Below are 72,089 nucleotides of genomic sequence, written 5' to 3'. Positions count from 1 at the left end.
GGTTAAATATCAATATAGGATATGTATCCTGATATATTTAGGTTAAATATCAATAGAAGATATGTATTCTGATATATTTAGGTTAAATATCAATTCAGGATATGTATCCTGATATATTTAGGTTAAATATCAATAGAAGATATGTATCCTGATATATTTAGGTTAAATATCAATATAGGATATGTATCCTGATATATTTAGGTTAAATATCAATATAGGATATGTATCCTGATATATTTAGGTTAAATATCAATTCAGGATATGTATCCTGATATATTTAGATAAATATCAATAGAAGATATGTATCCTGATATATTTAGGTTAAATATCAATATAGGATATTTATCCTGATATATTTAGGTTAAATATCAATAGAAGATATGTATTCTGATATATTTAGGTTAAATATCAATTCAGGATATGTATCCTGATATATTTAGGTTAAATATCAATAGAAGATATGTATCCTGATATATTTAGGTTAAATATCAATATAGGATATGTATCCTGATATATTTAGGGTAAATATCAATATTTAGCTTAAATATCAATAGAAGATATGTATCCTGATATATTTAGGTTAAATATCAATATAGGATATGTATCCTGATATATTTAGATTAAATATCAATAGAAGATATGTATCCTGATATATTTAGGTTAAATATCAATAGAAGATATGTATCCTGATATATTTAGGTTAAATATCAATATAGGATATGTATCCTGATATATTTAAGTTAAATATAAATAGAAGATATGTATACTGATATATTTAGCTTAAATATCAATATAGGATATGTATCCTGATATATTTAGGTTAAATATCAATATAGGATATGTATCCTGATATATTTAGGTTAAATATCAATGTAGGATATGTATCCTGATCTATTTAGCTTAAATATCAATGTAGGATATGTATCCTGATATATTTAGGTTAAATATCAATAGAAGATATGTATCCTGATATATTTAGGTTAAATATCAATATAGGATATGTATCCTGATATATTTAGGTTAAATATCAATATAGGATATGTATCCTGATATATTTAGATTAAATATCAATAGAAGATATGTATCCTGATATATTTAGGTTAAATATCAATAGAAGATATGTATCCTGATATATTTAGGTTAAATATCAATATAGGATATGTATCCTGATATATTTAGCTTAAATATCAATATAGGATATGTATCCTGATATATTTAGGTTAAATATCAATATAGGATATGTATCCTGATATATTTAGGTTAAATATCAATAGAAGATATGTATCCTGATATATTTAGGTTAAATATCAATAGAAGATATGTATCCTGATCTATTTAGCTTAAATATGAATGTAGGATATGTATCCTGATATATTTAGGTTAAATATCAATATAGGATATGTATCCTGATAAATTTAGGTTAAATATCAATATAGGATATGTATGCTGATATATTTAGGTTAAATATCAATAGAAGATATGTATCCTGATATATTTAGGTTAAATATCAATATAGGATATGTATCCTGATCTATTTAGCTTAAATATCAATATAGGATATGTATCCTGATATATTTAGGTTAAATATCAATATAGGATATGTATCCTGATATATTTAGGTTAAATATCAATATAGGATATGTATCCTAAAATATTTAGGTTAAATATCAATTCAGGATATGTATCCTGATATATTTAGGTTAAATATCAATAGAAGATATGTATCCTGATATATTTAGCTTAAATATCAATATTGGATATGTATCCTGATATATTTAGGTTAAATATCAATATAGGATATGTATCCTGATATATTTAGGTTAAATATCAATAGAAGATATGTATCCTGATATATTTAGGGTAAATATATATATAGGATATGTATCCTGATATATTTAGGGTAAATATCAATTTAGGATATGTATCCTGATATATTTAGATAAATATCAATAGAAGATATGTATCCTGATATATTTAGGTTAAATATCAATATAGGATTTGTATCCTGATCTATTTAGATTAAATATCAATAGAAGATATGTATCCTGATATATTTAGGTTAAATATCAATAGAAGATATGTATCCTGATATATTTAGCTTAAATATCAATATAGGATATGTATCCTGATATATTTAGGGTAAATATCAATTTAGGATATGTATCCTGATATATTTAGATAAATATCAATAGAAGATATGTATCCTGATATATTTAGGTTAAATATCAATATAGGATATGTATCCTAATCTATTTAGATTAAATATCAATAGAAGATATGTATCCTGATATATTTAGGTTAAATATCAATAGAAGATATGTATCCTGATATATTTAGCTTAAATATCAATATAGGATATGTATCCTGATATATTTAGGTTAAATATCAATATAGGATATGTATCCTGATATATTTAGCTTAAATATCAATATTGGATATGTATTCTGATATATTTAGGTTAAATATCAATATAGGATATGTATCCTAAAATATTTAGGTTAAATATCAATAGAAGATATGTATCCTGATATATTTAGGTTAAATATCAATATAGGATATGTATCCTGATATATTTAGGTTAAATATCAATAGAAGATATGTATCCTGATATATTTAGGTTAAATATCAATAGAATATATGTATCCTGATATATTTAGGTTAAATATCAACATAGGATATGTACCCTGATATATTTAGGTTAAATATCACTATAGGATATGTATCCTGATATATTTAGGTTAAATATCAATAGAAGATATGTATCCTGATCTATTTAGCTTAAATATCAATGTAGGATATGTATCCTGATATATTTAGGGTAAATATCAATATAGGATATGTATCCTGATATATTTAGGTTAAATATAAATAGAAGATATGTATCCTGATATATTTAGGTTAAATATCAATATAGGATATGTATCCTGATATATTTAGGTTAAATATCAATTCAGGATATGTATCCTGATATATTTAGATAAATATCAATAGAAGATATGTATCCTGATATATTTAGCTTAAATATCAATATTGGATATGTATCCTGATATATTTAGGTTAAATATCAATATAGGATATGTATCCTAAAATATTTAGGTTAAATATCAATAGAAGATATGTATCCTGATATATTTAGGTTAAATATCAATATAGGATATGTATCCTGATATATTTAGGTTAAATATCAATATAGGATATGTATCCTGATATATTTAGGTTAAATATCAATATAGGATATGTATCCTGAAATATTTATGTTAAATATCAATAGAAGATATGTATCCTGATATATTTAGGTTAAATATCAATATAGGATATGTATCCTGATATATTTATGTTAAATATCAATAGAATATATGTATCCTGATATATTTAGGCTAAATATCAATATAGGATATGTATCCTGATATATTTAGGTTAAATATCAATAGAAGATATGTATCCTGATCTATTTAGCTTAAATATCAATATAGGATATGTATCCTGATATATTTAGGTTAAATATCAATTCAGGATATGTATCCTGATATATTTAGATAAATATCAATAGAAGATATGTATCCTGATATATTTAGGTTAAATATCAATTCAGGATATGTATCCTGATATATTTAGGTTAAATATCAATATAGGATATGTATCCTGATATATTTAGGTTAAATATCAATAGAATATATGTATCCTGATATATTTAGGTTAAATATCAATAGAAGATATGTATCCTGATCTATTTAGCTTAAATATCAACATAGGATATGTATCCTGATATATTTAGGTTAAATATCAATATAGGATATGTATCCTGATCTATTTAGCTTAAATATCAATAGAATATATGTATCCTGATATATTTAGGTTAAATATCAATAGAAGATATGTATCCTGATATATTTAGGTTAAATATCAATATAGGATATGTATCCTGATATATTTAGGTTAAATATCAATATAGGATATGTATCCTAAAATATTTAGGTTAAATATCAATAGAAGATATGTATCCTGATTTATTTAGGTTAAATATCAATATAGGATATGTATCCTGATATATTTAGGTTAAATATCAATATAGGATATGTATCCTGATATATTTAGGTTAAATATCAATAGAATATATGTATCCTGATATATTTAGGTTAAATATCAATCGAAGATATGTATCCTGATATATGTAGGTTAAATATCAATATAGGATATGTATCCTGATATGTTTAGGTTAAATATCAATACAGGATATGTATCCTGATATATTTAGGTTAAATATCAATAGAAGATATGTATCCTGATCTATTTAGCTTAAATATCAATATAGGATATGTATCCTGATATATTTAGGTTAAATATCAATATAGGATATGTATCCTGATATATTTAGGTTAAATATCAATATAGGATATGTATCCTAAAATATTTAGGTTAAATATCAATAGAAGATATGTATCCTGATTTATTTAGGTTAAATATCAATATAGGATATGTATCCTGATATATTTAGGTTAAATATCAATATAGGATATGTATCCTGATATATTTAGGTTAAATATCAATAGAATATATGTATCCTGATATATTTAGGTTAAATATCAATCGAAGATATGTATCCTGATATATGTAGGTTAAATATCAATATAGGATATGTATCCTGATATGTTTAGGTTAAATATCAATACAGGATATGTATCCTGATATATTTAGGTTAAATATCAATATAGGATATGTATCCTGATATATTTAGGTTAAATATCAATAGAAGATATGTATCCTGATATATTTAGGTTAAATATCAATATAGGATATGTATCCTGATATATTTAGGTTAAATATCAATTCAGGATATGTATCCTGATATATTTAGATAAATATCAATAGAAGATATGTATCCTGATATATTTAGGTTAAATATCAATATAGGATATGTATCCTGATATATTTAGGTTAAATATCAATAGAAGATATGTATCCTGATATATTTAGGTTAAATATCAATATAGGATATGTATCCTGATCTATTTAGCTTAAATATCAATATAGGATATGTATCCTGATATATTTAGGGTAAATATCAATATTTAGCTTAAATATCAATAGAAGATATGTATCCTGATATATTTAGCTTAAATATCAATATAGGATATGTATCCTGATATATTTAGGGTAAATATCAATATAGGATATGTATCCTGATATATTTAGGTTAAATATCAATATAGGATATGTATCCTGATATATTTAGGTTAAATATCAATATAGGATATGTATCCTGATATATTTAGGTTAAATATCAATAGAAGATATGTATCCTGATATATTTAGGTTAAATATCAATTCAGGATATGTATCCTGATATATTTAAGTTAAATATAAATAGAAGATATGTATACTGATATATTTAGCTTAAATATCAATATAGGATATGTATCCTGATATATTTAGGGTAAATATCAATATTTAGCTTAAATATCAATAGAAGATATGTATCCTGATATATTTAGCTTAAATATCAATATAGGATATGTATGCTGATATATTTAGGTTAAATATCAATAGAAGATATGTATCCTGATATATTTTGGTTAAATATCAATATAGGATATGTATCCTGATATATTTAGGTTAAATATCAAAATAGGATATGTATCCTGATATATTTAGGGTAAATATCAATATAGGATATGTATCCTGATATATTTAGGTTAAATATCAAAATAGGATATGTATCCTGATATATTTAGGGTAAATATCAATATAGGATATGTATCCTGATATATTTAGGGTAAATATCAATATAGGATATGTATCCTGATATATTTAGGGTAAATATCAATATTTAGCTTAAATATCAATAGAAGATATGTATCCTGTTATATTTAGCTTAAATATCAATATAGGATATGTATGCTGATATATTTAGGTTAAATATCAACATAGGATATGTATCCTGATATATTTAGGTTAAATATCAAAATAGGATATGTATCCTGATATATTTAGGGTAAATATCAATATAGGATATGTATCCTGATATATTTAGGGTAAATATCAATATAGGATATGTATCCTGATATATTTAGGTTAAATATCAATAGAAGATATGTATCCTGATCTATTTAGGTTAAATATCAATAGAAGATATGTATCCTGATATATTTAGGTTAAATATCAATTCAGGATATGTATCCTGATATATTTAGGTTAAATATCAATATAGGATATGTATCCTGATATATTTATGTTAAATATCAATAGAATATATGTATCCTGATATATTTAGGCTAAATATCAATATAGGATATGTATCCTGATATATTTAGGTTAAATATCAAGAGAAGATATGTATCCTGATCTATTTAGCTTAAATATCAATGTAGGATATGTATCCTGATATATTTAGGGTAAATATCAATATAGGATATGTATCCTGATATATTTAGGTTAAATATCAATAGAAGATATGTATCCTGATATATTTAGGTTAAATATCAATCGAAGATATGTATCCTGATATATGTAGGTTAAATATCAATATAGGATATGTATCCTGATATGTTTAGGTTAAATATCAATACAGGATATGTATCCTGATATATTTAGGTTAAATATCAATATAGGATATGTATCCTGATATATTTAGGTTAAATATCAATAGAAGATATGTATCCTGATATATTTAGGTTAAATATCAATATAGGATATGTATCCTGATATATTTAGGTTAAATATCAATTCAGGATATGTATCCTGATATATTTAGATAAATATCAATAGAAGATATGTATCCTGATATATTTAGGTTAAATATCAATAGAAGATATGTATTCTGATATATTTAGGTTAAATATCAATGTAGGATATGTATCCTGATATATTTAGGGTAAATATCAATATTTAGCTTAAATATCAATAGAAGATATGTATCCTGATATATTTAGGTTAAATATCAATATAGGATATGTATCCTGATATATTTAGATTAAATATCAATAGAAGATATGTATCCTGATATATTTAGGTTAAATATCAATAGAAGATATGTATCCTGATATATTTAGGTTAAATATCAATATAGGATATGTATCCTGATATATTTAAGTTAAATATAAATAGAAGATATGTATACTGATATATTTAGCTTAAATATCAATATAGGATATGTATCCTGATATATTTAGGTTAAATATCAATATAGGATATGTATCCTGATATATTTAGGTTAAATATCAATGTAGGATATGTATCCTGATCTATTTAGCTTAAATATCAATGTAGGATATGTATCCTGATATATTTAGGTTAAATATCAATAGAAGATATGTATCCTGATATATTTAGGTTAAATATCAATATAGGATATGTATCCTGATATATTTAGGTTAAATATCAATATAGGATATGTATCCTGATATATTTAGATTAAATATCAATAGAAGATATGTATCCTGATATATTTAGGTTAAATATCAATAGAAGATATGTATCCTGATATATTTAGGTTAAATATCAATATAGGATATGTATCCTGATATATTTAGCTTAAATATCAATATAGGATATGTATCCTGATATATTTAGGTTAAATATCAATATAGGATATGTATCCTGATATATTTAGGTTAAATATCAATAGAAGATATGTATCCTGATATATTTAGGTTAAATATCAATAGAAGATATGTATCCTGATCTATTTAGCTTAAATATGAATGTAGGATATGTATCCTGATATATTTAGGTTAAATATCAATATAGGATATGTATCCTGATAAATTTAGGTTAAATATCAATATAGGATATGTATGCTGATATATTTAGGTTAAATATCAATAGAAGATATGTATCCTGATATATTTAGGTTAAATATCAATAGAAGATATGTATCCTGATATATTTAGGTTAAATATCAATATAGGATATGTATCCTGATATATTTAGCTTAAATATCAATATAGGATATGTATCCTGATATATTTAGATTAAATATCAAGAGAAGATATGTATCCTGATATATTTAGGTTAAATATCAATAGAAGATATGTATCCTGATATATTTAGCTTAAATATCAATATAGGATATGTATCCTGATATATTTAGGTTAAATATCAATAGAAGATATGTATCCTGATATATTTAGGTTAAATATCAATAGAAGATATGTATCCTGATATATTTAGGTTAAATATCAATAGAAGATATGTATCCTGATATATTTAGGGTAAATATCAATATAGGATATGTATCCTGATATATTTAGGTTAAATATCAAAATAGGATATGTATCCTGATATATTTATGGTAAATATCAATATAGGATATGTATCCTGATATATTTAGGGTAAATATCAATATAGGATATGTATCCTGATATATTTAGGTTAAATATCAATAGAAGATATGTATCCTGATCTATTTAGCTTAAATATCAATGTAGGATATGTATCCTGATATATTTAGGTTAAATATCAATATAGGATATGTATCCTGATAAATTTAGGTTAAATATCAATATAGGATATGTATGCTGATATATTTAGGTTAAATATCAATAGAAGATATGTATCCTGATATATTTAGGTTAAATATCAATATAGGATATGTATCCTGATCTATTTAGCTTAAATATCAATATAGGATATGTATCCTGATATATTTAGGTTAAATATCAATATAGGATATGTATCCTGATATATTTAGGTTAAATATCAATATAGGATATGTATCCTAAAATATTTAGGTTAAATATCAATTCAGGATATGTATCCTGATATATTTAGGTTAAATATCAATAGAAGATATGTATCCTGATATATTTAGCTTAAATATCAATATTGGATATGTATCCTGATATATTTAGGTTAAATATCAATATAGGATATGTATCCTGATATATTTAGGTTAAATATCAATAGAAGATATGTATCCTGATATATTTAAGTTAAATATCAATAGAAGATATGTATCCTGATATATTTAGGGTAAATATATATATAGGATATGTATCCTGATATATTTAGGGTAAATATCAATTTAGGATATGTATCCTGATATATTTAGATAAATATCAATAGAAGATATGTATCCTGATATATTTAGGTTAAATATCAATATAGGATTTGTATCCTGATCTATTTAGATTAAATATCAATAGAAGATATGTATCCTGATATATTTAGGTTAAATATCAATAGAAGATATGTATCCTGATATATTTAGCTTAAATATCAATATAGGATATGTATCCTGATATATTTAGGGTAAATATCAATTTAGGATATGTATCCTGATATATTTAGATAAATATCAATAGAAGATATGTATCCTGATATATTTAGGTTAAATATCAATATAGGATATGTATCCTAATCTATTTAGATTAAATATCAATAGAAGATATGTATCCTGATATATTTAGGTTAAATATCAATAGAAGATATGTATCCTGATATATTTAGCTTAAATATCAATATAGGATATGTATCCTGATATATTTAGGTTAAATATCAATATAGGATATGTATCCTGATATATTTAGCTTAAATATCAATATTGGATATGTATTCTGATATATTTAGGTTAAATATCAATATAGGATATGTATCCTAAAATATTTAGGTTAAATATCAATAGAAGATATGTATCCTGATATATTTAGGTTAAATATCAATATAGGATATGTATCCTGATATATTTAGGTTAAATATCAATAGAAGATATGTATCCTGATATATTTAGGTTAAATATCAATAGAATATATGTATCCTGATATATTTAGGTTAAATATCAACATAGGATATGTACCCTGATATATTTAGGTTAAATATCACTATAGGATATGTATCCTGATATATTTAGGTTAAATATCAATAGAAGATATGTATCCTGATCTATTTAGCTTAAATATCAATGTAGGATATGTATCCTGATATATTTAGGGTAAATATCAATATAGGATATGTATCCTGATATATTTAGGTTAAATATAAATAGAAGATATGTATCCTCATATATTTAGGTTAAATATCAATATAGGATATGTATCCTAAAATATTTAGGTTAAATATCAATAGAAGATATGTATCCTGATATATTTAGGTTAAATATCAATTCAGGATATGTATCCTGATATATTTATGTTAAATATCAATAGAAGATATGTATCCTGATATATTTAGGTTAAATATCAATATAGGATATGTATCCTGATATATTTATGTTAAATATCAATAGAATATATGTATCCTGATATATTTAGGCTAAATATCAATATAGGATATGTATCCTGATATATTTAGGTTAAATATCAATAGAAGATATGTATCCTGATGTATTTAGGTTAAATATCAATAGAAGATATGTATCCTGATCTATTTAGCTTAAATATCAATATAGGATATGTATCCTGATATATTTAGGTTAAATATCAATTCAGGATATGTATCCTGATATATTTAGATAAATATCAATAGAAGATATGTATCCTGATATATTTAGGTTAAATATCAATTCAGGATATGTATCCTGATATATTTAGGTTAAATATCAATATAGGATATGTATCCTGATATATTTAGGTTAAATATCAATAGAATATATGTATCCTGATATATTTAGGTTAAATATCAATAGAAGATATGTATCCTGATCTATTTAGCTTAAATATCAACATAGGATATGTATCCTGATATATTTAGGTTAAATATCAATATAGGATATGTATCCTGATCTATTTAGCTTAAATATCAATAGAATATATGTATCCTGATATATTTAGGTTAAATATCAATAGAAGATATGTATCCTGATATATTTAGGTTAAATATCAATATAGGATATGTATCCTGATATATTTAGGTTAAATATCAATATAGGATATGTATCCTAAAATATTTAGGTTAAATATCAATAGAAGATATGTATCCTGATTTATTTAGGTTAAATATCAATATAGGATATGTATCCTGATATATTTAGGTTAAATATCAATATAGGATATGTATCCTGATATATTTAGGTTAAATATCAATAGAATATATGTATCCTGATATATTTAGGTTAAATATCAATCGAAGATATGTATCCTGATATATGTAGGTTAAATATCAATATAGGATATGTATCCTGATATGTTTAGGTTAAATATCAATACAGGATATGTATCCTGATATATTTAGGTTAAATATCAATAGAAGATATGTATCCTGATCTATTTAGCTTAAATATCAATATAGGATATGTATCCTGATATATTTAGGTTAAATATCAATATAGGATATGTATCCTGATATATTTAGGTTAAATATCAATATAGGATATGTATCCTAAAATATTTAGGTTAAATATCAATAGAAGATATGTATCCTGATTTATTTAGGTTAAATATCAATATAGGATATGTATCCTGATATATTTAGGTTAAATATCAATATAGGATATGTATCCTGATATATTTAGGTTAAATATCAATAGAATATATGTATCCTGATATATTTAGGTTAAATATCAATCGAAGATATGTATCCTGATATATGTAGGTTAAATATCAATATAGGATATGTATCCTGATATGTTTAGGTTAAATATCAATACAGGATATGTATCCTGATATATTTAGGTTAAATATCAATATAGGATATGTATCCTGATATATTTAGGTTAAATATCAATAGAAGATATGTATCCTGATATATTTAGGTTAAATATCAATATAGGATATGTATCCTGATATATTTAGGTTAAATATCAATTCAGGATATGTATCCTGATATATTTAGATAAATATCAATAGAAGATATGTATCCTGATATATTTAGGTTAAATATCAATATAGGATATGTATCCTGATATATTTAGGTTAAATATCAATAGAAGATATGTATCCTGATATATTTAGGTTAAATATCAATATAGGATATGTATCCTGATCTATTTAGCTTAAATATCAATATAGGATATGTATCCTGATATATTTAGGTTAAATATCAATTCAGGATATGTATCCTGATATATTTAGCTTAAATATCAATATAGGATATGTATCCTGATATATTTAGGTTAAATATCAATATAGGATATCTATCCTGATGTATTTAGGTTAAATATAAATAGAAGATATGTATTCTGATATATTTAGGTTAAATATCAATTCAGGATATGTATCCTGATATATTTAGGTTAAATATCAATAGAAGATATGTATCCTGATATATTTAGGTTAAATATCAATATAGGATATGTATCCTGATATATTTAGGTTAAATATCAATAGAAGATATGTATCCTGATATATTTAGGTTAAATATCAATATAGGATATGTATCCTAAAATATTTAGGTTAAATATCAATAGAAGATATGTATCCTGATATATTTAGGTTAAATATCAATTCAGGATATGTATCCTGATATATTTAGGTTAAATATCAATAGAAGATATGTATTCTGATATATTTAGGTTAAATATCAATGTAGGGTATGTATCCTGATATATTTAGGGTAAATATCAATATTTAGCTTAAATATCAATAGAAGATATGTATCCTGATATATTTAGGTTAAATATCAATATAGGATATGTATCCTGATATATTTAGATTAAATATCAATAGAAGATATGTATCCTGATATATTTAGGTTAAATATCAATAGAAGATATGTATCCTGATATATTTAGGTTAAATATCAATATAGGATATGTATCCTGATATATTTAAGTTAAATATAAATAGAAGATATGTATACTGATATATTTAGCTTAAATATCAATATAGGATATGTATCCTGATATATTTAAGTTAAATATAAATAGAAGATATGTATACTGATATATTTAGCTTAAATATCAATATAGGATATGTATCCTGATATATTTAAGTTAAATATAAATAGAAGATATGTATACTGATATATTTAGCTTAAATATCAATATAGGATATGTATCCTGATATATTTAGGGTAAATATCAATATTTAGCTTAAATATCAATAGAAGATATGTATCCTGATATATTTAGGTTAAATATCAATATAGGATATGTATCCTGATATATTTAGGTTAAATATCAATGTAGGATATGTATCCTGATCTATTTAGCTTAAATATCAATGTAGGATGTGTATCCTGATATATTTAGGGTAAATATCAATATTTAGCCTAAATATCAATAGAAGATATGTATCCTGATCTATTTAGGTTAAATATCAATATAGGATATGTATCCTGATATATTTAGGTTAAATATCAATTTAGGATATGTATCCTGATATATTTAGGTTAAATATCAATATAGAATATGTATCCTAAAATATTTAGGTTAAATATCAATAGAAGATATGTATCCTGATATATTTAGGTTAAATATCAATATAGGATATGTATCCTGATATATTTAGGTTAAATATCAATATAGGATATGTATCCTGATATATTTAGGTTAAATATCAATAGAATATATGTATCCTGATATATTTAGGTTAAATATCAACATAGGATATGTACCCTGATATATTTAGGTTAAATATCACTATAGGATATGTATCCTGATATATTTAGGTTAAATATCAATAGAAGATATGTATCCTGATCTATTTAGCTTAAATATCAATGTAGGATATGTATCCTGATATATTTAGGGTAAATATCAATATATGATATGTATCCTGATATATTTAGGTTAAATATCAATAGAAGATATGTATCCTGATATATTTAGGTTAAATATCAATATAGGATATGTATCCTGATATATTTAAGTTAAATATAAATAGAAGATATGTATACTGATATATTTAGCTTAAATATCAATATAGGATATGTATCCTGATATATTTAGGGTAAATATCAATATTTAGCTTAAATATCAATAGAAGATATGTATCCTGATATATTTAGGTTAAATATCAATATAGGATATGTATCCTGATATATTTAGGTTAAATATCAATGTAGGATATGTATCCTGATCTATTTAGCTTAAATATCAATGTAGGATGTGTATCCTGATATATTTAGGGTAAATATCAATATTTAGCCTAAATATCAATAGAAGATATGTATCCTGATCTATTTAGGTTAAATATCAATATAGGATATGTATCCTGATATATTTAGGTTAAATATCAATAGAAGATATGTATCCTGATATATTTAGGTTAAATATCAATATAGGATATGTATCCTGATATATTTAGGTTAAATATCAATATAGGATATGTATCCTAAAATATTTAGGTTAAATATCAATAGAAGATATGTATCCTGATATATTTAGGTTAAATATCAATGCAGGATATGTATCCTGATATATTTAGGTTAAATATCAATAGAAGATATGTATTCTGATATATTTAGGTTAAATATCAATGTAGGATATGTATCCTGATATATTTAGGTTAAATATCAATAGAAGATATGTATCCTGATATATTTAGGTTAAATATCAATTCAGGATATGTATCCTGATATATTTAGGTTAAATATCAATATAGGATATGTATCCTGATATATTTAGATTAAATATCAATATAGGATATGTATCCTGATATATTTAGGTTAAATATCAATATAGGATATGTATCCTGATATATTTAGGTTAAATATCAATAGAAGATATGTATCCTGACATATTTAGGTTAAATATCAATAGAAGATATGTATCCTGATATATTTAGGTTAAATATCAACTCAGGATATGTATCCTGATATATTTAGGTTAAATATCAATATAGGATATGTATCCTGATATATTTAGATTAAATATCAATAGAAGATATGTATCCTGATATATTTAGGTTAAATATCAATAGAAGATATGTATCCTGATATATTTAGCTTAAATATCAATATAGGATATGAATCCTGATATATTTAGGTTAAATATCAATAGAAGATATGTATCCTGATATATTTAGGTTAAATATCAATAGAAGATATGTATCCTGATATATTTAGGGTAAATATCAATCTAGGATATGTATCCTGATATATTTAGGGTAAATATCAACATAGGAATTGTATCCTGATATATTTAGGTTAAATATCAATAGAAGATATGTATCCTGATATATTTATGTGAAATATCAATATAGGATATGTATCCTGATATATTTAGGTTAAATATCAATAGAAGATATGTATCCTGATCTATTTAGCTTAAATATCAATGTAGGATATGTATCCTGATATATTTAGGGTAAATATCAATATAGGATATGTATCCTGATATATTTAGGTTAAATATCAATAGAAGATATGTATCCTGATATATTTAGGTTAAATATCAATATAGGATATGTATCCTGATATATTAAGGTTAAATATCAATTCAGGATATGTATCCTGATATATTTAGATAAATATCAATAGAAGATATGTATCCTGATATATTTAGGTTAAATATCAATATAGGATATGTATCCTGATATATTTAGGTTAAATATCAATATAGGTTATGTATCCTAAAATATTTAGGTTAAATATCAATAGAAGATATGTATCCTGATATATTTAGGTTAAATATCAATATAGGATATGTATCCTGATATATTTAGGTTAAATATCAATATAGGATATGTATCCTGATATATTTAGGTTAAATATCAATAGAAGATATGTATCCTGATATATTTAGGTTAAATATCAATATAGGATATGTATCCTGATATATTTAGGTTAAATATCAATATAGGATATGTATCCTAAAATATTTAGGTTAAATATCAATAGAAGATATGTATCCTGATATATTTAGGTTAAATATCAATTCAGGATATGTATCCTGATATATTTAGGTTAAATATCAATAGAAGATATGTATCCTGATATATTTAGGTTAAATATCAATAGAAGATATGTATCCTGATATATTTAGGTTAAATATCAATTCAGGATATGTATCCTGATATATTTAGGTTAAATATCAATATAGGATATGTATCCTGATATATTTAGATTAAATATCAATAGAAGATATGTATCCTGATATATTTAGGTTAAATATCAATAGAAGATATGTATCCTGATATATTTAGCTTAAATATCAATATAGGATATGTATCCTGATATATTTAGGTTAAATATCAATATAGGATATGTATCCTGATATATTTAGGTTAAATATCAATAGAAGATATGTATCCTGATATATTTAGGTTAAATATCAATAGAAGATATGTATCCTGATATATTTAGGGTAAATATCAATATAGGATATGTATCCTGATATATTTAGGGTAAATATCAATATAGGATATGTATCCTGATATATTTAGGTTAAATATCAATAGAAGATATGTATCCTAATATATTTAGGGAAATATCAATCTAGGATATGTATCCTGATATATTTAGGGTAAATATCAATATAGGATATGTATCCTGATATATTTAGGTTAAATATCAATTCAGGATATGTATCCTGATATATTTAGATAAATATCAATAGAAGATATGTATCCTGATATATTTAGCTTAAATATCAATATTGGATATGTATCCTGATATATTTAGGTTAAATATCAATGTAGGATATGTATCCTGATATATTTAGGGTAAATATCAATATTTAGCTTAAATATCAATAGAAGATATGTATCCTGATATATTTAGGTTAAATATCAATATAGGATATGTATCCTGATATATTTAGATTAAATATCACTAGAAGATATGTATCCTGATATATTTAGGTTAAATATCAATAGAAGATATGTATCCTGATATATTTAGGTTAAATATCAATATAGGATATGTATCCTGATATATTTAAGTTAAATATAAATAGAAGATATGTATACTGATATATTTAGCTTAAATATCAATATAGGATATGTATCCTGATATATTTAGGGTAAATATCAATATTTAGCTTAAATATCAATAGAAGATATGTATCCTGATATATTTAGGTTAAATATCAATATAGGATATGTATCCTGATATATTTAGGTTAAATATCAATGTAGGATATGTATCCTGATCTATTTAGCTTAAATATCAATGTAGGATATGTATCCTGATATATTTAGGTTAAATATCAATATAGGATATGTATCCTGATATATTTAGGTTAAATATCAATAGAAGATATGTATCCTAAAATATTTAGGTTAAATATCAATAGAAGATATGTATCCTGATATATTTAGGTTAAATATCAATAGAAGATATGTATTCTGATATATTTAGGTTAAATATCAATGTAGGATATGTATCCTGATATATTTAGGGTAAATATCAATATTTAGCTTAAATATCAATAGAATATATGTATCCTGATATATTTAGGTTAAATATCAATAGAAGATATGTATCCTGATATATTTAGGTTAAATATCAATATAGGATATGTATCCTGATATATTTAGGTTAAATATCAATATAGGATATGTATCCTAAAATATTTAGGTTAAATATCAATAGAAGATATGTATCCTGATTTATTTAGGTTAAATATCAATATAGGATATGTATCCTGATATATTTAGGTTAAATATCAATATAGGATATGTATCCTGATATATTTAGGTTAAATATCAATAGAATATATGTATCCTGATATATTTAGGTTAAATATCAATCGAAGATATGTATCCTGATATATGTAGGTTAAATATCAATATAGGATATGTATCCTGATATGTTTAGGTTAAATATCAATACAGGATATGTATCCTGATATATTTAGGTTAAATATCAATATAGGATATGTATCCTGATATATTTAGGTTAAATATCAATAGAAGATATGTATCCTGATATATTTAGGTTAAATATCAATATAGGATATGTATCCTGATATATTTAGGTTAAATATCAATTCAGGATATGTATCCTGATATATTTAGATAAATATCAATAGAAGATATGTATCCTGATATATGTAGGTTAAATATCAACATAGGATATGTATCCTGATATATTTAGGTTAAATATCAATATAGGATATGTATCCTGATCTATTTAGCTTAAATATCAATATAGGATATGTATCCTGATATATTTAGGTTAAATATCAATTCAGGATATGTATCCTGATATATTTAGCTTAAATATCAATATAGGATATGTATCCTGATATATTTAGGTTAAATATCAATATAGGATATCTATCCTGATGTATTTAGGTTAAATATAAATAGAAGATATGTATTCTGATATATTTAGGTTAAATATCAATTCAGGATATGTATCCTGATATATTTAGGTTAAATATCAATAGAAGATATGTATCCTGATATATTTAGGTTAAATATCAATATAGGATATGTATCCTGATATATTTAGGTTAAATATCAATAGAAGATATGTATCCTGATATATTTAGGTTAAATATCAATAGAAGATATGTATCCTGATCTATTTAGCTTAAATATCAATATAGGATATGTATCCTGATATATTTAGATTAAATATCAATAGAAGATATGTATCCTGATATATTTAGGTTAAATATCAATTCAGGATATGTATCCTGATATATTTAGGTTAAATATCAATAGAAGATATGTATTCTGATATATTTAGGTTAAATATCAATGTAGGATATGTATCCTGATATATTTAGGGTAAATATCAATATTTAGCTTAAATATCAATAGAAGATATGTATCCTGATATATTTAGGTTAAATATCAATATAGGATATGTATCCTGATATATTTAGGTTAAATATCAATAGAAGATATGTATCCTGATCTATTTAGCTTAAATATCAATATAGGATATGTATCCTGATATATTTAGGTTAAATATCAATAGAAGATATGTATCCTAATATATTTAGGTTAAATATCAATACAGGATATGTATCCTGATATATTTAGGTTAAATATCAATTCAGGATATGTATCCTGATATATTTAGATAAATATCAATAGAAGATATGTATCCTGATATATTTAGGTTAAATATCAATTCAGGATATGTATCCTGATATATTTAGGTTAAATATCAATATAGGATATGTATCCTGATATATTTAGGTTAAATATCAATAGAATATATGTATCCTGATATATTTAGGTTAAATATCAATAGAAGATATGTATCCTGATCTATTTAGCTTAAATATCAACATAGGATATGTATCCTGATATATTTAGGTTAAATATCAATATAGGATATGTATCCTGATATATTTAGGTTAAATATCAATAGAATATATGTATCCTGATATATTTAGGTTAAATATCAATAGAAGATATGTATCCTGATATATTTAGGTTAAATATCAATATAGGATATGTATCCTGATATATTTAGGTTAAATATCAATATAGGATATGTATCCTAAAATATTTAGGTTAAATATCAATAGAAGATATGTATCCTGATTTATTTAGGTTAAATATCAATATAGGATATGTATCCTGATATATTTAGGTTAAATATCAATATAGGATATGTATCCTGATATATTTAGGTTAAATATCAATAGAAGATATGTATCCTGATATATTTAGGTTAAATATCAATAGAAGATATGTATCCTGATATATTTAGGGTAAATATCAATATAGGATATGTATCCTGATATATTTAGGGTAAATATCAATATAGGATATGTATCCTGATATATTTAGGTTAAATATCAATAGAAGATATGTATCCTAATATATTTAGGGTAAATATCAATCTAGGATATGTATCCTGATATATTTAGGGTAAATATCAATATAGGATATGTATCCTGATATATTTAGGTTAAATATCAATAGAAGATATGTATCCTGATATATTTAGGTTAAATATCAATATAGGATATGTATCCTGATATATTTAGGTTAAATATCAATTCAGGATATGTATCCTGATATATTTAGATAAATATCAATAGAAGATATGTATCCTGATATATTTAGCTTAAATATCAATATTGGATATGTATCCTGATATATTTAGCTTAAATATCAATGTAGGATATGTATCCTGATATATTTAGGGTAAATATCAATATTTAGCTTAAATATCAATAGAAGATATGTATCCTGATATATTTAGGTTAAATATCAATATAGGATATGTATCCTGATATATTTAGATTAAATATCAATAGAAGATATGTATCCTGATATATTTAGGTTAAATATCAATAGAAGATATGTATCCTGATATATTTAGGTTAAATATCAATATAGGATATGTATCCTGATATATTTAAGTTAAATATAAATAGAAGATATGTATACTGATATATTTAGCTTAAATATCAATATAGGATATGTATCCTGATATATTTAAGTTAAATATAAATAGAAGATATGTATACTGATATATTTAGCTTAAATATCAATATAGGATATGTATCCTGATATATTTAGGGTAAATATCAATATTTAGCTTAAATATCAATAGAAGATATGTATCCTGATATATTTAGGTTAAATATCAATATAGGATATGTATCCTGATATATTTAGGTTAAATATCAATGTAGGATATGTATCCTGATCTATTTAGCTTAAATATCAATGTAGGATATGTATCCTGATATATTTAGGTTAAATATCAATATAGGATATGTATCCTGATATATTTAGGTTAAATATCAATAGAAGATATGTATCCTAAAATATTTAGGTTAAATATCAATAGAAGATATGTATCCTGATATATTTAGGTTAAATATCAATAGAAGATATGTATTCTGATATATTTAGGTTAAATATCAATGTAGGATATGTATCCTGATATATTTAGGGTAAATATCAATATTTAGCTTAAATATCAATAGAATATATGTATCCTGATATATTTAGGTTAAATATCAATAGAAGATATGTATCCTGATATATTTAGGTTAAATATCAATATAGGATATGTATCCTGATATATTTAGGTTAAATATCAATATAGGATATGTATCCTAAAATATTTAGGTTAAATATCAATAGAAGATATGTATCCTGATTTATTTAGGTTAAATATCAATATAGGATATGTATCCTGATATATTTAGGTTAAATATCAATATAGGATATGTATCCTGATATATTTAGGTTAAATATCAATAGAATATATGTATCCTGATATATTTAGGTTAAATATCAATATAGGATATGTATCCTGATATATTTAGGTTAAATATCAATTCAGGATATGTATCCTGATATATTTAGATAAATATCAATAGAAGATATGTATCCTGATATATTTAGGTTAAATATCAATATAGGATATGTATCCTGATATATTTAGGTTAAATATCAATAGAAGATATGTATCCTGATATATTTAGGTTAAATATCAATATAGGATATGTATCCTGATCTATTTAGCTTAAATATCAATATAGGATATGTATCCTGATATATTTAGGTTAAATATCAATTCAGGATATGTATCCTGATATATTTAGCTTAAATATCAATATAGGATATGTATCCTGATATATTTAGGTTAAATATCAATATAGGATATCTATCCTGATGTATTTAGGTTAAAAATAAATAGAAGATATGTATTCTGATATATTTAGGTTAAATATCAATTCAGGATATGTATCCTGATATATTTAGGTTAAATATCAATAGAAGATATGTATCCTGATATATTTAGGTTAAATATCAATATAGGATATGTATCCTGATATATTTAGGTTAAATATCAATAGAAGATATGTATCCTGATATATTTAGGTTAAATATCAATATAGGATATGTATCCTGATATATTTAGGTTAAATATCAATATAGGATATGTATCCTAAAATATTTAGGTTAAATATCAATAGAAGATATGTATCCTGATATATTTAGGTTAAATATCAATTCAGGATATGTATCCTGATATATTTAGGTTAAATATCAATAGAAGATATGTATTCTGATATATTTAGGTTAAATATCAATTCAGGATATGTATCCTGATATATTTAGGTTAAATATCAATAGAAGATATGTATTCTGATATATTTAGGTTAAATATCAATGTAGGATATGTATCCTGATATATTTAGGGTAAATATCAATATTTAGCTTAAATATCAATAGAAGATATGTATCCTGATATATTTAGGTTAAATATCAATATAGGATATGTATCCTGATATATTTAGGTTAAATATCAATAGAAGATATGTATCCTGATATATTTAGGTTAAATATCAATTCAGGATATGTATCCTGATATATTTAGGTTAAATATCAATAGAAGATATGTATCCTGATCTATTTAGCTTAAATATCAATATAGGATATGTATCCTGATATATTTAGGTTAAATATCAATAGAAGATATGTATCCTAATATATTTAGGTTAAATATCAATACAGGATATGTATCCTGATATATTTAGGTTAAATATCAATTCAGGATATGTATCCTGATATATTTAGATAAATATCAATAGAAGATATGTATCCTGATATATTTAGGTTAAATATCAATTCAGGATATGTATCCTGATATATTTAGGTTAAATATCAATATAGGATATGTATCCTGATATATTTAGGTTAAATATCAATCGAAGATATGTATCCTGATATATGTAGGTTAAATATCAATATAGGATATGTATCCTGATATGTTTAGGTTAAATATCAATACAGGATATGTATCCTGATATATTTAGGTTAAATATCAATATAGGATATGTATCCTGATATATTTAGGTTAAATATCAATAGAAGATATGTATCCTGATATATTTAGGTTAAATATCAATATAGGATATGTATCCTGATATATTTAGGTTAAATATCAATTCAGGATATGTATCCTGATATATTTAGATAAATATCAATAGAAGATATGTATCCTGATATATTTAGGTTAAATATCAATAGAAGATATGTATCCTGATCTATTTAGGTTAAATATCAATATAGGATATGTATCCTGATATATTTAGGTTAAATATCAATTTAGGATATGTATCCTGATATATTTAGGTTAAATATCAATATAGGATATTATCCTGATATATTTAGGTTAAATATCAATATAGGATATGTATCCTGATATATTTAGCTTAAATATCAATATTGGATATGTATTCTGATATATTTAGGTTAAATATCAATATAGGATATGTATCCTAAAATATTTAGGTTAAATATCAATAGAAGATATGTATCCTGATATATTTAGGTTAAATATCAATATAGGATATGTATCCTGATATATTTAGCTTAAATATCAATATAGGATATGTATCCTGATATATTTAGCTTAAATATCAATATAGGATATGTATCCTGATATATTTAGGTTAAATATCAATATAGGATATCTATCCTGATGTATTTAGGTTAAATATAAATAGAAGATATGTATTCTGATATATTTAGGTTAAATATCAATTCAGGATATGTATCCTGATATATTTAGGTTAAATATCAATAGAAGATATGTATCCTGATATATTTAAGTTAAATATAAATAGAAGATATGTATACTGATATATTTAGCTTAAATATCAATATAGGATATGTATCCTGATAAATTTAGGTTAAATATCAATAGAAGATATGTATCCTGATATATTTAGGTTAAATATCAATTCAGGATATGTATCCTGATATATTTAGGGTAAATATCAATATAGGATATGTATCCTGATATATTTAGGGTAAATATCAATATTTAGCCTAAATATCAATAGAAGATATGTATCCTGATCTATTTAGGTTAAATATCAATATAGGATATGTATCCTGATATATTTAGCTTAAATATCAATATTGGATATGTATCCTGATATATTTAGGTTAAATATCAATATAGGATATGTATCCTAAAATATTTAGGTTAAATATCAATAGAAGATATGTATCCTGATATATTTAGGTTAAATATCAATATAGGATATGTATCCTAAAATATTTAGGTTAAATATCAATAGAAGATATGTATCCTGATATATTTAGGTTAAATATCAATATAGGATATGTATCCTGATATATTTAGGTTAAATATCAATTTAGGATATGTATCCTGATATATTTAGGTTAAATATCAATATAGGATATGTATCCTAAAATATTTAGGTTAAATATCAATAGAAGATATGTATCCTGATATATTTAGGTTAAATATCAATTCAGGATATGTATCCTGATATATTTAGGTTAAATATCAAAAGAAGATATGTATCCTGATATATTTAGGTTAAATATCAATAGAAGATATGTATCCTGATATATTTAGGTTAAATATCAATATAGGATATGTATCCTGATATATTTAGGTTAAATATCAATAGAAGATATGTATCCTGATATATTTAGGTTAAATATCAATATAGGATGTGTATCCTGATATATTTAGGTTAAATATCAATAGAAGATATGTATCCTGATATATTTAGGTTAAATATCAATAGAAGATATGTATCCTGATATATTTAGGTTAAATATCAATAGAAGATATGTATCCTGATATATTTAGGTTAAATATCAATAGAAGATATGTATCCTGATCTATTTAGCTTAAATATCAATATAGGATATGTATCCTGATATATTTAGGTTAAATATCAATAGAAGATATGTATCCTGATATATTTAGGTTAAATATCAATATAGGATATGTATCCTGATATATTTAGGTTAAATATCAATATAGGATATGTATCCTGATATATTTAGGTTAAATATCAATTCAGGATATGTATCCTGATATATTTAGCTTAAATATCAATATAGGATATGTATCCTGATATATTTAGGTTAAATATCAATATAGGATATCTATCCTGATGTATTTAGGTTAAATATAAATAGAAGATATGTATTCTGATATATTTAGGTTAAATATCAATTCAGGATATGTATCCTGATATATTTAGGTTAAATATCAATAGAAGATATGTATCCTGATATATTTAGGTTAAATATCAATATAGGATATGTATCCTGATATATTTAGGTTAAATATCAATAGAAGATATGTATCCTGATATATTTAGGTTAAATATCAATATAGGATATGTATCCTGATATATTTAGGTTAAATATCAATATAGGATATGTATCCTAAAATATTTAGGTTAAATATCAATAGAAGATATGTATCCTGATATATTTAGGTTAAATATCAATTCAGGATATGTATCCTGATATATTTAGGTTAAATATCAATAGAAGATATGTATTCTGATATATTTAGGTTAAATATCAATGTAGGATATGTATCCTGATATATTTAGGGTAAATATCAATATTTAGCTTAAATATCAATAGAAGATATGTATCCTGATATATTTAGGTTAAATATCAATATAGGATATGTATCCTGATATATTTAGATTAAATATCAATAGAAGATATGTATCCTGATATATTTAGGTTAAATATCAATAGAAGATATGTATCCTGATATATTTAGGTTAAATATCAATATAGGATATGTATCCTGATATATTTAAGTTAAATATAAATAGAAGATATGTATACTGATATATTTAGCTTAAATATCAATATAGGATATGTATCCTGATATATTTAAGTTAAATATAAATAGAAGATATGTATACTGATATATTTAGCTTAAATATCAATATAGGATATGTATCCTGATATATTTAGGGTAAATATCAATATTTAGCTTAAATATCAATAGAAGATATGTATCCTGATATATTTAGGTTAAATATCAATTCAGGATATGTATCCTGATATATTTAGATAAATATCAATAGAAGATATGTATCCTGATATATTTAGCTTAAATATCAATATAGGATATGTATCCTGATATATTTAGGTTAAATATCAATTCAGGATATGTATCCTGATATATTTAGATAAATATCAATAGAAGATATGTATCCTGATATATTTAGCTTAAATATCAATATTGGATATGTATCCTGATATATTTAGGTTAAATATCAATGTAGGATATGTATCCTGATATATTTAGGTTAAATATCAATATAGGATATGTATCCTGATATATTTAGATTAAATATCAATAGAAGATATGTATCCTGATATATTTAGGTTAAATATCAATCGAAGATATGTATCCTGATATATTTAGGTTAAATATCAATATAGGATATGTATCCTGATATATTTAAGTTAAATATAAATAGAAGATATGTATACTGATATATTTAGCTTAAATATCAATATAGGATATGTATCCTGATATATTTAAGTTAAATATAAATAGAAGATATGTATACTGATATATTTAGCTTAAATATCAATATAGGATATGTATCCTGATATATTTAGGGTAAATATCAATATTTAGCTTAAATATCAATAGAAGATATGTATCCTGATATATTTAGGTTAAATATCAATATAGGATATGTATCCTGATATATTTAGCTTAAATATCAATATTGGATATGTATTCTGATATATTTAGGTTAAATATCAATATAGGATATGTATCCTAAAATATTTAGGTTAAATATCAATAGAAGATATGTATCCTGATATATTTAGGTTAAATATCAATATAGGATATGTATCCTGATATATTTAGCTTAAATATCAATATAGGATATGTATCCTGATGTATTTAGGTTAAATATCCATATAGGATATCTATCCTGATGTATTTAGGTTAAATATAAATAGAAGATATGTATTCTGATATATTTTGGTTAAATATCAATTCAGGATATGTATCCTGATATATTTAGGTTAAATATCAATAGAAGATATGTATCCTGATATATTTAAGTTAAATATTAATAGAATATATGTATACTGATATATTTAGCTTAAATATCAATATAGGATATGTATCCTGATATATTTAGGGTAAATATCAATATTTAGCCTAAATATCAATAGAAGATATGTATCCTGATCTATTTAGGTTAAATATCAATATAGGATATGTATCCTGATATATTTAGGTTAAATATCAATAGAAGATATGTATCCTGATATATTTAGGTTAAATATCAATATAGGATATGTATCCTGATATATTTAGGTTAAATATCAATATAGGATATGTATCCTAAAATATTTAGGTTAAATATCAATAGAAGATATGTATCCTGATATATTTAGGTTAAATATCAATGCAGGATATGTATCCTGATATATTTAGGTTAAATATCAATAGAAGATATGTATTCTGATATATTTAGGTTAAATATCAATGTAGGATATGTATCCTGATATATTTAGGTTAAATATCAATAGAAGATATGTATCCTGATATATTTAGGTTAAATATCAATTCAGGATATGTATCCTGATATATTTAGGTTAAATATCAATTCAGGATATGTATCCTGATATATTTAGATAAATATCAATAGAAGATATGTATCCTGATATATTTAGCTTAAATATCAATATTGGATATGTATCCTGATATATTTAGCTTAAATATCAATGTAGGATATGTATCCTGATATATTTAGGGTAAATATCAATATTTAGCTTAAATATCAATAGAAGATATGTATCCTGATATATTTAGGTTAAATATCAATATAGGATATGTATCCTGATATATTTAGATTAAATATCAATAGAAGATATGTATCCTGATATATTTAGGTTAAATATCAATAGAAGATATGTATCCTGATATATTTAGGTTAAATATCAATATAGGATATGTATCCTGATATATTTAAGTTAAATATAAATAGAAGATATGTATACTGATATATTTAGCTTAAATATCAATATAGGATATGTATCCTGATATATTTAAGTTAAATATAAATAGAAGATATGTATACTGATATATTTAGCTTAAATATCAATATAGGATATGTATCCTGATATATTTAGGGTAAATATCAATATTTAGCTTAAATATCAATAGAAGATATGTATCCTGATATATTTAGGTTAAATATCAATATAGGATATGTATCCTGATATATTTAGGTTAAATATCAATGTAGGATATGTATCCTGATCTATTTAGCTTAAATATCAATGTAGGATATGTATCCTGATATATTTAGGTTAAATATCAATATAGGATATGTATCCTGATATATTTAGGTTAAATATCAATAGAAGATATGTATCCTAAAATATTTAGGTTAAATATCAATAGAAGATATGTATCCTGATATATTTAGGTTAAATATCAATAGAAGATATGTATTCTGATATATTTAGGTTAAATATCAATGTAGGATATGTATCCTGATATATTTAGGGTAAATATCAATATTTAGCTTAAATATCAATAGAATATATGTATCCTGATATATTTAGGTTAAATATCAATAGAAGATATGTATCCTGATATATTTAGGTTAAATATCAATATAGGATATGTATCCTGATATATTTAGGTTAAATATCAATATAGGATATGTATCCTAAAATATTTAGGTTAAATATCAATAGAAGATATGTATCCTGATTTATTTAGGTTAAATATCAATATAGGATATGTATCCTGATATATTTAGGTTAAATATCAATATAGGATATGTATCCTGATATATTTAGGTTAAATATCAATAGAATATATGTATCCTGATATATTTAGGTTAAATATCAATATAGGATATGTATCCTGATATATTTAGGTTAAATATCAATTCAGGATATGTATCCTGATATATTTAGATAAATATCAATAGAAGATATGTATCCTGATATATTTAGGTTAAATATCAATATAGGATATGTATCCTGATATATTTAGGTTAAATATCAATAGAAGATATGTATCCTGATATATTTAGGTTAAATATCAATATAGGATATGTATCCTGATCTATTTAGCTTAAATATCAATATAGGATATGTATCCTGATATATTTAGGTTAAATATCAATTCAGGATATGTATCCTGATATATTTAGCTTAAATATCAATATAGGATATGTATCCTGATATATTTAGGTTAAATATCAATATAGGATATCTATCCTGATGTATTTAGGTTAAATATAAATAGAAGATATGTATTCTGATATATTTAGGTTAAATATCAATTCAGGATATGTATCCTGATATATTTAGGTTAAATATCAATAGAAGATATGTATCCTGATATATTTAGGTTAAATATCAATATAGGATATGTATCCTGATATATTTAGGTTAAATATCAATAGAAGATATGTATCCTGATATATTTAGGTTAAATATCAATATAGGATATGTATCCTGATATATTTAGGTTAAATATCAATATAGGATATGTATCCTGATATATTTAGGTTAAATATCAATATAGGATATGTATCCTAAAATATTTAGGTTAAATATCAATAGAAGATATGTATCCTGATATATTTAGGTTAAATATCAATTCAGGATATGTATCCTGATATATTTAGGTTAAATATCAATAGAAGATATGTATTCTGATATATTTAGGTTAAATATCAATTCAGGATATGTATCCTGATATATTTAGGTTAAATATCAATAGAAGATATGTATTCTGATATATTTAGGTTAAATATCAATGTAGGATATGTATCCTGATATATTTAGGGTAAATATCAATATTTAGCTTAAATATCAATAGAAGATATGTATCCTGATATATTTAGGTTAAATATCAATATAGGATATGTATCCTGATATATTTAGGTTAAATATCAATAGAAGATATGTATCCTGATATATTTAGGTTAAATATCAATTCAGGATATGTATCCTGATATATTTAGGTTAAATATCAATAGAAGATATGTATCCTGATCTATTTAGCTTAAATATCAATATAGGATATGTATCCTGATATATTTAGGTTAAATATCAATAGAAGATATGTATCCTAATATATTTAGGTTAAATATCAATACAGGATATGTATCCTGATATATTTAGGTTAAATATCAATTCAGGATATGTATCCTGATATATTTAGATAAATATCAATAGAAGATATGTATCCTGATATATTTAGGTTAAATATCAATTCAGGATATGTATCCTGATATATTTAGGTTAAATATCAATATAGGATATGTATCCTGATATATTTAGGTTAAATATCAATCGAAGATATGTATCCTGATATATGTAGGTTAAATATCAATATAGGATATGTATCCTGATATGTTTAGGTTAAATATCAATACAGGATATGTATCCTGATATATTTAGGTTAAATATCAATATAGGATATGTATCCTGATATATTTAGGTTAAATATCAATAGAAGATATGTATCCTGATATATTTAGGTTAAATATCAATATAGGATATGTATCCTGATATATTTAGGTTAAATATCAATTCAGGATATGTATCCTGATATATTTAGATAAATATCAATAGAAGATATGTATCCTGATATATTTAGGTTAAATATCAATAGAAGATATGTATCCTGATCTATTTAGGTTAAATATCAATATAGGATATGTATCCTGATATATTTAGGTTAAATATCAATTTAGGATATGTATCCTGATATATTTAGGTTAAATATCAATATAGGATATTATCCTGATATATTTAGGTTAAATATCAATATAGGATATGTATCCTGATATATTTAGCTTAAATATCAATATTGGATATGTATTCTGATATATTTAGGTTAAATATCAATATAGGATATGTATCCTAAAATATTTAGGTTAAATATCAATAGAAGATATGTATCCTGATATATTTAGGTTAAATATCAATATAGGATATGTATCCTGATATATTTAGCTTAAATATCAATATAGGATATGTATCCTGATATATTTAGCTTAAATATCAATATAGGATATGTATCCTGATATATTTAGGTTAAATATCAATATAGGATATCTATCCTGATGTATTTAGGTTAAATATAAATAGAAGATATGTATTCTGATATATTTAGGTTAAATATCAATTCAGGATATGTATCCTGATATATTTAGGTTAAATATCAATAGAAGATATGTATCCTGATATATTTAAGTTAAATATAAATAGAAGATATGTATACTGATATATTTAGCTTAAATATCAATATAGGATATGTATCCTGATAAATTTAGGTTAAATATCAATAGAAGATATGTATCCTGATATATTTAGGTTAAATATCAATTCAGGATATGTATCCTGATATATTTAGGGTAAATATCAATATAGGATATGTATCCTGATATATTTAGGGTAAATATCAATATTTAGCCTAAATATCAATAGAAGATATGTATCCTGATCTATTTAGGTTAAATATCAATATAGGATATGTATCCTGATATATTTAGCTTAAATATCAATATTGGATATGTATCCTGATATATTTAGGTTAAATATCAATATAGGATATGTATCCTAAAATATTTAGGTTAAATATCAATAGAAGATATGTATCCTGATATATTTAGGTTAAATATCAATATAGGATATGTATCCTAAAATATTTAGGTTAAATATCAATAGAAGATATGTATCCTGATATATTTAGGTTAAATATCAATATAGGATATGTATCCTGATATATTTAGGTTAAATATCAATTTAGGATATGTATCCTGATATATTTAGGTTAAATATCAATATAGGATATGTATCCTAAAATATTTAGGTTAAATATCAATAGAAGATATGTATCCTGATATATTTAGGTTAAATATCAATTCAGGATATGTATCCTGATATATTTAGGTTAAATATCAATAGAAGATATGTATCCTGATATATTTAGGTTAAATATCAATAGAAGATATGTATCCTGATATATTTAGGTTAAATATCAATATAGGATATGTATCCTGATATATTTAGGTTAAATATCAATAGAAGATATGTATCCTGATATATTTAGGTTAAATATCAATATAGGATGTGTATCCTGATATATTTAGGTTAAATATCAATAGAAGATATGTATCCTGATATATTTAGGTTAAATATCAATAGAAGATATGTATCCTGATATATTTAGGTTAAATATCAATAGAAGATATGTATCCTGATATATTTAGGTTAAATATCAATAGAAGATATGTATCCTGATCTATTTAGCTTAAATATCAATATAGGATATGTATCCTGATATATTTAGGTTAAATATCAATAGAAGATATGTATCCTGATATATTTAGGTTAAATATCAATATAGGATATGTATCCTGATATATTTAGCTTAAATATCAATATAGGATATGTATCCTGATATATTTAGGTTAAATATCAATTCAGGATATGTATCCTGATATATTTAGCTTAAATATCAATATAGGATATGTATCCTGATATATTTAGGTTAAATATCAATATAGGATATCTATCCTGATGTATTTAGGTTAAATATAAATAGAAGATATGTATTCTGATATATTTAGGTTAAATATCAATTCAGGATATGTATCCTGATATATTTAGGTTAAATATCAATAGAAGATATGTATCCTGATATATTTAGGTTAAATATCAATATAGGATATGTATCCTGATATATTTAGGTTAAATATCAATAGAAGATATGTATCCTGATATATTTAGGTTAAATATCAATATAGGATATGTATCCTGATATATTTAGGTTAAATATCAATATAGGATATGTATCCTAAAATATTTAGGTTAAATATCAATAGAAGATATGTATCCTGATATATTTAGGTTAAATATCAATGCAGGATATGTATCCTGATATATTTAGGTTAAATATCAATAGAAGATATGTATTCTGATATATTTAGGTTAAATATCAATGTAGGATATGTATCCTGATATATTTAGGTTAAATATCAATAGAAGATATGTATCCTGATATATTTAGGTTAAATATCAATTCAGGATATGTATCCTGATATATTTAGGTTAAATATCAATATAGGATATGTATCCTGATATATTTAGATTAAATATCAATATAGGATATGTATCCTGATATATTTAGGTTAAATATCAATATAGGATATGTATCCTGATATATTTAGGTTAAATATCATTTGAAGATATGTATCCTGACATATTTAGGTTAAATATCAATAGAAGATATGTATCCTGATATATTTAGGTTAAATATCAATTCAGGATATGTATCCTGATATATTTAGGTTAAATATCAATATAGGATATGTATACTGATATATTTAGATTAAATATCAATAGAAGATATGTATCCTGATATATTTAGGTTAAATATCAATAGAAGATATGTATCCTGATATATTTAGCTTAAATATCAATATAGGATATGTATCCTGATATATTTAGGTTAAATATCAATAGAAGATATGTATCCTGATATATTTAGGTTAAATATCAATAGAAGATATGTATCCTGATATATTTAGGGTAAATATCAATCTAGGATATGTATCCTGATATATTTAGGGTAAATATCAATAGAAGATATGTATCCTGATATATTTATGTTAAATATCAATATAGGATATGTATCCTGATATATTTAGGTTAAATATCAATAGAAGATATGTATCCTGATCTATTTAGATTAAATATCAATAGAAGATATGTATCCTGATATATTTAGGTTAAATATCAATAGAAGATATGTATCCTGATATATTTAGGGTAAATATCAATATAGGATATGTATCCTGATATATTTAGGTTAAATATCAATAGAAGATATGTATCCTGATATATTTAGCTTAAATATCAATATAGGATATGTATCCTGATATATTTAGGTTAAATATCAATAGAAGATATGTATCCTAATATATTTAGGGTAAATATCAATCTAGGATATGTATCCTGATATATTTAGGGTAAATATCAATCTAGGATATGTATCCTGATATATTTAGGGTAAATATCAATATAGGATATGTATCCTGATATATTTAGGTTAAATATCAATAGAAGATATGTATCCTGATATATTTAGGTTAAATATCAACATAGGATATGTATCCTGATATATTTAGGTTAAATATCAATTCAGGATATGTATCCTGATATATTTAGATAAATATCAATAGAAGATATGTATCCTGATATATTTAGCTTAAATATCAATATTGGATATGTATCCTGATATATTTAGGTTAAATATCAATGTAGGATATGTATCCTGATATATTTAGGGTAAATATCAATATTTAGCTTAAATATCAATAGAAGATATGTATCCTGATATATTTAGGTTAAATATCAATATAGGATATGTATCCTGATATATTTAGGTTAAATATCAATGTAGGATATGTATCCTGATCTATTTAGCTTAAATATCAATCTAGGATATGTATCCTGATATATTTAGGTTAAATATCAATATAGGATATGTATCCTGATATATTTAGGTTAAATATCAATAGAAGATATGTATCCTAAAATATTTAGGTTAAATATCAATAGAAGATATGTATCCTGATATATTTAGGTTAAATATCAATTCAGGATATGTATCCTGATATATTTAGGTTAAATATCAATAGAAGATATGTATTCTGATATATTTAGGTTAAATATCAATGTAGGATATGTATCCTGATATATTTAGATTAAATATCAATAGAAGATATGTATCCTGATATATTTAGGTTAAATATCAATAGAAGATATGTATCCTGATATATTTAGGTTAAATATCAATATAGGATATGTATCCTGATATATTTAGCTTAAATATCAATATAGGATATGTATCCTGATATATTTAGCTTAAATATCAATAGAAGATATGTATCCTGATATATTTAGGTTAAATATCAATAGAAGATATGTATCCTGATATATTTAGGGTAAATATCAATCTAGGATATGTATCCTGATATATTTAGGGTAAATATCAACATAGGAATTGTATCCTGATATATTTAGGTTAAATATCAATATAGGATATGTATCCTGATATATTTAGGTTAAATATCAATAGAATATATGTATCCTGATATATTTAGGTTAAATATCAATGTAGGATATGTATCCTGATATATTTAGGGTAAATATCAATATTTAGCTTAAATATCAATAGAAGATATGTATCCTGATATATTTAGGTTAAATATCAATATAGGATGTGTATCCTGATATATTTAGGTTAAATATCAATAGAAGATATGTATCCTGATATATTTAGGTTAAATATCAATAGAAGATATGTATCCTGATATATTTAGGTTAAATATCAATAGAAGATATGTATCCTGATATATTTAGGTTAAATATCAATAGAAGATATGTATCCTGATCTATTTAGCTTAAATATCAATATAGGATATGTATCCTGATATATTTAGGTTAAATATCAATAGAAGATATGTATCCTAATATATTTAGGTTAAATATCAATACAGGATATGTATCCTGATATATTTAGGTTAAATATCAATTCAGGATATGTATCCTGATATATTTAGATAAATATCAATAGAAGATATGTATCCTGATATATTTAGGTTAAATATCAATTCAGGATATGTATCCTGATATATTTAGGTTAAATATCAATATAGGATATGTATCCTGATATATTTAGGTTAAATATCAATAGAATATATGTATCCTGATATATTTAGGTTAAATATCAAAAGAAGATATGTATCCTGATCTATTTAGCTTAAATATCAACATAGGATATGTATCCTGATATATTTAGGGTAAATATCAATATAGGATATGTATCCTGATATATTTAGGTTAAATATCAATCGAAGATATGTATCCTGATATATGTAGGTTAAATATCAATATAGGATATGTATCCTGATATATTTAGGTTAAATATCAATATAGGATATGTATCCTGATATATTTAGGTTAAATATCAATAGAATATATGTATCCTGATATATTTAGGTTAAATATCAATAGAAGATATGTATCCTGATATATTTAGGTTAAATATCAATATAGGATATGTATCCTGATATATTTAGCTTAAATATCAATATAGGATATGTATCCTAAAATATTTAGGTTAAATATCAATACAGGATATGTATCCTGATATATTTAGGTTAAATATCAATTCAGGATATGTATCCTGATATATTTAGATAAATATCAATAGAAGATATGTATCCTGATATATTTAGGTTAAATATCAATTCAGGATATGTATCCTGATATATTTAGGTTAAATATCAATATAGGATATGTATCCTGATATATTTAGGTTAAATATCAATAGAATATATGTATCCTGATATATTTAGGTTAAATATCAATAGAAGATATGTATCCTGATTTATTTAGGTTAAATATCAATATAGGATATGTATCCTGATATATTTAGGTTAAATATCAATAGAATATATGTATCCTGATATATTTAGGTTAAATATCAATAGAAGATATGTATCCTGATATATTTAGGTTAAATATCAATATAGGATATGTATCCTGATATATTTAGGTTAAATATCAATATAGGATATGTATCCTAAAATATTTAGGTTAAATATCAATACAGGATATGTATCCTGATATATTTAGGTTAAATATCAATTCAGGATATGTATCCTGATATATTTAGATAAATATCAATAGAAGATATGTATCCTGATATATTTAGGTTAAATATCAATTCAGGATATGTATCCTGATATATTTAGGTTAAATATCAATATAGGATATGTATCCTGATATATTTAGGTTAAATATCAATAGAATATATGTATCCTGATATATTTAGGTTAAATATCAATAGAAGATATGTATCCTGATTTATTTAGGTTAAATATCAATATAGGATATGTATCCTGATATATTTAGGTTAAATATCAATAGAATATATGTATCCTGATATATTTAGGTTAAATATCAATCGAAGATATGTATCCTGATATATGTAGGTTAAATATCAATATAGGATATGTATCCTGATATGTTTAGGTTAAATATCAATACAGGATATGTATCCTAAAATATTTAGGTTAAATATCAATATAGGATATGTATCCTGATATATTTAGGTTAAATATCAATATAGGATATGTATCCTAAAATATTTAGGTTAAATATCAATAGAAGATATGTATCCTGATATATTTAGGTTAAATATCAATTCAGGATATGTATCCTGATATATTTAGGTTAAATATCAATAGAAGATATGTATTCTGATATATATAGGTTAAATATCAATGTAGGATATGTATCCTGATATATTTAGGGTAAATATCAATATTTAGCTTAAATATCAATAGAAGATATGTATCCTGATATATTTAGGTTAAATATCAATATAGGATATGTATCCTGATATATTTAGATTAAATATCAATAGAAGATATGTATCCTGATATATTTAGGTTAAATATCAATAGAAGATATGTATCCTGATATATTTAGGTTAAATATCAATATAGGATATGTATCCTGATATATTTAAGTTAAATATAAATAGAAGATATGTATACTGATATATTTAGCTTAAATATCAATATAGGATATGTATCCTGATATATTTAAGTTAAATATAAATAGAAGATATGTATACTGATATATTTAGCTTAAATATTAATATAGGATATGTATCCTGATATATTTAGGGTAAATATCAATATTTAGCTTAAATATCAATAGAAGATATGTATCCTGATATATTTAGGTTAAATATCAATATAGGATATGTATCCTGATATATTTAGGTTAAATATCAATGTAGGATATGTATCCTGATCTATTTAGCTTAAATATCAATGTAGGATATGTATCCTGATATATTTAGGTTAAATATCAATATAGGATATGTATCCTGATATATTTAGGTTAAATATCAATAGAAGATATGTATCCTAAAATATTTAGGTTAAATATCAATAGAAGATATGTATCCTGATATATTTAGGTTAAATATCAATTCAGGATATGTATCCTGATATATTTAGGTTAAATATCAATAGAAGATATGTATTCTGATATATTTAGGTTAAATATCAATGTAGGATATGTATCCTGATATATTTAGATTAAATATCAATAGAAGATATGTATCCTGATATATTTAGGTTAAATATCAATAGAAGATATGTATCCTGATATATTTAGGTTAAATATCAATATAGGATATGTATCCTGATATATTTAGCTTAAATATCAATATAGGATATGTATCCTGATATATTTAGCTTAAATATCAATATAGGATATGTATCCTGATATATTTAGGTTAAATATCAATAGAAGATATGTATCCTGATATATTTAGGTTAAATATCAATAGAAGATATGTATCCTGATATATTTAGGTTAAATATCAATTCAGGATATGTATCCTGATATATTTAGGTTAAATATCAATATAGGATATGTATCCTGATATATTTAGATTAAATGTCAATAGAAGATATGTATCCTGATATATTTAGGTTAAATATCAATAGAAGATATGTATCCTGATATATTTAGCTTAAATATCAATATAGGATATGTATCCTGATATATTTAGGTTAAATATCAATATAGGATATGTATCCTGATATATTTAGGTTAAATATCAATATAGGATATGTATCCTAAAATATTTAGGTTAAATATCAATAGAAGATATGTATCCTGATTTATTTAGGTTAAATATCAATATAGGATATGTATCCTGATATATTTAGGTTAAATATCAATATAGGATATGTATCCTGATATATTTAGGTTAAATATCAATAGAATATATGTATCCTGATATATTTAGGTTAAATATCAATCGAAGATATGTATCCTGATATATGTAGGTTAAATATCAATATAGGATATGTATCCTGATATGTTTAGGTTAAATATCAATACAGGATATGTATCCTGATATATTTAGGTTAAATATCAATAGAAGATATGTATCCTGATATATTTAGGTTAAATATCAATATAGGATATGTATCCTGATATATTTAGGGTAAATATCAATATAGGATATGTATCCTGATATATTTAGGTTAAATATCAATCGAAGATATGTATCCTGATATATTTAGGTTAAATATCAATATAGGATATGTATCCTGATATGTTTAGGTTAAATATCAATACAGGATATGTATCCTGATATATTTAGGTTAAATATCAATTCAGGATATGTATCCTGATATATTTAGGGTAAATATCAATATAGGATATGTATCCTGATATATTTAGGTTAAATATCAATATAGGATATGTATCCTGATATATTTAGGTTAAATATCAATTTAGGATATGTATCCTGATATATTTAGGTTAAATATCAATATAGGATATGTATCCTAAAATATTTAGGTTAAATATCAATAGAAGATATGTATCCTGATATATTTAGGTTAAATATCAATTCAGGATATGTATCCTGATATATTTAGGTTAAATATCAATAGAAGATATGTATCCTGATATATTTAGGTTAAATATCAATAGAAGATATGTATCCTGATATATTTAGGTTAAATATCAATATAGGATATGTATCCTGATATATTTAGGTTAAATATCAATAGAAGATATGTATCCTGATATATTTAGGTTAAATATCAATATAGGATGTGTATCCTGATATATTTAGGTTAAATATCAATAGAAGATATGTATCCTGATATATTTAGGTTAAATATCAATAGAAGATATGTATCCTGATATATTTAGGTTAAATATCAATAGAAGATATGTATCCTGATATATTTAGGTTAAATATCAATAGAAGATATGTATCCTGATCTATTTAGCTTAAATATCAATATAGGATATGTATCCTGATATATTTAGGTTAAATATCAATAGAAGATATGTATCCTAATATATTTAGGTTAAATATCAATACAGGATATGTATCCTGATATATTTAGGTTAAATATCAATTCAGGATATGTATCCTGATATATTTAGATAAATATCAATAGAAGATATGTATCCTGATATATTTAGGTTAAATATCAATTCAGGATATGTATCCTGATATATTTAGGTTAAATATCAATATAGGATATGTATCCTGATATATTTAGGTTAAATATCAATAGAATATATGTATCCTGATATATTTAGGTTAAATATCAAAAGAAGATATGTATCCTGATCTATTTAGCTTAAATATCAACATAGGATATGTATCCTGATATATTTAGGGTAAATATCAATATAGGATATGTATCCTGATATATTTAGGTTAAATATCAATCGAAGATATGTATCCTGATATATGTAGGTTAAATATCAATATAGGATATGTATCCTGATATATTTAGGTTAAATATCAATATAGGATATGTATCCTGATATATTTAGGTTAAATAGCAATAGAATATATGTATCCTGATATATTTAGGTTAAATATCAATAGAAGATATGTATCCTGATATATTTAGGTTAAATATCAATATAGGATATGTATCCTGATATATTTAGGTTAAATATCAATATAGGATATGTATCCTAAAATATTTAGGTTAAATATCAATAGAAGATATGTATCCTGATTTATTTAGGTTAAATATCAATATAGGATATGTATCCTGATATATTTAGGTTAAATATCAATAGAATATATGTATCCTGATATATTTAGGTTAAATATCAATCGAAGATATGTATCCTGATATATGTAGGTTAAATATCAATATAGGATATGTATCCTGATATGTTTAGGTTAAATATCAATACAGGATATGTATCCTAAAATATTTAGGTTAAATATCAATATAGGATATGTATCCTGATATATTTAGGTTAAATATCAATATAGGATATGTATCCTAAAATATTTAGGTTAAATATCAATAGAAGATATGTATCCTGATATATTTAGGTTAAATATCAATTCAGGATATGTATCCTGATATATTTAGGTTAAATATCAATAGAAGATATGTATTCTGATATATTTAGGTTAAATATCAATGTAGGATATGTATCCTGATATATTTAGGGTAAATATCAATATTTAGCTTAAATATCAATAGAAGATATGTATCCTGATATATTTAGGTTAAATATCAATATAGGATATGTATCCTGATATATTTAGATTAAATATCAATAGAAGATATGTATCCTGATATATTTAGGTTAAATATCAATAGAAGATATGTATCCTGATATATTTAGGTTAAATATCAATATAGGATATGTATCCTGATATATTTAAGTTAAATATAAATAGAAGATATGTATACTGATATATTTAGCTTAAATATCAATATAGGATATGTATCCTGATATATTTAAGTTAAATATAAATAGAAGATATGTATACTGATATATTTAGCTTAAATATCAATATAGGATATGTATCCTGATATATTTAGGGTAAATATCAATATTTAGCTTAAATATCAATAGAAGATATGTATCCTGATATATTTAGGTTAAATATCAATATAGGATATGTATCCTGATATATTTAGGTTAAATATCAATGTAGGATATGTATCCTGATCTATTTAGCTTAAATATCAATGTAGGATATGTATCCTGATATATTTAGGTTAAATATCAATATAGGATATGTATCCTGATATATTTAGGTTAAATATCAATAGAAGATATGTATCCTAAAATATTTAGGTTAAATATCAATAGAAGATATGTATCCTGATATATTTAGGTTAAATATCAATTCAGGATATGTATCCTGATATATTTAGGTTAAATATCAATAGAAGATATGTATTCTGATATATTTAGGTTAAATATCAATGTAGGATATGTATCCTGATATATTTAGATTAAATATCAATAGAAGATATGTATCCTGATATATTTAGGTTAAATATCAATAGAAGATATGTATCCTGATATATTTAGGTTAAATATCAATATAGGATATGTATCCTGATATATTTAGCTTAAATATCAATATAGGATATGTATCCTGATATATTTAGCTTAAATATCAATATAGGATATGTATCCTGATATATTTAGGTTAAATATCAATAGAAGATATGTATCCTGATATATTTAGGTTAAATATCAATAGAAGATATGTATCCTGATATATTTAGGTTAAATATCAATTCAGGATATGTATCCTGATATATTTAGGTTAAATATCAATATAGGATATGTATCCTGATATATTTAGATTAAATGTCAATAGAAGATATGTATCCTGATATATTTAGGTTAAATATCAATAGAAGATATGTATCCTGATATATTTAGCTTAAATATCAATATAGGATATGTATCCTGATATATTTAGGTTAAATATCAATATAGGATATGTATCCTGATATATTTAGGTTAAATATCAATATAGGATATGTATCCTAAAATATTTAGGTTAAATATCAATAGAAGATATGTATCCTGATTTATTTAGGTTAAATATCAATATAGGATATGTATCCTGATATATTTAGGTTAAATATCAATATAGGATATGTATCCTGATATATTTAGGTTAAATATCAATAGAATATATGTATCCTGATATATTTAGGTTAAATATCAATCGAAGATATGTATCCTGATATATGTAGGTTAAATATCAATATAGGATATGTATCCTGATATGTTTAGGTTAAATATCAATACAGGATATGTATCCTGATATATTTAGGTTAAATATCAATAGAAGATATGTATCCTGATATATTTAGGTTAAATATCAATATAGGATATGTATCCTGATATATTTAGGGTAAATATCAATATAGGATATGTATCCTGATATATTTAGGTTAAATATCAATATAGGATATGTATCCTAAAATATTTAGGTTAAATATCAATAGAAGATATGTATCCTGATATATTTAGGTTAAATATCAATTCAGGATATGTATCCTGATATATTTAGGTTAAATATCAATAGAAGATATGTATTCTGATATATTTAGGTTAAATATCAATGTAGGATATGTATCCTGATATATTTAGGGTAAATATCAATATTTAGCTTAAATATCAATAGAAGATATGTATCCTGATATATTTAGGTTAAATATCAATATAGGATATGTATCCTGATATATTTAGATTAAATATCAATAGAAGATATGTATCCTGATATATTTAGGTTAAATATCAATAGAAGATATGTATCCTGATATATTTAGGTTAAATATCAATATAGGATATGTATCCTGATATATTTAGGTTAAATATCAATGTAGGATATGTATCCTGATCTATTTAGCTTAAATATCAATGTAGGATATGTATCCTGATATATTTAGGTTAAATATCAATATAGGATATGTATCCTGATATATTTAGGTTAAATATCAATAGAAGATATGTATCCTAAAATATTTAGGTTAAATATCAATAGAAGATATGTATCCTGATATATTTAGGTTAAATATCAATTCAGGATATGTATCCTGATATATTTAGGTTAAATATCAATAGAAGATATGTATTCTGATATATTTAGGTTAAATATCAATGTAGGATATGTATCCTGATATATTTAGATTAAATATCAATAGAAGATATGTATCCTGATATATTTAGGTTAAATATCAATAGAAGATATGTATCCTGATATATTTAGGTTAAATATCAATATAGGATATGTATCCTGATATATTTAGCTTAAATATCAATATAGGATATGTATCCTGATATATTTAGCTTAAATATCAATATAGGATATGTATCCTGATATATTTAGGTTAAATATCAATAGAAGATATGTATCCTGATATATTTAGGTTAAATATCAATAGAAGATATGTATCCTGATATATTTAGGTTAAATATCAATTCAGGATATGTATCCTGATATATTTAGGTTAAATATCAATATAGGATATGTATCCTGATATATTTAGATTAAATGTCAATAGAAGATATGTATCCTGATATATTTAGGTTAAATATCAATAGAAGATATGTATCCTGATATATTTAGCTTAAATATCAATATAGGATATGTATCCTGATATATTTAGGTTAAATATCAATATAGGATATGTATCCTGATATATTTAGGTTAAATATCAATATAGGATATGTATCCTAAAATATTTAGGTTAAATATCAATAGAAGATATGTATCCTGATTTATTTAGGTTAAATATCAATATAGGATATGTATCCTGATATATTTAGGTTAAATATCAATATAGGATATGTATCCTGATATATTTAGGTTAAATATCAATAGAATATATGTATCCTGATATATTTAGGTTAAATATCAATCGAAGATATGTATCCTGATATATGTAGGTTAAATATCAATATAGGATATGTATCCTGATATGTTTAGGTTAAATATCAATACAGGATATGTATCCTGATATATTTAGGTTAAATATCAATAGAAGATATGTATCCTGATATATTTAGGTTAAATATCAATATAGGATATGTATCCTGATATATTTAGGGTAAATATCAATATAGGATATGTATCCTGATATATTTAGGTTAAATATCAATCGAAGATATGTATCCTGATATATTTAGGTTAAATATCAATATAGGATATGTATCCTGATATGTTTAGGTTAAATATCAATACAGGATATGTATCCTGATATATTTAGGTTAAATATCAATTCAGGATATGTATCCTGATATATTTAGGGTAAATATCAATATAGGATATGTATCCTGATATATTTAGGTTAAATATCAATCGAAGATATGTATCCTGATATATTTAGGTTAAATATCAATATAGGATATGTATCCTGATATATTTAGGTTAAATATCAATATAGGATATGTATCCTGATATATTTAGGTTAAATATCAATATAGAATATGTATCCTGATATATTTAGGTTAAATATCAATATAAGATATGTATCCTGATATATTTAGGTTAAATATCAATATAAGATATGTATCCTGATATATTTAGGTTAAATATCAATAGAAGATATGTATCCTAATATATTTAGGTTAAATATCAATACAGGATATGTATCCTGATATATTTAGGTTAAATATCAATAGAAGATATGTATCCTGATATATGTAGGTTAAATATCAATATAGGATATGTATCCTGATATGTTTAGGTTAAATATCAATACAGGATATGTATCCTGATATATTTAGGTTAAATATCAATTTCGGATATGTATCCTGATATATTTAGGTTAAATATCAATAGAAGATATGTATCCTGATCTATTTAGCTTAAATATCAATATAGGATATGTATCCTGATATATTTAGGTTAAATATCAATATAGGATATGTATCCTGATATATTTAGGTTAAATATCAATTCAGGATATGTATCCTGATATATTTAGCTTAAATATCAATATAGGATATGTATCCTGATATATTTAGGTTAAATATCAATATAGGATATGTATCCTAAAATATTTAGGTTAAATATCAATATAGGATATGTATCCTGATATATTTAGGTTAAATATCAATAGAAGATATGTATCCTAATATATTTAGGTTAAATATCAATATAGGATGTGTATCCTGATATATTTAGGTTAAATATCAATAGAAGATATGTATCCTGATATATTTAGGTTAAATATCAATAGAAGATATGTATCCTGATATATTTAGGTTAAATATCAATAGAAGATATGTATCCTGATATATTTAGGTTAAATATCAATAGAAGATATGTATCCTGATCTATTTAGCTTAAATATCAATATAGGATATGTATCCTGATATATTTAGGTTAAATATCAATAGAAGATATGTATCCTAATATATTTAGGTTAAATATCAATACAGGATATGTATCCTGATATATTTAGGTTAAATATCAATTCAGGATATGTATCCTGATATATTTAGATAAATATCAATAGAAGATATGTATCCTGATATATTTAGGTTAAATATCAATTCAGGATATGTATCCTGATATATTTAGGTTAAATATCAATATAGGATATGTATCCTGATATATTTAGGTTAAATATCAATAGAATATATGTATCCTGATATATTTAGGTTAAATATCAAAAGAAGATATGTATCCTGATCTATTTAGCTTAAATATCAACATAGGATATGTATCCTGATATATTTAGGGTAAATATCAATATAGGATATGTATCCTGATGTATTTAGGTTAAATATCAATCGAAGATATGTATCCTGATATATGTAGGTTAAATATCAATATAGGATATGTATCCTGATATATTTAGGTTAAATATCAATATAGGATATGTATCCTGATATATTTAGGTTAAATATCAATAGAATATATGTATCCTGATATATTTAGGTTAAATATCAATAGAAGATATGTATCCTGATATATTTAGGTTAAATATCAATATAGGATATGTATCCTGATATATTTAGGTTAAATATCAATATAGGATATGTATCCTAAAATATTTAGGTTAAATATCAATAGAAGATATGTATCCTGATTTATTTAGGTTAAATATCAATATAGGATATGTATCCTGATATATTTAGGTTAAATATCAATAGAATATATGTATCCTGATATATTTAGGTTAAATATCAATCGAAGATATGTATCCTGATATATGTAGGTTAAATATCAATATAGGATATGTATCCTGATATGTTTAGGTTAAATATCAATACAGGATATGTATCCTAAAATATTTAGGTTAAATATCAATATAGGATATGTATCCTGATATATTTAGGTTAAATATCAATATAGGATATGTATCCTAAAATATTTAGGTTAAATATCAATAGAAGATATGTATCCTGATATATTTAGGTTAAATATCAATTCAGGATATGTATCCTGATATATTTAGGTTAAATATCAATAGAAGATATGTATTCTGATATATTTAGGTTAAATATCAATGTAGGATATGTATCCTGATATATTTAGGGTAAATATCAATATTTAGCTTAAATATCAATAGAAGATATGTATCCTGATATATTTAGGTTAAATATCAATCGAAGATATGTATCCTGATATATGTAGGTTAAATATCAATATAGGATATGTATCCTGATATGTTTAGGTTAAATATCAATACAGGATATGTATCCTAAAATATTTAGGTTAAATATCAATATAGGATATGTATCCTGATTTATTTAGGTTAAATATCAATATAGGATATGTATCCTGATATATTTAGGTTAAATATCAATAGAATATATGTATCCTGATATATTTAGGTTAAATATCAATCGAAGATATGTATCCTGATATATGTAGGTTAAATATCAATATAGGATATGTATCCTGATATGTTTAGGTTAAATATCAATACAGGATATGTATCCTAAAATATTTAGGTTAAATATCAATATAGGATATGTATCCTGATATATTTAGGTTAAATATCAATATAGGATATGTATCCTAAAATATTTAGGTTAAATATCAATAGAAGATATGTATCCTGATATATTTAGGTTAAATATCAATTCAGGATATGTATCCTGATATATTTAGGTTAAATATCAATAGAAGATATGTATTCTGATATATTTAGGTTAAATATCAATGTAGGATATGTATCCTGATATATTTAGGGTAAATATCAATATTTAGCTTAAATATCAATAGAAGATATGTATCCTGATATATTTAGGTTAAATATCAATATAGGATATGTATCCTGATATATTTAGATTAAATATCAATAGAAGATATGTATCCTGATATATTTAGGTTAAATATCAATAGAAGATATGTATCCTGATATATTTAGGTTAAATATCAATATAGGATATGTATCCTGATATATTTAAGTTAAATATAAATAGAAGATATGTATACTGATATATTTAGCTTAAATATCAATATAGGATATGTATCCTGATATATTTAAGTTAAATATAAATAGAAGATATGTATACTGATATATTTAGCTTAAATATCAATATAGGATATGTATCCTGATATATTTAGGGTAAATATCAATATTTAGCTTAAATATCAATAGAAGATATGTATCCTGATATATTTAGGTTAAATATCAATATAGGATATGTATCCTGATATATTTAGGTTAAATATCAATGTAGGATATGTATCCTGATCTATTTAGCTTAAATATCAATGTAGGATATGTATCCTGATATATTTAGGTTAAATATCAATATAGGATATGTATCCTGATATATTTAGGTTAAATATCAATAGAAGATATGTATCCTAAAATATTTAGGTTAAATATCAATAGAAGATATGTATCCTGATATATTTAGGTTAAATATCAATTCAGGATATGTATCCTGATATATTTAGGTTAAATATCAATAGAAGATATGTATTCTGATATATTTAGGTTAAATATCAATGTAGGATATGTATCCTGATATATTTAGATTAAATATCAATAGAAGATATGTATCCTGATATATTTAGGTTAAATATCAATAGAAGATATGTATCCTGATATATTTAGGTTAAATATCAATATAGGATATGTATCCTGATATATTTAGCTTAAATATCAATATAGGATATGTATCCTGATATATTTAGCTTAAATATCAATATAGGATATGTATCCTGATATATTTAGGTTAAATATCAATAGAAGATATGTATCCTGATATATTTAGGTTAAATATCAATAGAAGATATGTATCCTGATATATTTAGGTTAAATATCAATTCAGGATATGTATCCTGATATATTTAGGTTAAATATCAATATAGGATATGTATCCTGATATATTTAGATTAAATGTCAATAGAAGATATGTATCCTGATATATTTAGGTTAAATATCAATAGAAGATATGTATCCTGATATATTTAGCTTAAATATCAATATAGGATATGTATCCTGATATATTTAGGTTAAATATCAATATAGGATATGTATCCTGATATATTTAGGTTAAATATCAATATAGGATATGTATCCTAAAATATTTAGGTTAAATATCAATAGAAGATATGTATCCTGATTTATTTAGGTTAAATATCAATATAGGATATGTATCCTGATATATTTAGGTTAAATATCAATATAGGATATGTATCCTGATATATTTAGGTTAAATATCAATAGAATATATGTATCCTGATATATTTAGGTTAAATATCAATCGAAGATATGTATCCTGATATATGTAGGTTAAATATCAATATAGGATATGTATCCTGATATGTTTAGGTTAAATATCAATACAGGATATGTATCCTGATATATTTAGGTTAAATATCAATAGAAGATATGTATCCTGATATATTTAGGTTAAATATCAATATAGGATATGTATCCTGATATATTTAGGGTAAATATCAATATAGGATATGTATCCTGATATATTTAGGTTAAATATCAATCGAAGATATGTATCCTGATATATTTAGGTTAAATATCAATATAGGATATGTATCCTGATATGTTTAGGTTAAATATCAATACAGGATATGTATCCTGATATATTTAGGTTAAATATCAATTCAGGATATGTATCCTGATATATTTAGGGTAAATATCAATATAGGATATGTATCCTGATATATTTAGGTTAAATATCAATCGAAGATATGTATCCTGATATATTTAGGTTAAATATCAATATAGGATATGTATCCTGATATATTTAGGTTAAATATCAATATAGGATATGTATCCTGATATATTTAGGTTAAATATCAATATAGAATATGTATCCTGATATATTTAGGTTAAATATCAATATAAGATATGTATCCTGATATATTTAGGTTAAATATCAATATAAGATATGTATCCTGATATATTTAGGTTAAATATCAATAGAAGATATGTATCCTAATATATTTAGGTTAAATATCAATACAGGATATGTATCCTGATATATTTAGGTTAAATATCAATAGAAGATATGTATCCTGATATATGTAGGTTAAATATCAATATAGGATATGTATCCTGATATGTTTAGGTTAAATATCAATACAGGATATGTATCCTGATATATTTAGGTTAAATATCAATTTCGGATATGTATCCTGATATATTTAGGTTAAATATCAATAGAAGATATGTATCCTGATCTATTTAGCTTAAATATCAATATAGGATATGTATCCTGATATATTTAGGTTAAATATCAATATAGGATATGTATCCTGATATATTTAGGTTAAATATCAATATAGGATATGTATCCTGATATATGTAGGTTAAATATCAATATAGGATATGTATCCTGATATGTTTAGGTTAAATATCAATATAGGATATGTATCCTGATATATTTAGGTTAAATATCAATAGAAGATATGTATCCTGATATATTTAGGTTAAATATCAATATAGGATATGTATCCTGATATATTTAGGTTAAATATCAATATAGGATATGTATCCTGATATATTTAGGTTAAATATCAATCGAAGATATGTATCCTGATATATTTAGGTTAAATATCAATATAGGATATGTATCCTGATATATTTAGGTTAAATATCAATAGAAGATATGTATCCTGATATATTTAGGTAAAAATATCAATAGAAGACATGTATCCTGATATATTTAGGTAAAAATATCAATAGAAGATATGTATCCTGATATATTTATGTTAAATATCAATAGAAGATATGTATCCTGATATATTTAGGATAAATATCAATTCAGGATATGTATCCTGATATATTTAGCTTAAATATCAATATAGGATATGTATCCTGATATATTTAGGTTAAATATCAATATAGGATATGTATCCTAAAATATTTAGGTTAAATATCAATAGAAGATATGTATCCTGATTTATTTAGGTTAAATATCAATAGAAGATATGTATCCTGATATATTTAGCTTAAATATCAATATAGGATATGTATCCTGATATATTTAGGTTAAATATCAATATAGGATATGTATCCTAAAATATTTAGGTTAAATATCAATAGAAGATATGTATCCTGATTTATTTAGGTTAAATATTAATATAGGATATGTATCCTGATATATTTAGGTTAAATGTCAATATAGGATATGTATCCTGATATATTTAGGTTAAATATCAATAGAATATATGTATCCTGATATATTTAGGTTAAATATCAATATAGGATATGTATCCTGATATATTTAGGGTAAATATCAATATAGGATATGTATCCTGATATATTTAGATAAATATCAATAGAAGATATGTATCCTGATATATTTAGGTTAAATATCAATATAGGATATGTATCCTGATATATTTAGGTTAAATATCAATCGAAGATATGTATCCTGATATATGTAGGTTAAATATCAATATAGGATATGTATCCTGATATGTTTAGGTTAAATATCAATACAGGATATGTATCCTGATATATTTAGCTTAAATATTAATATAGGATATGTATCCTGATATATTTAGGTTAAATATCAATAGAATATATGTATCCTGATATATTTAGGTTAAATATCAATATAGGATATGTATCCTGATATATTTAGGTTAAATATCAATATAGGATATGTATCCTGATATATTTAGGTTAAATATCAATAGAAGATATGTATCCTGATCTATTTAGCTTAAATATCAATATAGGATATGTATCCTGATATATTTAGGGTAAATATCAATATAGGATATGTATCCTGATATATTTAGGTTAAATATCAATCGAAGATATGTATCCTGATATATTTAGGTTAAATATCAATATAGGATATGTATCCTGATATGTTTATGTTAAATATCAATACAGGATATGTATCCTGATATATTTAGGTTAAATATCAATACAGGATATGTATCCTGATATATTTAGGGTAAATATCAATATAGGATATGTATCCTGATATATTTAGGTTAAATATCAATCGAAGATATGTATCCTGATATATTTAGGTTAAATATCAATATAGGATATGTATCCTGATATATTTAGGTTAAATATCAATAGAAGATATGTATTCTGATATATTTAGGTTAAATATCAATGTAGGATATGTATCCTGATATATTTAGATTAAATATCAATATTTAGGTTAAATATCAATAGAAGATATGTATCCTGATATATTTAGGTTAAATATCAATAGAAGATATGTATCCTGATATATTTAGGTTAAATATCAATATAGGATATGTATCCTGATATATTTAGCTTAAATATCAATATAGGATATGTATCCTGATATATTTAGCTTAAATATCAATAGAAGATATGTATCCTGATATATTTAGGTTAAATATCAATAGAAGATATGTATCCTGATATATTTAGGGTAAATATCAATCTAGGATATGTATCCTGATATATTTAGGGTAAATATCAACATAGGAATTGTATCCTGATATATTTAGGTTAAATATCAATAGAAGATATGTATCCTGATATATTTATGTTAAATATCAATATAGGATATGTATCCTGATATATTTAGGTTAAATATCAATAGAAGATATGTATCCTGATATATTTAGCTTAAATATCAATATAGGATATGTATCCTGATATATTTAGGTTAAATATCAATATAGGATATGTATCCTGATATATTTAGCTTAAATATCAATATAGGATATGTATCCCGATATATTTAGGTTAAATATCAATAGAAGATATGTATCCTGATATATTTAGGTTAAATATCAATATAGGATATGTATCCTGATATATTTAGCTTAAATATCAATATTGGATATGTATTCTGATATATTTAGGTTAAATATCAATATAGGATATGTATCCTAAAATATTTAGGTTAAATATCAATAGAAGATATGTATCCTGATATATTTAGGTTAAATATCAATATAGGATATGTATCCTGATATATTTAGCTTAAATATCAATATAGGATATGTATCCTGATATATTTAGCTTAAAAATCAATTTAGGATATGTATCCTGATATATTTAGGTTAAATATCAATATAGGATATGTATCCTAAAATATTTAGCCTAAATATCAATAGAAGATATGTATCCTGATCTATTTAGGTTAAATATCAATATAGGATATGTATCCTGATATATTTAGCTTAAATATCAATATTGGATATGTATCCTGATATATTTAGGTTAAATATCAATCGAAGATATGTATCCTGATATATTTAGGTTAAATATCAATATAGGATATGTATCCTGATATATTTAGGTTAAATATCAATATAGGATATGTATCCTGATATATTTAGGTTAAATATCAATAGAAGATATGTATCCTGATATATTTAGGTAAAAATATCAATAGAAGACATGTATCCTGATATATTTAGGTAAAAATATCAATAGAAGATATGTATCCTGATATATTTATGTTAAATATCAATAGAAGATATGTATCCTGATATATTTAGGATAAATATCAATTCAGGATATGTATCCTGATATATTTAGCTTAAATATCAATATAGGATATGTATCCTGATATATTTAGGTTAAATATCAATATAGGATATGTATCCTAAAATATTTAGGTTAAATATCAATAGAAGATATGTATCCTGATTTATTTAGGTTAAATATCAATAGAAGATATGTATCCTGATATATTTAGCTTAAATATCAATATAGGATGTGTATCCTGATATATTTAGGTTAAATATCAATAGAAGATATGTATCCTGATATATTTAGGTTAAATATCAATAGAAGATATGTATCCTGATATATTTAGGTTAAATATCAATAGAAGATATGTATCCTGATATATTTAGGTTAAATATCAATATAGGATATGTATCCTGATATATTTAGGTTAAATATCAATAGAAGATATGTATCCTGATCTATTTAGCTTAAATATCAATATAGGATATGTATCCTGATATATTTAGGTTAAATATCAATAGAAGATATGTATCCTAATATATTTAGGTTAAATATCAATACAGGATATGTATCCTGATATATTTAGGTTAAATATCAATTCAGGATATGTATCCTGATATATTTAGATAAATATCAATAGAAGATATGTATCCTGATATATTTAGGTTAAATATCAATTCAGGATATGTATCCTGATATATTTAGGTTAAATATCAATAGAATATATGTATCCTGATATATTTAGGTTAAATATCAAAAGAAGATATGTATCCTGATCTATTTAGCTTAAATATCAACATAGGATATGTATCCTGATATATTTAGGGTAAATATCAATATAGGATATGTATCCTGATATATTTAGGTTAAATATCAATCGAAGATATGTATCCTGATATATGTAGGTTAAATATCAATATAGGATATGTATCCTGATATATTTAGGTTAAATATCAATATAGGATATGTATCCTGATATATTTAGGTTAAATATCAATAGAATATATGTATCCTGATATATTTAGGTTAAATATCAATAGAAGATATGTATCCTGATATATTTAGGTTAAATATCAATATAGGATATGTATCCTGATATATTTAGGTTAAATATCAATATAGGATATGTATCCTAAAATATTTAGGTTAAATATCAATAGAAGATATGTATCCTGATTTATTTAGGTTAAATATCAATATAGGATATGTACCCTGATATATTTAGGTTAAATATCAATATAGGATATGTATCCTGATATATTTAGGTTAAATATCAATAGAATATATGTATCCTTATATATTTAGGTTAAATATCAATCGAAGATATGTATCCTGATATATGTAGGTTAAATATCAATATAGGATATGTATCCTGATATGTTTAGGTTAAATATCAATACAGGATATGTATCCTAAAATATTTAGGTTAAATATCAATATAGGATATGTATCCTGATATATTTAGGTTAAATATCAATATAGGATATGTATCCTAAAATATTTAGGTTAAATATCAATAGAAGATATGTATCCTGATATATTTAGGTTAAATATCAATTCAGGATATGTATCCTGATATATTTAGGTTAAATATCAATAGAAGATATGTATTCTGATATATTTAGGTTAAATATCAATGTAGGATATGTATCCTGATATATTTAGGGTAAATATCAATATTTAGCTTAAATATCAATAGAAGATATGTATCCTGATATATTTAGGTTAAATATCAATATAGGATATGTATCCTGATATATTTAGATTAAATATCAATAGAAGATATGTATCCTGATATATTTAGGTTAAATATCAATAGAAGATATGTATCCTGATATATTTAGGTTAAATATCAATATAGGATATGTATCCTGATATATTTAAGTTAAATATAAATAGAAGATTTGTATACTGATATATTTAGCTTAAATATCAATATAGGATATGTATCCTGATATATTTAAGTTAAATATAAATAGAAGATATGTATACTGATATATTTAGCTTAAATATCAATATAGGATATGCATCCTGATATATTTAGGGTAAATATCAATATTTAGCTTAAATATCAATAGAAGATATGTATCCTGATATATTTAGGTTAAATATCAATATAGGATATGTATCCTGATATATTTAGGTTAAATATCAATGTAGGATATGTATCCTGATCTATTTAGCTTAAATATCAATGTAGGATATGTATCCTGATATATTTAGGTTAAATATCAATATAGGATATGTATCCTGATATATTTAGGTTAAATATCAATAGAAGATATGTATCCTAAAATATTTAGGTTAAATATCAATAGAAGATATGTATCCTGATATATTTAGGTTAAATATCAATTCAGGATATGTATCCTGATATATTTAGGTTAAATATCAATAGAAGATATGTATTCTGATATATTTAGGTTAAATATCAATGTAGGATATGTATCCTGATATATTTAGATTAAATATCAATAGAAGATATGTATCCTGATATATTTAGGTTAAATATCAATAGAATATATGTATCCTGATATATTTAGGTTAAATATCAATCGAAGATATGTATCCTGATATATGTAGGTTAAATATCAATATAGGATATGTATCCTGATATGTTTAGGTTAAATATCAATACAGGATATGTATCCTGATATATTTAGCTTAAATATTAATATAGGATATGTATCCTGATATATTTAGCTTAAATATCAATAGAATATATGTATCCTGATATATTTAGGTTAAATATCAATATAGGATATGTATCCTGATATATTTAGCTTAAATATCAATATTGGATATGTATTCTGATATATTTAGGTTAAATATCAATATAGGATATGTATCCTAAAATATTTAGGTTAAATATCAATAGAAGATATGTATCCTGATATATTTAGGTTAAATATCAATATAGGATATGTATCCTGATATATTTAGCTTAAATATCAATATAGGATATGTATCCTGATATATTTAGCTTAAAAATCAATTTAGGATATGTATCCTGATATATTTAGGTTAAATATCAATATAGGATATGTATCCTAAAATATTTAGCCTAAATATCAATAGAAGATATGTATCCTGATCTATTTAGGTTACATATCAATATAGGATATGTATCCTGATATATTTAGCTTAAATATCAATATTGGATATGTATCCTGATATATTTAGGTTAAATATCAATCGAAGATATGTATCCTGATATATTTAGGTTAAATATCAATATAGGATATGTATCCTGATATATTTAGGTTAAATATCAATATAGGATATGTATCCTGATATATTTAGGTTAAATATCAATAGAAGATATGTATCCTGATATATTTAGGTAAAAATATCAATAGAAGACATGTATCCTGATATATTTAGGTAAAAATATCAATAGAAGATATGTATCCTGATATATTTATGTTAAATATCAATAGAAGATATGTATCCTGATATATTTAGGATAAATATCAATTCAGGATATGTATCCTGATATATTTAGCTTAAATATCAATATAGGATATGTATCCTGATATATTTAGGTTAAATATCAATTTAGGATATGTATCCTAAAATATTTAGGTTAAATATCAATAGAAGATATGTATCCTGATTTATTTAGGTTAAATATCAATAGAAGATATGTATCCTGATATATTTAGGATAAATATCAATTCAGGATATGTATCCTGATATATTTAGCTTAAATATCAATATAGGATGTGTATCCTGATATATTTAGGTTAAATATCAATAGAAGATATGTATCCTGATATATTTAGGATAAATATCAATTCAGGATATGTATCCTGATATATTTAGCTTAAATATCAATATAGGATGTGTATCCTGATATATTTAGGTTAAATATCAATAGAAGATATGTATCCTGATATATTTAGGTTAAATATCAATAGAAGATATGTATCCTGATATATTTAGGTTAAATATCAATAGAAGATATGTATCCTGATCTATTTAGGTTAAATATCAATATAGGATATGTATCCTGATATATTTAGGTTAAATATCAATAGAAGATATGTATCCTGATCTATTTAGCTTAAATATCAATATAGGATATGTATCCTGATATATTTATGTTAAATATCAATATAGGATATGTATCCTGATATATTTAGATAAATATCAATAGAAGATATGTATCCTGATATATTTAGGTTAAATATCAATATAGGATATGTATCCCGATATATTTAGGTTAAATATCAATAGAAGATATGTATCCTGATATATTTAGGTTAAATATCAATATAGGATATGTATCCTGATATATTTAGCTTAAATATCAATATTGGATATGTATTCTGATATATTTAGGTTAAATATCAATATAGGATATGTATCCTAAAATATTTAGGTTAAATATCAATAGAAGATATGTATCCTGATATATTTAGGTTAAATATCAATATAGGATATGTATCCTGATATATTTAGCTTAAATATCAATATAGGATATGTATCCTGATATATTTAGCTTAAAAATCAATTTAGGATATGTATCCTGATATATTTAGGTTAAATATCAATATAGGATATGTATCCTAAAATATTTAGCCTAAATATCAATAGAAGATATGTATCCTGATCTATTTAGGTTAAATATCAATATAGGATATGTATCCTGATATATTTAGCTTAAATATCAATATTGGATATGTATCCTGATATATTTAGGTTAAATATCAATCGAAGATATGTATCCTGATATATTTAGGTTAAATATCAATATAGGATATGTATCCTGATATATTTAGGTTAAATATCAATATAGGATATGTATCCTGATATATTTAGGTTAAATATCAATAGAAGATATGTATCCTGATATATTTAGGTAAAAATATCAATAGAAGACATGTATCCTGATATATTTAGGTAAAAATATCAATAGAAGATATGTATCCTGATATATTTATGTTAAATATCAATAGAAGATATGTATCCTGATATATTTAGGATAAATATCAATTCAGGATATGTATCCTGATATATTTAGCTTAAATATCAATATAGGATATGTATCCTGATATATTTAGGTTAAATATCAATTTAGGATATGTATCCTAAAATATTTAGCTTAAATATCAATATAGGATGTGTATCCTGATATATTTAGGTTAAATATCAATAGAAGATATGTATCCTGATATATTTAGGATAAATATCAATTCAGGATATGTATCCTGATATATTTAGCTTAAATATCAATATAGGATGTGTATCCTGATATATTTAGGTTAAATATCAATAGAAGATATGTATCCTGATATATTTAGGTTAAATATCAATAGAAGATATGTATCCTGATATATTTAGGTTAAATATCAATAGAAGATATGTATCCTGATATATTTAGGTTAAATATCAATATAGGATATGTATCCTGATATATTTAGGTTAAATATCAATAGAAGATATGTATCCTGATCTATTTAGCTTAAATATCAATATAGGATATGTATCCTGATATATTTATGTTAAATATCAATATAGGATATGTATCCTGATATATTTAGATAAATATCAATAGAAGATATGTATCCTGATATATTTAGGTTAAATATCAATATAGGATATGTATCCTGATATATTTAGGTTAAATATCAATCGAAGATATGTATCCTGATATATGTAGGTTAAATATCAATATAGGATATGTATCCTGATATGTTTAGGTTAAATATCAATACAGGATATGTATCCTGATATATTTAGCTTAAATATTAATATAGGATATGTATCCTGATATATTTAGGTTAAATATCAATAGAATATATGTATCCTGATATATTTAGGTTAAATATCAATATAGGATATGTATCCTGATATATTTAGGTTAAATATCAATATAGGATATGTATCCTGATATATTTAGGTTAAATATCAATAGAAGATATGTATCCTGATCTATTTAGCTTAAATATCAATATAGGATATGTATCCTGATATATTTAGGGTAAATATCAATATAGGATATGTATCCTGATATATTTAGGTTAAATATCAATCGAAGATATGTATCCTGATATATTTAGGTTAAATATCAATATAGGATATGTATCCTGATATGTTTATGTTAAATATCAATACAGGATATGTATCCTGATATATTTAGGTTAAATATCAATACAGGATATGTATCCTGATATATTTAGGGTAAATATCAATATAGGATATGTATACTGATATATTTAGGTTAAATATCAATCGAAGATATGTATCCTGATATATTTAGGTTAAATATCAATATAGGATATGTATCCTGATATATTTAGGTTAAATATCAATAGAAGATATGTATTCTGATATATTTAGGTTAAATATCAATGTAGGATATGTATCCTGATATATTTAGATTAAATATCAATATTTAGGTTAAATATCAATAGAAGATATGTATCCTGATATATTTAGGTTAAATATCAATAGAAGATATGTATCCTGATATATTTAGGTTAAATATCAATATAGGATATGTATCCTGATATATTTAGCTTAAATATCAATAGAAGATATGTATCCTGATATATTTAGGTTAAATATCAATAGAAGATATGTATCCTGATATATTTAGGGTAAATATCAATCTAGGATATGTATCCTGATATATTTAGGGTAAATATCAACATAGGAATTGTATCCTGATATATTTAGGTTAAATATCAATAGAAGATATGTATCCTGATATATTTATGTTAAATATCAATATAGGATATGTATCCTGATATATTTAGGTTAAATATCAATAGAAGATATGTATCCTGATATATTTAGCTTAAATATCAATATAGGATATGTATCCTGATATATTTAAGTTAAATATAAATAGAAGATATGTATACTGATATATTTAGCTTAAATATCAATATAGGATATGTATCCTGATATATTTAAGTTAAATATAAATAGAAGATATGTATACTGATATATTTAGCTTAAATATCAATATAGGATATGTATCCTGATATATTTAGGGTAAATATCAATATTTAGCTTAAATATCAATAGAAGATATGTATCCTGATATATTTAGGTTAAATATCAATATAGGATATGTATCCTGATATATTTAGGTTAAATATCAATGTAGGATATGTATCCTGATCTATTTAGCTTAAATATCAATGTAGGATATGTATCCTGATATATTTAGGTTAAATATCAATATAGGATATGTATCCTGATATATTTAGGTTAAATATCAATAGAAGATATGTATCCTAAAATATTTAGGTTAAATATCAATAGAAGATATGTATCCTGATATATTTAGGTTAAATATCAATATAGGATATGTATCCTGATATATTTAGGTTAAATATCAATATAGGATATGTATCCTGATATATTTAGGTTAAATATCAATCGAAGATATGTATCCTGATATATTTAGGTTAAATATCAATATAGGATATGTATCCTGATATATTTAGGTTAAATATCAATATAGGATATGTATCCTGATATATTTAGGTTAAATATCAATAGAAGATATGTATCCTGATATATTTAGGTAAAAATATCAATAGAAGACATGTATCCTGATATATTTAGGTAAAAATATCAATAGAAGATATGTATCCTGATATATTTATGTTAAATATCAATAGAAGATATGTATCCTGATATATTTAGGATAAATATCAATTCAGGATATGTATCCTGATATATTTAGCTTAAATATCAATATAGGATATGTATCCTGATATATTTAGGTTAAATATCAATATAGGATATGTATCCTAAAATATTTAGGTTAAATATCAATAGAAGATATGTATCCTGATTTATTTAGGTTAAATATCAATAGAAGATATGTATCCTGATATATTTAGGATAAATATCAATTCAGGATATGTATCCTGATATATTTAGCTTAAATATCAATATAGGATATGTATCCTGATATATTTAGGTTAAATATCAATATAGGATATGTATCCTAAAATATTTAGGTTAAATATCAATAGAAGATATGTATCCTGATTTATTTAGGTTAAATATTAATATAGGATATGTATCCTGATATATTTAGGTTAAATGTCAATATAGGATATGTATCCTGATATATTTAGGTTAAATATCAATAGAATATATGTATCCTGATATATTTAGGTTAAATATCAATATAGGATATGTATCCTGATATATTTAGGGTAAATATCAATATAGGATATGTATCCTGATATATTTAGATAAATATCAATAGAAGATATGTATCCTGATATATTTAGGTTAAATATCAATATAGGATATGTATCCTGATATATTTAGGTTAAATATCAATCGAAGATATGTATCCTGATATATGTAGGTTAAATATCAATATAGGATATGTATCCTGATATGTTTAGGTTAAATATCAATACAGGATATGTATCCTGATATATTTAGCTTAAATATTAATATAGGATATGTATCCTGATATATTTAGGTTAAATATCAATAGAATATATGTATCCTGATATATTTAGGTTAAATATCAATATAGGATATGTATCCTGATATATTTAGGTTAAATATCAATATAGGATATGTATCCTGATATATTTAGGTTAAATATCAATAGAAGATATGTATCCTGATCTATTTAGCTTAAATATCAATATAGGATATGTATCCTGATATATTTAGGGTAAATATCAATATAGGATATGTATCCTGATATATTTAGGTTAAATATCAATCGAAGATATGTATCCTGATATATTTAGGTTAAATATCAATATAGGATATGTATCCTGATATGTTTATGTTAAATATCAATACAGGATATGTATCCTGATATATTTAGGTTAAATATCAATACAGGATATGTATCCTGATATATTTAGGGTAAATATCAATATAGGATATGTATCCTGATATATTTAGGTTAAATATCAATCGAAGATATGTATCCTGATATATTTAGGTTAAATATCAATATAGGATATGTATCCTGATATATTTAGGTTAAATATCAATAGAAGATATGTATTCTGATATATTTAGGTTAAATATCAATGTAGGATATGTATCCTGATATATTTAGATTAAATATCAATATTTAGGTTAAATATCAATAGAAGATATGTATCCTGATATATTTAGGTTAAATATCAATAGAAGATATGTATCCTGATATATTTAGGTTAAATATCAATATAGGATATGTATCCTGATATATTTAGCTTAAATATCAATAGAAGATATGTATCCTGATATATTTAGGTTAAATATCAATAGAAGATATGTATCCTGATATATTTAGGGTAAATATCAATCTAGGATATGTATCCTGATATATTTAGGGTAAATATCAACATAGGAATTGTATCCTGATATATTTAGGTTAAATATCAATAGAAGATATGTATCCTGATATATTTATGTTAAATATCAATATAGGATATGTATCCTGATATATTTAGGTTAAATATCAATAGAAGATATGTATCCTGATATATTTAGCTTAAATATCAATATAGGATATGTATCCTGATATATTTAAGTTAAATATAAATAGAAGATATGTATACTGATATATTTAGCTTAAATATCAATATAGGATATGTATCCTGATATATTTAAGTTAAATATAAATAGAAGATATGTATACTGATATATTTAGCTTAAATATCAATATAGGATATGTATCCTGATATATTTAGGGTAAATATCAATATTTAGCTTAAATATCAATAGAAGATATGTATCCTGATATATTTAGGTTAAATATCAATATAGGATATGTATCCTGATATATTTAGGTTAAATATCAATGTAGGATATGTATCCTGATCTATTTAGCTTAAATATCAATGTAGGATATGTATCCTGATATATTTAGGTTAAATATCAATATAGGATATGTATCCTGATATATTTAGGTTAAATATCAATAGAAGATATGTATCCTAAAATATTTAGGTTAAATATCAATAGAAGATATGTATCCTGATATATTTAGGTTAAATATCAATATAGGATATGTATCCTGATATATTTAGGTTAAATATCAATATAGGATATGTATCCTGATATATTTAGGTTAAATATCAATCGAAGATATGTATCCTGATATATTTAGGTTAAATATCAATATAGGATATGTATCCTGATATATTTAGGTTAAATATCAATATAGGATATGTATCCTGATATATTTAGGTTAAATATCAATAGAAGATATGTATCCTGATATATTTAGGTAAAAATATCAATAGAAGACATGTATCCTGATATATTTAGGTAAAAATATCAATAGAAGATATGTATCCTGATATATTTATGTTAAATATCAATAGAAGATATGTATCCTGATATATTTAGGATAAATATCAATTCAGGATATGTATCCTGATATATTTAGCTTAAATATCAATATAGGATATGTATCCTGATATATTTAGGTTAAATATCAATATAGGATATGTATCCTAAAATATTTAGGTTAAATATCAATAGAAGATATGTATCCTGATTTATTTAGGTTAAATATCAATAGAAGATATGTATCCTGATATATTTAGGATAAATATCAATTCAGGATATGTATCCTGATATATTTAGCTTAAATATCAATATAGGATATGTATCCTGATATATTTAGGTTAAATATCAATATAGGATATGTATCCTAAAATATTTAGGTTAAATATCAATAGAAGATATGTATCCTGATTTATTTAGGTTAAATATTAATATAGGATATGTATCCTGATATATTTAGGTTAAATGTCAATATAGGATATGTATCCTGATATATTTAGGTTAAATATCAATAGAATATATGTATCCTGATATATTTAGGTTAAATATCAATATAGGATATGTATCCTGATATATTTAGGGTAAATATCAATATAGGATATGTATCCTGATATATTTAGATAAATATCAATAGAAGATATGTATCCTGATATATTTAGGTTAAATATCAATATAGGATATGTATCCTGATATATTTAGGTTAAATATCAATCGAAGATATGTATCCTGATATATGTAGGTTAAATATCAATATAGGATATGTATCCTGATATGTTTAGGTTAAATATCAATACAGGATATGTATCCTGATATATTTAGCTTAAATATTAATATAGGATATGTATCCTGATATATTTAGGTTAAATATCAATAGAATATATGTATCCTGATATATTTAGGTTAAATATCAATATAGGATATGTATCCTGATATATTTAGGTTAAATATCAATATAGGATATGTATCCTGATATATTTAGGTTAAATATCAATAGAAGATATGTATCCTGATCTATTTAGCTTAAATATCAATATAGGATATGTATCCTGATATATTTAGGGTAAATATCAATATAGGATATGTATCCTGATATATTTAGGTTAAATATCAATCGAAGATATGTATCCTGATATATTTAGGTTAAATATCAATATAGGATATGTATCCTGATATGTTTATGTTAAATATCAATACAGGATATGTATCCTGATATATTTAGGTTAAATATCAATACAGGATATGTATCCTGATATATTTAGGGTAAATATCAATATAGGATATGTATCCTGATATATTTAGGTTAAATATCAATCGAAGATATGTATCCTGATATATTTAGGTTAAATATCAATATAGGATATGTATCCTGATATATTTAGGTTAAATATCAATAGAAGATATGTATTCTGATATATTTAGGTTAAATATCAATGTAGGATATGTATCCTGATATATTTAGATTAAATATCAATATTTAGGTTAAATATCAATAGAAGATATGTATCCTGATATATTTAGGTTAAATATCAATAGAAGATATGTATCCTGATATATTTAGGTTAAATATCAATATAGGATATGTATCCTGATATATTTAGCTTAAATATCAATAGAAGATATGTATCCTGATATATTTAGGTTAAATATCAATAGAAGATATGTATCCTGATATATTTAGGGTAAATATCAATCTAGGATATGTATCCTGATATATTTAGGGTAAATATCAACATAGGAATTGTATCCTGATATATTTAGGTTAAATATCAATAGAAGATATGTATCCTGATATATTTATGTTAAATATCAATATAGGATATGTATCCTGATATATTTAGGTTAAATATCAATAGAAGATATGTATCCTGATATATTTAGCTTAAATATCAATATAGGATATGTATCCTGATATATTTAGGTTAAATATCAATATAGGATATGTATCCTGATATATTTAGCTTAAATATCAATATAGGATATGTATCCCGATATATTTAGGTTAAATATCAATAGAAGATATGTATCCTGATATATTTAGGTTAAATATCAATATAGGATATGTATCCTGATATATTTAGCTTAAATATCAATATTGGATATGTATTCTGATATATTTAGGTTAAATATCAATATAGGATATGTATCCTAAAATATTTAGGTTAAATATCAATAGAAGATATGTATCCTGATATATTTAGGTTAAATATCAATATAGGATATGTATCCTGATATATTTAGCTTAAATATCAATATAGGATATGTATCCTGATATATTTAGCTTAAAAATCAATTTAGGATATGTATCCTGATATATTTAGGTTAAATATCAATATAGGATATGTATCCTAAAATATTTAGCCTAAATATCAATAGAAGATATGTATCCTGATCTATTTAGGTTAAATATCAATATAGGATATGTATCCTGATATATTTAGCTTAAATATCAATATTGGATATGTATCCTGATATATTTAGGTTAAATATCAATCGAAGATATGTATCCTGATATATTTAGGTTAAATATCAATATAGGATATGTATCCTGATATATTTAGGTTAAATATCAATATAGGATATGTATCCTGATATATTTAGGTTAAATATCAATAGAAGATATGTATCCTGATATATTTAGGTAAAAATATCAATAGAAGACATGTATCCTGATATATTTAGGTAAAAATATCAATAGAAGATATGTATCCTGATATATTTATGTTAAATATCAATAGAAGATATGTATCCTGATATATTTAGGATAAATATCAATTCAGGATATGTATCCTGATATATTTAGCTTAAATATCAATATAGGATATGTATCCTGATATATTTAGGTTAAATATCAATATAGGATATGTATCCTAAAATATTTAGGTTAAATATCAATAGAAGATATGTATCCTGATTTATTTAGGTTAAATATCAATAGAAGATATGTATCCTGATATATTTAGCTTAAATATCAATATAGGATGTGTATCCTGATATATTTAGGTTAAATATCAATAGAAGATATGTATCCTGATATATTTAGGTTAAATATCAATAGAAGATATGTATCCTGATATATTTAGGTTAAATATCAATAGAAGATATGTATCCTGATATATTTAGGTTAAATATCAATATAGGATATGTATCCTGATATATTTAGGTTAAATATCAATAGAAGATATGTATCCTGATCTATTTAGCTTAAATATCAATATAGGATATGTATCCTGATATATTTAGGTTAAATATCAATAGAAGATATGTATCCTAATATATTTAGGTTAAATATCAATACAGGATATGTATCCTGATATATTTAGGTTAAATATCAATTCAGGATATGTATCCTGATATATTTAGATAAATATCAATAGAAGATATGTATCCTGATATATTTAGGTTAAATATCAATTCAGGATATGTATCCTGATATATTTAGGTTAAATATCAATAGAATATATGTATCCTGATATATTTAGGTTAAATATCAAAAGAAGATATGTATCCTGATCTATTTAGCTTAAATATCAACATAGGATATGTATCCTGATATATTTAGGGTAAATATCAATATAGGATATGTATCCTGATATATTTAGGTTAAATATCAATCGAAGATATGTATCCTGATATATGTAGGTTAAATATCAATATAGGATATGTATCCTGATATATTTAGGTTAAATATCAATATAGGATATGTATCCTGATATATTTAGGTTAAATATCAATAGAATATATGTATCCTGATATATTTAGGTTAAATATCAATAGAAGATATGTATCCTGATATATTTAGGTTAAATATCAATATAGGATATGTATCCTGATATATTTAGGTTAAATATCAATATAGGATATGTATCCTAAAATATTTAGGTTAAATATCAATAGAAGATATGTATCCTGATTTATTTAGGTTAAATATCAATATAGGATATGTACCCTGATATATTTAGGTTAAATATCAATATAGGATATGTATCCTGATATATTTAGGTTAAATATCAATAGAATATATGTATCCTTATATATTTAGGTTAAATATCAATCGAAGATATGTATCCTGATATATGTAGGTTAAATATCAATATAGGATATGTATCCTGATATGTTTAGGTTAAATATCAATACAGGATATGTATCCTAAAATATTTAGGTTAAATATCAATATAGGATATGTATCCTGATATATTTAGGTTAAATATCAATATAGGATATGTATCCTAAAATATTTAGGTTAAATATCAATAGAAGATATGTATCCTGATATATTTAGGTTAAATATCAATTCAGGATATGTATCCTGATATATTTAGGTTAAATATCAATAGAAGATATGTATTCTGATATATTTAGGTTAAATATCAATGTAGGATATGTATCCTGATATATTTAGGGTAAATATCAATATTTAGCTTAAATATCAATAGAAGATATGTATCCTGATATATTTAGGTTAAATATCAATATAGGATATGTATCCTGATATATTTAGATTAAATATCAATAGAAGATATGTATCCTGATATATTTAGGTTAAATATCAATAGAAGATATGTATCCTGATATATTTAGGTTAAATATCAATATAGGATATGTATCCTGATATATTTAAGTTAAATATAAATAGAAGATTTGTATACTGATATATTTAGCTTAAATATCAATATAGGATATGTATCCTGATATATTTAAGTTAAATATAAATAGAAGATATGTATACTGATATATTTAGCTTAAATATCAATATAGGATATGCATCCTGATATATTTAGGGTAAATATCAATATTTAGCTTAAATATCAATAGAAGATATGTATCCTGATATATTTAGGTTAAATATCAATATAGGATATGTATCCTGATATATTTAGGTTAAATATCAATGTAGGATATGTATCCTGATCTATTTAGCTTAAATATCAATGTAGGATATGTATCCTGATATATTTAGGTTAAATATCAATATAGGATATGTATCCTGATATATTTAGGTTAAATATCAATAGAAGATATGTATCCTAAAATATTTAGGTTAAATATCAATAGAAGATATGTATCCTGATATATTTAGGTTAAATATCAATTCAGGATATGTATCCTGATATATTTAGGTTAAATATCAATAGAAGATATGTATTCTGATATATTTAGGTTAAATATCAATGTAGGATATGTATCCTGATATATTTAGATTAAATATCAATAGAAGATATGTATCCTGATATATTTAGGTTAAATATCAATAGAAGATATGTATCCTGATATATTTAGGTTAAATATCAATATAGGATATGTATCCTGATATATTTAGCTTAAATATCAATATAGGATATGTATCCTGATATATTTAGGTTAAATATCAATATAGGATATGTATCCTGATATATTTAGGTTAAATATCAATATAGGATATGTATCCTAAAATATTTAGCCTAAATATCAATAGAAGATATGTATCCTGATCTATTTAGGTTAAATATCAATATAGGATATGTATCCTGATATATTTAGCTTAAATATCAATATTGGATATGTATCCTGATATATTTAGGTTAAATATCAATATAGGATATGTATCCTAAAATATTTAGGTTAAATATCAATAGAAGATATGTATCCTGATATATTTAGGTTAAATATCAATATAGGATATGTATCCTAAAATATTTAGGTTAAATATCAATAGAAGATATGTATCCTGATATATTTAGGTTAAATATCAATATAGGATATGTATCCTGATATGTTTAGGTTAAATATCAATACAGGATATGTATCCTGATATATTTAGGTTAAATATCAATAGAAGATATGTATCCTGATATATTTAGGTTAAATATCAATATAGGATATGTATCCTGATATATTTAGGTTAAATATCAATATAGGATATGTATCCTGATATATTTAGGTTAAATATCAATCGAAGATATGTATCCTGATATATTTAGGTTAAATATCAATATAGGATATGTATCCTGATATGTTTAGGTTAAATATCAATATAGGATATGTATCCTGATATATTTAGGTTAAATATCAATATAGAATATGTATCCTGATATATTTAGGTTAAATATCAATATAAGATATGTATCCTGATATATTTAGGTTAAATATCAATATAAGATATGTATCCTGATATATTTAGGTTAAATATCAATAGAAGATATGTATCCTAATATATTTAGGTTAAATATCAATACAGGATATGTATCCTGATATATTTAGGTTAAATATCAATAGAAGATATGTATCCTGATATATGTAGGTTAAATATCAATATAGGATATGTATCCTGATATGTTTAGGTTAAATATCAATACAGGATATGTATCCTGATATATTTAGGTTAAATATCAATTTCGGATATGTATCCTGATATATTTAGGTTAAATATCAATAGAAGATATGTATCCTGATCTATTTAGCTTAAATATCAATATAGGATATGTATCCTGATATATTTAGGTTAAATATCAATCGAAGATATGTATCCTGATATATTTAGGTTAAATATCAATATAGGATATGTATCCTGATATATTTAGGTTAAATATCAATATAGGATATGTATCCTGATATATTTAGGTTAAATATCAATATAGAATATGTATCCTGATATATTTAGGTTAAATATCAATATAAGATATGTATCCTGATATATTTAGGTTAAATATCAATATAAGATATGTATCCTGATATATTTAGGTTAAATATCAATAGAAGATATGTATCCTAATATATTTAGGTTAAATATCAATACAGGATATGTATCCTGATATATTTAGGTTAAATATCAATAGAAGATATGTATCCTGATATATGTAGGTTAAATATCAATATAGGATATGTATCCTGATATGTTTAGGTTAAATATCAATACAGGATATGTATCCTGATATATTTAGGTTAAATATCAATTTCGGATATGTATCCTGATATATTTAGGTTAAATATCAATAGAAGATATGTATCCTGATCTATTTAGCTTAAATATCAATATAGGATATGTATCCTGATATATTTAGGTTAAATATCAATCGAAGATATGTATCCTGATATATTTAGGTTAAATATCAATATAGGATATGTATCCTGATATATTTAGGTTAAATATCAATATAGGATATGTATCCTGATATATTTAGGTTAAATATCAATAGAAGATATGTATCCTGATATATTTAGGTAAAAATATCAATAGAAGACATGTATCCTGATATATTTAGGTAAAAATATCAATAGAAGATATGTATCCTGATATATTTATGTTAAATATCAATAGAAGATATGTATCCTGATATATTTAGGATAAATATCAATTCAGGATATGTATCCTGATATATTTAGCTTAAATATCAATATAGGATATGTATCCTGATATATTTAGGTTAAATATCAATATAGGATATGTATCCTAAAATATTTAGGTTAAATATCAATAGAATATATGTATCCTGATTTATTTAGGTTAAATATCAATAGAAGATATGTATCCTGATATATTTAGGTTAAATATCAATATAGGATATGTATCCTGATATGTTTAGGTTAAATATCAATACAGGATATGTATCCTAAAATATTTAGGTTAAATATCAATATAGGATATGTATCCTGATATATTTAGGTTAAATATCAATATAGGATATGTATCCTAAAATATTTAGGTTAAATATCAATAGAAGATATGTATCCTGATATATTTAGGTTAAATATCAATTCAGGATATGTATCCTGATATATTTAGGTTAAATATCAATAGAAGATATGTATTCTGATATATTTAGGTTAAATATCAATGTAGGATATGTATCCTGATATATTTAGGGTAAATATCAATATTTAGCTTAAATATCAATAGAAGATATGTATCCTGATATATTTAGGTTAAATATCAATATAGGATATGTATCCTGATATATTTAGATTAAATATCAATAGAAGATATGTATCCTGATATATTTAGGTTAAATATCAATAGAAGATATGTATCCTGATATATTTAGGTTAAATATCAATATAGGATATGTATCCTGATATATTTAAGTTAAATATAAATAGAAGATATGTATACTGATATATTTAGCTTCAATATCAATATAGGATATGTATCCTGATATATTTAAGTTAAATATAAATAGAAGATATGTATACTGATATATTTAGCTTAAATATCAATATAGGATATGTATCCTGATATATTTAGGGTAAATATCAATATTTAGCTTAAATATCAATAAAAGATATGTATCCTGATATATTTAGGTTAAATATCAATATAGGATATGTATCCTGATATATTTAGGTTAAATATCAATGTAGGATATGTATCCTGATCTATTTAGCTTAAATATCAATGTAGGATATGTATCCTGATATATTTAGGTTAAATATCAATAGAAGATATGTATCCTAAAATATTTAGGTTAAATATCAATAGAAGATATGTATCCTGATATATTTAGGTTAAATATCAATAGAAGATATGTATCCTGATATATTTAGGGTAAATATCAATATAGGATATGTATCCTCATATATTTAGGTTAAATATCAATCGAAGATATGTATCCTGATATATTTAGGTTAAATATCAATATAGGATATGTATCCTGATATATTTAGGTTAAATATCAATATAGGATATGTATCCTGATATATTTAGGTTAAATATCAATATAGAATATGTATCCTGATATATTTAGGTTAAATATCAATATAAGATATGTATCCTGATATATTTATGTTAAATATCAATAGAAGATATGTATCCTAATATATTTAGGTTAAATATCAATACAGGATATGTATCCTGATATATTTAGGTTAAATATCAATAGAAGATATGTATCCTGATATATGTAGGTTAAATATCAATATAGGATATGTATCCTGATATGTTTAGGTT

This window comes from Dunckerocampus dactyliophorus, chromosome 5, assembly GCF_027744805.1.
Source record: "Dunckerocampus dactyliophorus isolate RoL2022-P2 chromosome 5, RoL_Ddac_1.1, whole genome shotgun sequence".
NCBI lineage: Eukaryota > Metazoa > Chordata > Actinopteri > Syngnathiformes > Syngnathidae > Dunckerocampus > Dunckerocampus dactyliophorus.
This window is presented reverse-complemented; position numbering follows the sequence as displayed.